At 48.5% G+C, this 71,691-nt stretch overlaps 1 protein-coding gene across 1 annotated transcript; it reads left to right on the top strand.

Moving 5' to 3' along the window:
• The first annotated feature begins 28,617 nt into the window (after positions 1-28,617).
• On the top strand, positions 28,618-53,985 carry C18H16orf78 (chromosome 18 C16orf78 homolog). Its single transcript, XM_076837556.2, has 5 exons — positions 28,618-28,771; positions 31,872-31,930; positions 32,497-32,614; positions 51,233-51,488; positions 53,838-53,985. The coding sequence occupies exons 1-5, from the start codon at positions 28,618-28,620 to the stop codon at positions 53,983-53,985; spliced, it is 735 nt and encodes a 244-aa protein (XP_076693671.1).
• Positions 53,986-71,691: the final 17,706 nt, after the last annotated feature.

The following is a 71,691-nucleotide window of genomic DNA, read 5'->3' on the forward strand; positions in this document are numbered from 1 at the left end:
TTTCTGAGCCAAAAAATCCTGGAAGAAACAGAGGCTTATTTCCAAGGGTCTGGGTGCCATCTCCTACAGGAAGCCCCCTTGAGCCCTTGAGGCCAGGGCAGGCCCCTTCCTCCATGCATCCTCAGGCCTGCTCCATGTAACCCTTTCAGAGTCCTTGTCACCCTTCCTGGTAATTTTAGAACCAATCCTATTTCCACCTATGCTTTGACCACTTGGAGGCCCAGTCCCACGTTCCCAGACTACTGCAGATAGGCTTCCTGCAGGTAGGTGTCCATGCTAATCTTATCCCTTAGTCTTATTTCAGATCATTCAGTGGTGGTCTTGCCTTACTTTGTCTTCCTGCTCTTAATTTATTTTTGCCCTGATCTCCTCATCTCTCTGCTTTACCCCATTTTGTGTATTTCTTGGTATAAATCATCACAGATCCATTGTGAATTGAGAAGACCTTCAGCAAGTCCTTACTGAGTGTCTAGGGCAGGGCAAGGGAATCTGGGTTTCAGATGCCAATGTCATCAGCTGACAATAAGCCAAAGCCTCCAGGTAGCCCTTGGTGTCCCTTGTCCTGCCTCACTTCTCTCATGGTGACGTCCTCTCCTACAGGTGGGGGTGGGTGAACAGCTCCTTCAGCCCTTCAACATAAATGACTGGCCTTGCTCACCACACCAGGATGGATCAGGTGACATCCCAGCAGCCACTGCAATGTGATGACAGTCATTGAAACCATGACATCAACTCCCTAACATCAGCTTTAAGTATCCTTCTGGTTTCAAATTGGCTCCCCATGTCCCCATGTCATGTGCAACAGGGAGACAGTGTGTCAAGAGAAAGAAGACCAATGGGCTGCCGTTTTTTAATTAATAAATCAGTTTTTTATTAATAATCAATCTTCCAAACACACACACACACACACACACACACACACACACACACACTCAGAATGCTTCTTGCATTTCCAATCCCTCATGAGGGGAATAATGGGAACTATAAATTTCAGCTTCAGGTGTGGATAGAGCTGAACCCAGAGGATGGGTGTCTATGATTCCACTCCACAACAGTGCTCAATAGAATCAGGTCAGAGCTGGACAGGTCCTGGGAGCCCACTGAAAGCAATGACTCCTGCCCCAAGATTCACAGAATTAACATCAGGGTCTGGATTCTTGGCAAAAAGTCAGACAACCTAGGGGGATCCACACATTAGCCAATAATGAGACCACATAGACTAACTAAAGCATCAGCCACCTAATTAAACTGGGAAGCTTAATACTGTTTTATTGCACAATCACTTCTAAATGTCTTTTATTAATAAAATTGAGGAAATTAATTCATTATTCTTTTTTAAAATTTTTGTAGTTGTAGATAGACACAATACTTTTGTTTTATTTTTATGTGGTGCTGAGGATTAAACCCAGTGCCTCATAGGTGCTAGGCAAGTGCTCTACCACTGAGCTACAGCCCCAGCCCAGAATTCATTATTCTTAAATAAGTGCAGTGTGTTAAGTTGACAAAATCTTTACAAAGATGGGCACCAATGAGTGAGTAATGAGATACTGAAATATGTCCTTGTTCTATAGGGTTGGAAACCACTCCCTTCTCTCTCTCTCTCTCTCTCTCTCTCTCTCTCTCTCTCTCTCTCTCTCTTTCTCTCTCTTTCTCTCTCTCTCTCTCTCTCTCTCTCTCTCTCTCTCTCTCTCTCTCCACTAGCCAGTGGTTTTTTCTAACCTACATGTTAGAAAAGAAGAAAACAGGGGCCCAAAAAACTCAGACATACTTTTCCTCAAGTTTCATATTTCTCTCAAAGTCTTAGAATATTCTGTAACTTTCTGTAGTCTGCGGCAGTAGGATATGAAGGATAATCTCTCTAGAGTCTGTCTGCTTTTTCTCTTAATTCACACAAACCTCCAGCAGAAGAGGTCTGGCCCTTGAAGTCAGTATTGCATATGATTATGAAATTGTCATCAGTTCGCCTGCTAATCCTGTAGGGAGAAGGGGGTAGGTTCAATATAGAAAAGGGAGGAGAGGAGACAGGAAAGCATGCACATTACATCAATAATTTCTCCACAGTATTTGATCTTCACAACAACCCCATGAGGAAGGTATAATTTTCCCTTTTACAGATAAGAAAATTAACATTGGCGAGGTTAAAAGATAAGCCCAGGGAACATGAGCTTAGAAGCAAAACTCAGCTCTGTCTCTTGTTTGCATCTGGGCTCCTTTCATTGAGTTGCTCTGTAAACAGAACTGGGTTCAGCACCATGGACAGAGGCAGAGCCCTGGCACCCCAGGAAGCCAGTTGCCACACAGTAGGAAGGTGTGTCTGAGACTCTGGGGAGAGATGCCCCACAAGGACGGGGGGGCTAAGAGCAAGGCAGGGCCCGTCATAGGCTCTCTTTGTACCCACGTCAAACTTTGCTCTTTTAGAATTCATTTTTATCCTCCCTCCAACTACATAAGGATACGTCTTGCACAATGCCATTCTCAGACTGCCACCCAGAGTTTGTGTAAGGCACAGATGAATCCATAGACGGGAAAGTTCTCTGTAATTCATAAAAAAATGCACTCTTATGGAAACAGCAATAACATAAAAAGTAACCCAGGTCTCACCGACGTAACACAATAGATGCTTTTCCTCACTCCCAGAATGACGCTGAGACCCAGGGTCCTTCCTCCCTGGCTTCTGTAGTACCGTGTCTGTGGCACTGACTCAGGAGGGGATAATCATGAACAGACGCCCAGGGAGATTCTCATGAGCTGACCCCACTCCTGCTCACATTCTGTGGGTGAGAACCAGCCCCTGCCACATGGACCTACAAGCAGGAGCTGGGACAAGTGGCCTGGCTCCTACCTTGTGCTGGATATATTAGGACTGGGTGCTTCTCCTCTCCTCTCTCTCTCTCTCTCTCTCTCTCTCTCTCTCGACCCTCCCACCCCCACCCCCATTCTCCATGTGGGCTTCCCTCATCCTCCATCCTCCATAGTACAGAATCAGGGGAAATCGTCATAAGTACACTCCTGAGAATATGTTTATGTACTTATTCCTGGGGTTCCTATTCAGCTCGCTGGCACAGGCCTGGGAATGTGATTTTGACACAGGGGAATTTGGACGTTGTTTTCTATGGCAAGTAATAGGAGTTCAGCTCACAGAGTCTTAAGCAAGAAAGGGAATGTATTGGCTCACAAAAGTGTAGGGGGCAGCCTGCTCTCAGACCCAGCTTGACATAACCTCTAACAGTTTCATCTGGACACCTGGACTCTACACCTCTCACCTCCGGCCTCCGCCGTGGAGGCTCTATTCTCAGCAGGCCCCCCTCATGGGCCGAAGTGACCACCAGCCTCTCCAGACACCTTTTAATCAACAGCCCCCGTGAGAACTCTTCTCTATCAGTAAAAATCCTGGTGAAATCCTTCGGCACTAATCGTCCTGGCTGGGGTCTCTTCCCTACCCCTGATCCAATCCTCGTGACCAAAGAATGGTGCCATGTGGTGTCCAGGCCTGACTCATGAGCCCACACCTGAATCCTGGGGTGAGGCCCATTTCATAAAATAAGCTAAATGTGGGGTGTGGGTTGTTCCCCAAGGCCCTAAAAAGAGGACAGGATGGTGTTGGACAAGCATCGCAACAGCTGGGCTGGGAGGAGGCTCCGAGAGAAGTGGGGGTTTGACCCTGAGGCCTCCACAGGGCTCTGGGGGCACAGTCCCCTGACCCTGGAGAAGGACTCTCAGAGCCCCCACCCTTCACTGAACACAGGAGTTTGGTACAACGCTCCAGGGTCCCTTTGTCGGAAAGCCAGGAGTATACCTGGCCCTTTGACACAGATTCCATCAGTGGCTCTCCCCCCAACAGCTTTGTCCCACCTGACAAAGCCTAGAGTATGACTGCAGTGACACCAGGGACTTTGGCTGACAGTGACTTAAAGCACAGGCTCATGACCCAACCTCAGGGTAACAAGGATCCATGAACCCCTAAAATCCAGTCTCAATATTCTGTGTCTCTGAGCATAAAATATGAGAGTGAGTCTGTCACACCAGAAAATACCCACTATGTGCATCAAATTACCAAGTAGGTGCATTCTAGAAAGAATTGAGAATCACCTATGTCAGTTGCAGCTTCTGTGGACATCTCTATAATAGTGTCAATTATTTAATGGTGAAATTCCACAAATTTGTATTCTGGAGAAGCAGGAAGCTGAGCCAACTTATAACGGTTGGCTTAGATCACTGTTTCCCAAAATGGGTTCCTTGGAACATAGATTGTATTAGTTATTTTTCCATTGCTATAAGGAAATACCTGAGGTAGAGAGACCTTATAACGAAAAGAGGTTTATAAGGCTGAAAGTCCAAACAACATAGTGCCAGCTCTGGCAATTGACCCTATGGCTTTGTCACATCATGGCAGATGACATCATGCTGAAGCTTGTTCAAGAGAGAGACCCCATGGCAAAACAGTAAGCCAGAGCTAGTGCAGGGATCAAGCTCATTTTTTTCAAAACAAATTGCTCTCACAAGAACTATTTAAAGGTCCCACAAGCTCTAACTTAAGACCTCCAAGCACAGCATCCCAATGACCCAACAAGGCTCTACCTCCTGAAGGTCCCACCAAGTCTTAATATCACCACACTGGAGACCAAGCTTCCAACACACAAGCCCTTGGGAGACAAACCACATCCAAAACATAGCACACGTCTATGCGACATCATAATGTCCACATGCCACATATCCAATGAGGGTGACAAAAACATTTCACATTCAAACGAGTTGATGAAATGCTGGGCTAAGCGAGGTTAGACGGGATTCTTTTCTGCAGGGCTTCTCAGAGCCTTTAATATTCTAATGCACTTTGTGACTCTCTAGAAAGGGTTACAGTAGGCAATACTTCCTAACATTTAACAAAATATGCTGTTTTGCATGGCGGGGGTTGTTTTGTTTGCAATATCCTGTTAAACCATTTTCCCAAACATGGATCATGAATTACCCATTTTGGAATCCTTGTTCTCAAGAGCTCTAAGTTAACCTGAGTGACTCTTGAATTTGTGCTGCTGCAAGCAGGTCAGGTAACAGCATCTAACAGCTTCCAGAAGGGACAGTATTTAGGGAAATCATTCTCTTTGCCTGAATTAGAATAAACAAGGTGTCGGTATTTTTCGCAAGGTCCCTGGCATCCCTGGGTGTCTGCGAGCCAGAGTGTCAGACAGAAGGAACTGGGGCCTGGAGTCAGCAGGCCTCGGGCTGAATCTCAGCTCTGCCACCCATGAACTGTGTGACCTTGGCCGGGGCACTTGCTCCTGCTGAGCCTCATCCTACCTTCTGTACAAAGGTTTGCTGCAAGGGTGAGATGTGGCCAGGCAGGGGATGGACAGCCTCTGACCCTGGAAGCGCCCACCCAGCAGAGCCAGAGGACAGTGCTGCTGTGTGGTTCCCCCCTGGGTTATGGCTTGGATGTGAAGCGTGTCCCTTCAAAAGCTCCCTTGGGACACCTTCAGATCCCAGCACCACCTGCAACCAAGAAGTGGTATGGAAGTGGAAGCGGAGGCCCTGCTGTCTGGTGACACTCAGGCTGGGCTTAAGGTCACCCTGTGTGATGTGTCACCAAGAGCAAACCTTGCCGGGTCCATTCTTTCAGAGCTTGTTTCTCTCCGCATCTGTCCTCGATGATTGCATTTGGATGGGCTCAGTCTCTATTTTAAATAAAAGATTTATGCCTGAGCTGTCAGAGCTCGCCTTTATTTGAAAATTTAATCTTGTTTCTCAGAGTCTAGATTGACTTATTAGATTTAGGCGTCCCTCGTGTGTCTCGGAGAGAGAGGAGTGGATTCTCCTCTCTGCATAGGGCGCTGCACACGGTGAGAAGAAGACAAGAACTAGCTGGGCCTCACCTCGGCAAACTGAGCTGGAAGAGCATCAGCCAGCCAGCCGTATTTGGTCACCAGATGTCCAGGAAGCACTTTTCTGGGTCCCTAGATTGCTGGGCCAGTTTGCAGGGGCTCGTGCTCACTGCAAGTTCATCCCAGTTCTTTGGAGGCTTCAGAAAAGGGGTTCTTTGTGTCGTATCTTCTGTGACTCTCAGAGCTCTTGCCTTGCCAGTTAGACCACAGGGTGAGAATACCCGGATCTGGGTTCCTCTGTGTGACCTTGCACAGGTCACTTAACTTCTCTGATCTCATCTGAAATCTCCTCATCTAAAAACTGGAGGTAATGTTAGTGCCCATTTCACAGGGTTGCTGTATCTGTCACTTAGAACTCCAGAGGGGCCAGTTTTGTCCGTTTTCTGCTCCTACCACGGAATACCAGAATGGAGAATTTATAAATGTTAGAAATTCATTTGGCTTACAACTCTAGAGGCTAGGAAGTCCAGGAACATGGTGCTGGCATCTGGTGTCACCCCGTGGAGGAAGGCAGAAGGGTCCCCTCTCTGCAATATCCAACCCACTCCTGAGATGGTGGCCTGAATCCAGCCACCTGGGCAGAACCCTCACGACCTGACCGCCTCTCACAGATGCCACCTCTCAACGCTGTTCCGATGGCAGTTGAATCCCAACATGAGTTTGGGTAGCAGGGCAGACACCCGAGAGCTCTCTCTACAGAGCAGTCGCTACCCGCCCCCCCGCCCCCAGGAAGGAGCAGCTCCAGGGGAGAAGTGAGTTCTCAAGGTCACAATTAAGTTAACGGGAAACTGTTCTGAACCAAGAATCCTGACCCAACCCAGCACCACAGCTTTCCTTCCCCAACTCTGGTCCCACCCCCATCCTCTCTCTGTCTCTCCCTCTCCTTGCCTCCTCCCATTTCTCTTCCTCCTGTCTCTCTACTCTAGGGATTGAATAAATTCGCGCACTGAAGTTCATCTCCAAGGTAAGGAGACAGTGTGTCTGTTTGGAGCGGCCCTAATTCAATCGGACCAGCATCCTTGGAAGAAGAGGAAGAGAGCTCTCTCTGCACCAGGAAAGGCCCTGTGAGCACACAGCAAGAGGGAGCAACATACTCCAAGAGAAGAAGTCTCAGAGCAAAACCTGTCCTGCCTTGCCAGCACCTTGACCTTGGACTTCCAGCCTCCAGAACGGTGCTGTACAAAGTTCCGTGGTTTAAGCCACCCAGCGTCTGGCTGGTGTTATGGGAGCTCAAACAGAATAATGTTCATTCCCATTCTCTCCCCGCCCCCTCCCCGGGCTTCTCCTCTCCCCTGCTCTCCTCTGTCGCCCTCTCCCCCAGCCTCAGCACCAGCAGTCCCCGTCTTTCCCGTCACACTCTCGCCATCTGCTGGTCAGCTTCAGGATAGCAGGCAAGGTCCACACTTAGAGGGATGAGCCCTCTAAGGCAGCTGGAGCCAGGGCAGCCCCTCCGCAGCCACACACACACACACACACACACACACACACACACACACACACGGATAAGGGCTGAGGTGTCTTCTTGTCACCCCTTTACTTGCTCTCCCACATGGCAAATACCCTGACATGTCCCAACATATGAACCCTTTTTTTTTTCAGGCATCAGCTTCTTTAAAATCAGGGTCACACGGATGGTGTCTTTATCAGTCCCTATGTCCACCTGCTCACTCGCGCCTGGAACGCAGATGTCACCAGGTGCTCGAGGAGTGACTAAGACCACATTGCCCTTTGGGGGGGTTAACTGGTTCTCATCCCAGGGAACTGTGAGTTCAGAAGTGTGAACGCGTCCTCCTGGGAGAAGCCCTGGCCTCACACCCTCCACGGTAGTGTGTGCCACGCTCAGGGAGACTCGGCCCCTGCACATGGCACTAAGCCCCCAGTCGGGCTGAGCCAACAGGATACGGATTAGGAACGGTCCTCTCCCACCTCCAGAACGGCCTCAAGCCAAGCTCGCAGAGTGCCACCTCTGAGCAGGGACAGGCTTCTCTTACTCTGTCACCTGGCAAAGCAACTCAGAGGGACGGAAGACACAGTGCCAGGCTCCGTAATCCAGCTGCCTGGACCTCGGAGGAACTCTTATCTGATGGGACAAACCAAGGCGACTCTCCAAAGGGAGAGGAAACACTGACCAGCTTCCCAACCGGGGGCTCCCCCGGCCCCAAGTCAGCACAGCTGAGGCCCCCAGGTCCCCTGTGCCCAGAGCTCACTTCAACCTCACCCCCGCCAGGCTGAGAGCAGAGCGAGGCCGCCTCGGGAGGAACCCTTAAGAAGATTCCAGAAACACGATCGTGCAGTGCAGGGTGTCGCCGTCCTTCCTTTGTTGCGTGCTCTCAGTTGACTCCGCGGTGCCCTGACGGGTCTTGTGTTTACCTGAGATGTTGACGTTTTATGGGTCATGAGCTTTTATGCGTAAATTTTATTTTTTAATAAAATCATCATGAAAGATGAAAGAGCCAGGCACACACCTGTAATCCCAGTGACTTGGAAGGCGGAGGCAGGAGGATTGCGAGTTTTAAGTCAAACTGAGTAATTTACGGAGACCCCGACTCAAAATAAGAAAAAAAAAAATGCACTGGGGAAGTAGCTCAGTGGTGGGGCGTCTAGGTTCAGCCCCCAGACACACAACAAATAATTGCTAAATAAATAATAAGGTAGGAAAGAAAGCAGGGACCCAAACAGATTATTTAAATACCCATGTTCAAAACAGTATGAATCACGCTAGCCAGAAGGTGGAAGGAAAGAGTATCCATCAGTGGAAGGACAGAGAAAATGTGGCTTAGCGTACTGCTATGGCTTAGCTACGTGGCGTCCCCCAAAAGCTCAAGTGTGAGACAATGCAAGAAAGTTAGAGGTGACACACTGGGTTAGGAGAGCCTTAACTTAACCAGTCCATTAATCCACTGATAGGAATTAACTGGCTGGTAACTCGAGGCAGTCAGGGTGTAGTAGAGGAGGTGGGTCCCTGGGGACCTGCCTTTGAGGTGTGCATTTTGCCCCTGCTTCTTGGTGGTGGCACCCTGGCCTGCCTTCCTTTACCACACTCATCTAGCGCCCTGAGGAACTGAGCTAGCGATTTAGGGACTGAGACCACTGAAACGGTGAGCCGCCAAATAAACTTTTCCTCCTCCCAAATCATCCTTGTGAGGTCTTTTGGTCACAGCCACCAAAAAAAAAAAAAAAAAGCTGATTAAAACGTACACAATGGAATATTATCCAGCCTTAAAAGGAAGGAAACTCTAACCTAGGTTACAACAGCGATGGCCCCTGAAGACATCTTGCTAAGTGAAACCAGCCAACACAAAAAACCCACAAATGTGTATGATTCCCCTTGTCCGAGGTTCCTAGAGTGGTCATACTCACAGGGACAGGAAGTAGAATGGTGGCTGGTGGCACGGGGCAGGGAATGGGAGTGTGTGTTTTCTGCAGATAGAGTTTAGTTGGAAAAGATGAGAAACTTTTTCAGGTGGATGGTGGCAATGGGTGTGCGTGCCACTCAGTGATTAAAACGGTAAAAATCACCTATTTGTTATGTATATTTACAGTGGTGGGAAAACCGCTCCATTCAAATCCTCATTCTCTTGATTGCTGGGTGTTCCTGTTCTCTGCAGGTGGGATTGGGATGCTTCTTGCCTCACCCTGCCCTGACTTCTGTGTCCTGCCTTCACCCTACTGACCACAGAGCTGGGACTGAGGGGTGTTCCAGGTTAACAGGCCTGCCCTGCCCCACGTCACCCAGAAAATGAAGAGACTCAGGAGCTCAAAGCCCAGCCTCCGGCTCCCAGCTTAGGGCTTGGTCCCAAGTTCTCCCTGCCTGCTCCTCCATCGCCCCCAGGACGCTTCCAGGGACCCTGTCCACACCGTGGGGCCTGTTGTTCCTTGGGTGGAGTCTTATCCCATGGGAAAGGGTCTAACAGACCCAGAAACCCCAGTTTCCAGCCCCACGCACCCCTGTGACGACGGGCTGCATATCGGATCCTTCAGGGCAAGCTCTAGGCAGAGGGCTGTGCTGTCGTCAAGGTAGGCAAATGGGTCAAGTTCATTTTTTATCCTCTCTAACTAAGACAGTGGCTGCTTCTGTCCCCCATCATCCATCTCTCCTCCTTCCTCAGTACCAGAACCCAATTGTTTTAGCTGGGTAGGGGCTGCCCGGAATAAAATCTTCACTTCTTGACCCCTCTGTTACCTGAAGTGTCCACGGACCTTAGATCTTTCTAACCCCAAACACCTGGAAGCCAAAGAGTCATGGGAGATTTGGAGAAATGTTCTTCTCCCTTCCTCCTCCCACTGGCTGGAAAGGAAGATGTGATGGCTGGAGCATGTGCTGCCATACAGGAAAAAGCAGTGTCCTGAGGATGGGCAGACTCAGAGCTAAGCCCCTGGCATGGACAGGTCAGGCTAGACCTGGACCACTTACCTATACTCCTTTGGAATAGATTTGGGTCCCAGCAGGACACTAGGCCACATCCCTAGAACCAACAGCTGCACCAGCCGCCCTTTCTATCTCCCTCCAACTCTCCCTAGCCCCCCCCCTGGTCTTCCCTGGAACACGGGGACACTTCCTAACGAACCACTTTCACCAAGGCCTCCACAGGGTTCTATTTCTGGGGCCCAAGACTCCCCTCACCGCCCCACTTGGACCTGCACAGGCCAGAAGGTGTCCAGCAAGGCAGGCCTGAGGCCAGCCCTGGACCACGCCCCCGGCACACCTCCGTGAATGAAAGACTTCTCTCAAGCTAAGGCACCACTGTATGAACCTGAGCGAGTCTTCCAGCATCTCTAGCCTTAAGTTCTCCTCTGTGGAATTCAAATAAAGCCAATGAGTCAAGAACAGGAATCATTTTGTCATGTGTCCAAGGCATGTTACAGACCCAGGATTTGTGTCCCTCCAAATTCATACATTGCAATCCTGACCCTCCGACATAATGGGGAGGTGGGACCTGTAGGAAGTGATTAAGTCACAAGGGTAGGGCCCCCCAGGATGGGCCTAGTGCCCTCTTTCCCTGCTCCGTGCCAGGAAAGGACACACCAAGAAGACGGCCATCTGTATACCAGGAAGAGAGCCCTCACCAGAGCCCGACCATGCTGGCCCCTGACACCAGAATCCCAGCCTCCAGAATTGTGAAAAATAAATGCTTGTTTCAGGCAACCAGTCTGCAATATTTTTACTATAGCAGCCCAAATTAAGACAAGGTTAAGACCAAGAACTTCCCCCAAATCCATGATGAATTATCTGAGAAGGGTCAGACCCTGTTAAGACCAAGAACTTCCCCCAAATCCATGAAGGTCCCTGAGCCCTGCCTGTTGACCCTATCTCCAGCCATCCAGGCTGAGAAGTCAACTCTGGAGATTCTTCTGTAGCGAATGGGACCTCAACGTCCTCTATTAGGCACCAAAGGCGCCCTGAGCTTGTCCAAGGAGGCTGAGGATCTGTCCTTACCCTCCTCAGCCGCATCACAGCTGTTCCCCAGGCTCCCCACTCCCCCACCCAACAGCCACCTTGGACCTCAGCCTCCCCCCTGCACCGTCACCCAGCCCTTTCTGCTGACTGCTCAGCCATGTCACCTCTCCAGGCTAAGGAGAAGTGACAAGGTTCTGGGAAAGGTTCCCAAAGTAGCCTCTTCAGCAGCAATGCCGGGAGAGGTCCCACACCAAGGGCAAGGGCTGGAGAAGGGGGAGGACAGGTGGTAAAAGGAGGGGGAGGCCCACATGGAGCGTGGTCCCACTGTGGAAGGACAGACCCTGAAGCACTCCTTCCTGGGTTGTGACCAGCACTTTCTGTCCGCAGTGTTTTCTTATTCCCAGTGAAGAGACGAAGGCCCAGAGATATCAGGGGGCTTACTCAAGGTCACACAGCAGCCAGAAGCATTGCCGCAATGTCGATCGTCTTCTGCTCCCAAGAACCTGTGTCAACCTACTTCAGCGTTCCTCAGAACTTGGAAACTCTCCCAGACACTTGGGAGGTGGAATTGGGAGGAATGGGCAGGGACACTTACCTGCTGACTGTTCCCCTGCTGTGACCTAGCCTCCCAGGGAAGGGCCTGGAAGAGATGTTAGGGGGTGGAGAGGTCATCTCCTCCCCACCCCCCAGACATGGATATCACAGGCCCCTTCTGGGCACCGGGACCTGGCTCAGCAGAGGCTTCCCATGTTATCCACCCCTGCCTTCTGACACTAGCACCCTAATATGGGCACTATCCCTCCCCAAAGAACATGCTCTGACAGGGGGGGCATCCTGTGACAGCAGCTCACCCTGTCAGCTCTCTGGTCCCCTGGAATGTCAAGCAGAGGAACACACAGATGGCAAAGCCCAGGGTCTTCCTGGTGACTCAGCCAGACCCAGTAAGGGGAGATTCCAAGGGGTTTGAGTTCAGCAGGACACAAGGCCAGCAGCCCAGAGACAGAAGTGTCAGCCACAGGTGTCACAGCTATGGAGAAGCAGGAAGCCCAGTGGCAACAAGACAGAACTGAGACGTGGTGGTCCCCAGAATCTGCAGCATTAATATCGTGGAAGTCACAGCTACTCCCAGGTATAGGGTCACCCTGCTGAGCAGGCTCTGACTTAGGAGACACAGAACTAGAGCCAAGAGCAGAATAGAGGCAGCAAAGAGGCAGTGGGCTGACCACCCCACACCACTCTGGGGGTGCCAGCCCAGGCTGCCCTGGAAACAGCCCCTGAGTCCCCTGTGGAATTCCGCTGACAGAAGGGGACGGATGCAGCTGCAGCCCTTTGGTCCCACCTAGGCTCCCTGCCCAAGGCCCCTGGCCTCAGCCTCCAGCTTTCTTGGTCTAGGGGGAGATGGGGAGTGGGGAGTAGCTGGGGGATGGGAGCCAAAGCCACTTTTCTCTTTTGTGACCCCCATTTCTCCCTGTGAGCAAGTCGCCCTCTGCTTCGCCAGCTGACAGCGGCCAGCTCATGTTTTTCACGTGTTAATTGTGTTCACAGATCTTTACATGGAAGAATCCTCCCATGACTCTGGGATGGAGACACTGGCATTAACCTTAGATTTTACAGGATAGGAAACTGAGGCCGAGGGGTTCAAAAGCACGTCCGCGGCCACACAGGCAATGAGGCGGCTCTGAGAGAGGCAACCAGCAGTCTGGCCAACCCCTCCTCTTCCCTCCAGGCTCCAGAGGGTCTTCAGGGATGACCTGCTCTCCCGGGCGGCCTTGTTTCTGTCTGGGAAGTTTGCAGGCTCGCCGTACCCTTAACCGTTGTCCCACACTGTCCTGGAATCAAGAGGTCTGTGTCACCTCGCACATACTGACCTCATCCCAGGACTGCCCAGTGCCCAGGCCACCTCCTTCCCGCCCCACTGAGCACAGGTTTGCGCAGTTCTCAGATGCCTAGGGCACCTCCTCCTGGCCTCTCCCGGCCCCTGCACACACAGTCGCCCCGCCCACGCCCCGCCGCCCCGCCCACTCCCGCCGCCCCGCCCACACCCCGCCGCCCCGCCCACACCCCGCCGCCCCGCCCACCCCTCTCGCTGTCTGCGAGCGGGAGAGACACCTGGGAAGCCACTCAGCAAAATACTCGGGACGACAACGCGGGGCCCTCCTGAGCCTCCTGCTGCCGCTGGTGGCCCGGAGGCAGACATTCGGAGTTTCTCAGCTGACTCCAGCAGAGAAGTCGCCGCCTCGTCACCGACAGCCATCACGCTGCGATCAGTTAATCACTAAATGCAAGGGGCTTTTAATTAACTGCCAGCCCTGCGCGGGCAGCTGTTCCGCACGCCGCGTCCGATGTGGCTCCCGAGTCTGGGCGGATGGAGCACTTCAATCAACGGAGGCTTGAATATTTTGATGCCGGAGCTGCAGCTCTAATGGAAGCCACGAGCCACAGGGTGGAGGCGCCCTATCAGTTGGGGGCCATCAGGTGGGTAAGGGTGAGAAGCTAGCAAAACCTGCATAAAATCCAAGTAGGCTTGGGTGTGAGGTTTTTCTACATATTAGAACTAACTCAAGTCAGACTGGTATAAGGAATAGAGAAACCTAGAGGCACCACCTAACCAGACAGTACAGGACTTCAGGCACAGCTGGATCCAGGGGTGCAAATGAAATGACCAGAGCAGATGGGGTTTGGACTATCAGAAGAGCTGCACTGACAGCCCCAACAAGTCAACCGAATATAAACAGGTGACATGATGATGTCACTTCCTCCATGGGGACTTTCTTTGCTTCCCTCTGATGCATCTCTGGACCTACTTCTATATAATCTCATAACATTTAATTTTAGCCATTTAGACACTTGTCTGTGCCACCCAACAGACCAGGAAATGCCAGCTTCAGCACTGTTGACATGTTAGGCTCAGGACAGGATGTTTAGCAGTCTCCCTGGCACTTACCCACAAGATGCCAGTAGCACTCACCAAACACAATCCAAAGCATCTCCAGACATTGCTGAATGTGTGCTGGGTGTGGGATGTTGAGGCACAAGAAGCATCTGTCCCCTGAGGCAGGATGTGACTTGGTGGGTGGGGGGAGGGGGCGGTTCACTGACACTTGGAAAATGAAAGGAGGAAGGAGGAGGGAAACTAAGTCCCGCTGTAAGAATGCAGGGAGGGGCTGACCTCAGGGCTCCATTTACTGCAGAGGGACACTCCCGTGTGTCCCAGAACCCAGGAACCTAAGTCCATGTTAGGTCACTGCATGCTCAGCATCATTACAACAAAATACCTAAGGCATTTAACTTATACAGAAAAAAAGCTTCATTTAGATGACCCATTTGGAGGTTCAAAGTTCAACATCGACAGCCTTATTTGTTTGGTCTCCAACCACAGCAGCAGATGGTGACACCCCACAGCAGGAGCCTGTGTGGGAGCACATGGTTACACTTCAACCTGCCGCTGCTGAGAGACAGGGACCCACAACCCCTTCTGAGGGCACACCCCCAGTGACTTGGGGACCTCTGCCAGGCCCACCTCCTAAAGGTCCACAGCCCTCCCAGTACTGTCACCCTGGAGACCAAGGCTTCACATGGGCACTTTGGGGTCACTGACCCTCCAAACTATAGGATTCCAAGGGACTCCTGTGGCCCACCAAGATCCCAAGCAGACACAGGAAAATTCAGAGCAGAGAGTGGAGATGGCCCAGCAGTGGGCACCTGGCCCGTGTCCTCCCTGCCACCCCACTCAGCTATTTACCAAAATAAGGGCAGCAGGCAATTTTACTTCCCAGCTGTGGCTGATTAAGTAGCTTCACGATAACTGATGAGAAGCCAGTGCATTTTGTCCTTTTTCACAGATGAGGACAGGGAGGCAAGAGAGGATTCGATGTTGTTGTCTGTTGGTTTGTCAAAGAGGCCCAGCGGCAGAGTCTCTAGCCTTTCCCCATGGGCTCCCATCCCCAGCCCCTGGGCACTCTCTTTAGGTCTCTGTAGATTCCACCTGTGAATGTGATCATGCCGGAGGCTTCTCTGGTTTCACCATAAGCACCTTTTGGGGCTCAGCAAACTAGAAAGGGCAATGGATTCAAAGACTGGGGCTCACTTAAACTTTGCTTTAGTTTTTAAATTTCATCTTTCATCAACGCCATCCTACAAATTAGGAGGCCACTGTGGTGTTTGGTTCACTAATAACTTGGGTGCTTAGCATATCCATTTACTTACACATTCATTATTCCTTGGTGATGAGAACATTCAAAATCCTCTCTTCCCGCTCTTTGGAAATAGCACAGCACTGCCATCTGGGGTCACCTGCTGTGCGATGGTACACCAGAACTTATTCCTCCTGTACCTGTCACTGGGCACCCACTGACCAGCCCCTCCCCCACCCCACCTCTGGGAAGCAGCACCCCCCCACACTTCTGTGAGCACAGCTTCTTCACACTCTGCGTAAGAGTGACATCATGTGGCACTGGTCTTTCTGTGGCTCAAGTTTTTGACTCTCTACCAGGTGGCTGTGGGGCCATCACTTCCCTTCCTGGGCCTCAGTCTCCTTATCTGTGCCAAGAGAAGAAAAATGACCACTTCCCTGAGAAGGAGGAGGAAGAGGAGGAACATGGGCTCCCCTGACTTCAGCCAGCACCTGGAGCTCTTTGGACCTGAATTCCTCCACCTGTAGGATGGGGCAATAAGACCTCCTTTGCTGATTCATGCGGAAAATTAAATGAGGAAATACACCGAAACGTCAAGTACGGTGACTGGCATGGAAGACGGCAGCCCTCGGGAACCAGCACCTGCTCTGAGATCCCCATCGGAGACATTCCCTCTGGGAATGAGCCCACCCCTGCCCCTCCCTCTCCACCCAAAGCTGATATCCGAGGGTCGATGGCAGAGAGCTGGGCCACTGTGAGCACGCGTCAGCCCAACCTCCCCTTCTGTCCCCTAGGCATGAAGACTCGCACCCAGCGCTCTTTACCAGGAGGAAGCCCGAGGCTGGTTCCCCACAACAGAAGGAAGGCAGTGGCATCCCATCCCGCCTTCCTGCAGCCCTGCGTGTTCCCCCACACTCCTGAGAGTGAGGAGGGTTTTCCTATTTAAATTACAGTGAAAATAATTGGTCTGGGACTTGCTCACCAACCTGCCGCCATTATGGAGCAGGACGGGCTGATTGTAGCCAGACCTAAGCCACCGGCCTGTGATCGAGTTGCCCTGCTTCTGGGCTTCTGTCCACCTTCTGGGAAGCTGGGAGTGGAGGGAGGTGTCACAGACGCAGAGGTACTCCCCTTACGCCTCATCCTAAACTCTGCTCACCTCGCCGCTCAGTCTCTCTATAAATCCTTCATGCAAAGATGTCCCCTTGCCACCTACCCCTTCTGGGACTGAACGAGCAGGTGATCAGAGAACCTTCCACCCTTTCCAAACCTCTCAGCCTCTCCCTCCCTCCTCTCAGTGGCAAAGCAGTAAAGTCTCCGGAAATGAGAGCTGAAAGGTTCCTTAGACACAGCGCATCGAGGGGTGAACTGGGGTTTCCTTGGCCACTGAGCGCCAGCCTGGAAGGAGGGTGGGCTCAGCGTACAGACAGGTGTGAGTCCTGCTTCCAAGAAGGTCTGTTTCTCCTCCTATAGTGCAAGAATTAAAATCAAGAATCAATAAATGGGATGGACTCAAAGTAAAAAGCTTCTTAGCAAAGCAATAATCAATGAGGTGAAGAGAAAGCCTACATCTTAGGAGCAAATTTTTACCCCACACACATCAGATAGAGCACTAATCTCTAGGATCTATAAAGAACTCAAAAATCTAAACACCAAGAAAACAAATAACCCAATCAATAAATGGGCCAAGGAACTGAACAGACACTTCTCAGAAGAGGATATACAATCAATCAACAAATATATGAAAAAAAATGTTCATCATCTCTAGCAATTAGAGAAATGCATATCAAAACTACTCTATGATTTCATCTCACTCCAGTCAGAATGGCAGCTATTACGAAGATAAACAACAATAAGTGTTGGTGAGGATGTAGGGAGAAAGGCACATTTATACATTGCTGGTGTGACTGCAAATTGGGGCAACCAATCTGGAAAGCAGTATGGAGAATCTTTGGAAAGCTGGGAATGGAACCACCATTTGACTCAGCTATCCCACTCCTTGGTCTATACCCAAAGGACTTAAAAACAGCTTACTACAGGGACACGGCCACATCAATGTTTATAGCAGCACAATTCACAATAGCTAAACTGTGGAGCCAACCTAGATGCCCTTCAGTAGATGAATGAATAGAGAAAATGTGGCATAGATACACAATGAAATATTCAGCCTTAAAAGAGAATAAACTCATGGCATTTGCAGGTAAATGGATGGAGTTGAAGAAGATAATGCTAAGTGAAGTTAACCAACCCCTCCCCCCAAAAAAAAATGCTGAATGTTTTCTCTGATATAAGGAGGCTGATTCACAATAGGGTTAAGGGGGAGCAGAGGAAGATTAGACAAACTCTAGATAGGACAAAGGTGTGGGAGGGCAAAGGAGGGGGCATGGGGGTAGTAATGATGGTGGAAGGAGATGGACATCATTACCCTAAGTACATGTATGAAGACACGAACGGTGTGACTCTACTTTGTGCACAACCAGAGATATGAAAAAATAGTGCTCTATACATGTAATATGAATTGCAATGCATTCTGCTGTCACATATAACAAATTAGAATTTTAAAAAAGAATGTTATGTTTCTCTAGGTCAGAGACAAGGTAAAGTAACTTTGTGATTTTATAATTATTAGTGGTTAGAATTATTATGTAACCCTGGGGTCAAAAACTCAGATGATCTTCAAGGGATCAGCAGGTTGTATAGATGGGTACAGTTGGCTAGGTAGAGACTGTGGCAGCAGGTGACACCCACCCCACCCCAGGGTGCTAGTCAGGCCCCGTCACACCAGATCATCCATTTATTTAATTAAATCTGAAATCCTAGTGTGTGAAACGCCTTGATCTCCAAAACATGCTGCAGGTGGCAGGTAGTACCTCTGTCAACCAAACCTCACCGTCACCCGCTGGCAGTCACCTCCTTGAGTTCTAGTCTCTTCATAGTTGGAAGGCAAGATGAAAGAGGCCACATAGCAAGCCCAAGGTCACTGGCAATGAGACACAGCCAGGTGGGCCTCCTGTGGGCTCCTTGGCTCCTGGCAGCCCTGTCCCCACAGTGCCCTGCACGGCTGGCTCTCCTGTCTATCACAGCACACTCAGGTCCCTTCAGCCCCAAGGCTGGTGCCCCTGGGAAGCCAGAAGCCTGCGTGGGGTCCTGCGGAGCAGAGGAAGGACATTTCAGGGTGAAGCAGACTGCAGGGCTCTGAATGTGTGGATCGCAGCCCACCCCACCGTACACTCATCCTGCCTCCTAACTGAGACATCTGCCTGGAGTAGCCCGGAACACGGGCTGGGGTGCTGCTCCAAGTCAGAGCCTCTTGCTGGGGGCGCCTGGCTGAGACTGGGGATCAATGCCTTTTCACTCTTTTCTCTGGAACTTGGAGGAGCCCCGGGGAAGCCAGTTCTCACTAAAAAGAAAACACATATTTTAAATTGTCCTTGCATAATGCAGTGACACTGGCTAGCAATGCCAGAAAGTAGAACACAATAGAAACACAGAGAGCCACCCCGTCTCCTCAGGACTTTGCAGCACCCAGGTGGAAAGCCCCTGTGGACTTCACACCCTTGGGTCCCCCAGCCTGAGCCAGGGTGAAGATGTGGTCATACATTTCCCTGCATTCAAGGCCTCCTGGACCCTTGACAGCGTGACATCTGGGTGACCCTTGGAAGCCCACCAGGCTGGGGGGGTCGGGAGAACGGGGTTCCAGTGGACTTGAAAAAGTCCCCTCCACTCTCTCGGTGTCACTCTTCTCCTGTCATTTGGCCTGACAGGCCTCCCAGCGGCGGGGAGGTAGAGGTAGTAGAGGCAGGAAGTGGGCCTCCCTAGGCCTGAGCAGGGCTACGTGAGCTCCGTCCAGCCAGCGTTTCTTTTTAAATGTGTTTCCAACTAGTTTCACGTACAAATCAGGATTTCTGGTTTCTCTAGAAAAGAATTCAGAATATCTGGCCGTGCTGGGTCCCCTTCCCACAAGGCCACATTCACCTGACACCAAGTGACAGTCGCCCTCTCAGGAGTGGCCTGTGATCCACCCCACACTCCCTGCTGTTGGAGAGCCAGTCAGCGTCCCTCCTTTAGGTTCTCTGTCTTGCACTTGAACTGGAGCCCCCCCCCCCCATCCAGTGCAATAGATATGAAAAGGTTTGGGCAGAAGTGCACTCAGCCCAGGCCTCATTCATTTTGATGGGGTTTCTGGGTCCCCCACGATTTTGCTGTGACCTTGGGCTCCCTGGTTTGGTGCCCTCCCATTAGTGAAATGAGGGCAAATGCTGAGGCCTTCAGGGGCATTTCCAGCTCCGATGCTAAATGCCTCAGGGTTCTGCCCTGGGATCCTGGCTCTTCGGGAACACTCAGAGAGCCCCTGGACTTCTTAGGTTCCGCCATGACACTCGTTAAGAGGAGGCCAAGAGGGGGGGAGGACAAAGGGAGGGCTCCGTGTGCACTAGGTTCCTGGAGACCTCTTCTGTCTTAGCCCACCCATCTCCTCTCCCCCACCCATGAGCCAGAGGAGCGTCTGGGGGTGGGCCAGCCAGGCACAGGCCCACATGTTGGTGCTGATAATAGAAACCACAGGAAAAGTGGTCTTCCCTGGCCCCACCTGCTTTCTTTGACACGGCTGTTCCCAACATCTTTTTAATCAAAGGTTCCGTAAGCATCATACAGATAAATCGCCTTACAAACTGGTTTCAATGCTTATCACTTGGTGGGGGTGGGGAAACAGTGCTCTCCTACCCTTTCCCCATGTCTGCACCCCGAGCTTCATTTCTTTCTCCCAGCCCTCAATTCAGTCCCAGGTGTGGCCTGGACTTGGAGCCGAGGCCTTTCCAGCAGTGTGGCTTTGTTTGACCCACAGCATCCTCCTGGGTCTCTGGCTCAGCCTGCCCACTCCCCACCCACCCCCATTTCCGCTCAGACAACCTAGAGGTTCCTGCCCCACAGGAGGTGTTCCAGAGTGGCTGGCTGAATGGATGAATAAGCTTTGGCTATGATTCGAATGTCCCCTCCAAAACTCAGGTTGGAATTTAACTCCCATTGTAGCAGTTTTAAGAAGAGGGGCTTTGAAGAGATGATGGGGTCATGGGAGCTCTGTTCTCATGTATCCTCAATGGTGTTACTATAGCGGGGGGTTAGTTATCTTGAGAGAAGTCCAATCATTGCTTGTCCCTTCTCTGTGTCTCGTGCATGCTCACAGGCCCTCCCACCAGGTATGTCATAGAAAGGAGGCCCTCCCCAGACTCTCACCCTTGAACTTGGACAACCCAGCCTAAATAAACCCCAGACTAAGTAAACGTCTACTGCTGGTAAGGTACCCAGCCTGGTATTCAACTGACAAGAAAATGGACCAGGGCAGCTTTCCAGAGCAGTGACTTATTCGTGCATCTTCAGCCTCTGGCTCCAAACCAACTCTGTTCTAGGGGCCTCTACTCTTGAGACACACCAGGTTATTTCCTCCTCCTGGTATGCCTCCGTCCACACCCGCTGGAGTATAACGTACCCACTGCCGCAGCCCTCAGCCTTCTTCAAGATCTAGCTCAGATACAGGGGCTTCTCTGATTCCCCCCAGCAGACTTGCCCATGGCCTGCTCTGGGCTCCACTGCTCTTTGCTGGGGTTGCTATTGCGCTCTGACCGTCCCACCTGTGTTAACTTGTACCACGCAGACTTGGCAAGTGACAGAACCCACAGTTCAAATTGAGTCACACCTTCCAAGTCTGAAAACCCAGTCTCTGACTCCATTTTTCAGGGAGCCTCTTATCCCTGCCCCCATCTCTGAACGGGGGTCATCTGCAGGGTAGCTGGCCTCCCTCACCAAGGCAAGATGACCACCAGGCTTCACATCTAAATATCCTGCCATTCATGGGGGACAGTGTGTCCCCACATTCTCAGTGAAAGCCCTCGCTTCCGTGTTGATTGGGCTCCTGCGTCAACCACTCTGGGGTTGGGGACGGTCAGAGCCACTGGATTTTGAATGGCTTAGAGCATTTTGGTCCTGCCCCCTCAACCAAAGTGTTGTTTACTCACCCAGATATCAGGAGAGCAGAGAAGGGGCCTGGGGACACACCGCAGGGCCTACTTGACCATAGATATTGTCACAGAGAAGTGATAAGCACCTTGAAGGCAGAGACTGGCTCTACTCAGCCGCGTCCTCCTCAGTGCCCAGCACTGTGCCTGGCACCACATGCACAAACACAGTCAGTCTTCAAGTTCCAATTCCTCACTGTTCCTGCAGATGACTCCCTGGGACCTGGTGGCCTGACTTTAGGTTGAAATGAAAAAGAACCAAAGTAACGCCATTTTGTTCTGACCTGACTCCTTTGTATCTTGCTTAAATGTTGTCTTTTCAGCCTCCCCGACAGCTGTATCTATGTTGACAGTACAGTAGGACCTTCCCGTGTCCCTATGGCCCTGGTGTATAACAAAAATGATTCTGAAATGTGTAATCAAAACAATTCTCTCATGTAATCAAAACATGTCTCAACAGGGTCTGTCTGACCTACCTGGACCTCAATTGTTCTTGTGGGTTTTGTGGATTTTGCCTTTATAAACTCTGTACTTCCAAAAATCAGGTGCCGGGAGTTCTTTGAGGTGCCAGCCTGCTCCCGGTCGCTTGCCTGGCTTGCTCATTAAAGGACCTTTTTTCCCTTTCAGTTTGGTCCCCTGTGCGTGGTGGCCTGTAATTCTCGCGCACTCCGTAACAAGGTTTCTTCCAAAAAGGACGACCGGAATGTCTGTCGGCTGAAAGAGACAGCTAGTAACTCGTGTTTGAAGAGTAGAGTTCTGGGAGCCCCGTTCCCATGCCAGCCCCTAACAGAGCCTCCAGGTGCCACCTGCGGAGACATGAGCAGCCCTTCTGGTCTCTCCACAGATCTGAGGAAGAGGAAACCTGGGTGGAGATGCCCCGGGCACGGTCCATCACTCTTGCTCCTTGTAAATACAAGGAAATGCCTCCCCGCCGGCAGCTCCCGCCCAATGGCAACAGAGCCGGTGACTGTCCCCTGCCTGCCTCCACCCAGCCCTGCCATCATCCAGATCAGGGTGACAGCTGTCCAGGAGAAAACCAAACCTCACCCAGAGGGCATGGACTCCAATATCAGATTTCTCTTATTTTTTTGGAAACTCAAGCCAAGAAGAATGCCAATGGGTAGTTTAGGCTGAAATGTCACATAAGAAACAAGGACACGAGGAAAGCAATACCGAAGAGACACTGGTTGTGACAGAGAGAAGCAGATGGCCAGAATAAGAGGGGGCATGACAGCTGGACAGGTAGAGGGACAGAAGTGGGAGGGACACGGAGCCCCAGCGCTGGCTCCCATCTGTTTGGTTTCTGATCCTCGTCCCCTGAGCCCAGGGTTCCCAGGTACTCACGACAGCTCTCTAGGGGAGGTCTGTGGGAGCTCCCAGCCCAGTCCCTGCAGCAGCAGCCTTTCCTCTCTCCCAGCTCTTTGGCCAAAGCCTGCCCCTCTGAGCTGTCTGTTTGTTGTGGTGGTTGTTTTCACCTGGACTTGGGTGAGTTGGTTCCTGGGCTCCGACTAGTACAGAGAGCGAGGCAGCGACTCCTCCCAGCCTCGACTCATTCGTTGACTCCCTTGCTGGGTTTTATCTGCTCCGTGGTCCCTCTGGATAATCCAGTCACTGTTTGCATATTAATCTGCTGCATGTTTATTATTTCAAAAAACACTTGTCACACATCTGCTCTGTGCCAGGCAGGCCCTGTGCCTGATGCCACAAGAGATGTGGGCATGACCCAAATAGGGTCTTTATCCTCAGACACCTCATGACTCTAAAGTGGATGTGACCAGTTTAGTGCGAGGTAGACATTAAGAAACACCGGTGTATATTGTGTATTCAGTAGAAGGAGGGGTTGGGGATAAAAATCAGAAAAGGTTTCTTGGAGAGAATGCCTCTTAAAAGAATAATAGAATTTGGATTTTGGAAATTAGAAGGAAAATTAGAAAATGAAGAAAAGCTAGGATGAGGTTGCTAGGTTTGGCAGAAACAGCTGTCTGCCAAGAGATGGGAGGGTATCTGAGAGATAAGGGGCCAGAAGGTTAGAAAAGAGCTTCTATTCTTGGAGAAATAGCTGATGGTTTTACTTTGATATCTTCTATTTAAATCCTCACCCATGGAGCCCAGGAACCCACCAAAGAGACCTACTTGTCTCAAGGCCAGGCTACCCTGGACCCTGTCTCTCTTTCCTTCCCACTGGGAAATATATCACTGGGCTTCCATATCCCTTCCACCACAGGTGTCTCTGAGTTTTTCCACGTAGAAAAGATATAAGAAAGCATTTCTCCTTGATGCAGGTATGCTTTGAGGAAATCCATGCATTTCTGATTTGTTTGCACAAATGTTCAGAGGAAAAATAGCCCTGGCCCTTTATGACTACAAGGAAACCATGCAGAAAAAAGTCTGCTGTCAAAATATTCTTTGACTGAATGAAAATATTCATTTTGATATTAAGTGAGTATTGATAAAGGAGAAGGAGAAAAAAAATAAATACATTTGGAAAAGAATTCCTTGGCTTTGGGGATGGGAGCTTTGGCAACTTTCACCAAACGGTACAGAACGGGGAGATGCACTTTCAGCAAAGGAGAATTTTCAAAACCAAAAATTCTCTGCAGTTCCCCTACCAGTTCTCCCACCAGAACTGCAGAAATAGAGTCTAAAGAGTTTTAATTAAGTCATTGGTTTTCAGTGAGATTGGACTATTCCATAAGGGGCATTTGAAAAATTCAGGAGTTGGCCTTCTTTTTGAGTTGTGGCTACACATTAAAATATTGAAATATATCCAAAGGGAGATTTTTAAAAATTTTTCTTCACTTTAAAGGATTATAGTAATTTTTTTAAAATATGGGTAGGCAAATAGGTCACGTTTTACATGCATCTCATAGTAGCAAGTGGGATGTTACAAAATGTGGTATGAAGAGGACATTGGCAAGGGACATTGCCCACGACTGAGTGAAGAAAAAGTGAATCTTTTTTCCCCAAAGCGTCTATAAAACTGGATAAGTGAACCCAAACAGCTATGCAGCATTCTGGAAACCAAACGGGCACGAGAGCTGGAGCAAGGTTCCTGCTTGAGAACTAGAGAAATGTGGGCAGGAGCAGCCGGGATCTGGGGCCCTCTAGCCCCAGGCTGCTCTCCTCCTCTCCTCCAAGCTGAGCCCGTAGGGAGGCTGCTCCAGGGTGGGGCCGGTCTAGGATGGGCATTTTCTCTGCTGTGGTTAAAGGGGGTTGTCTTGATTGGGAGCAGTGGTGGTCCCTGCTCTTGGCAGCCTTGTGAAGCCAAAGTCCCCAAGGCAGAAAAGCAGGAGGGTCAACAGCTCTACCAGACTCAGACGGCGGTCAAATCCTGGGGGCCGATAGAGTCCTGCTAAAGCTGTGTGCAGGCAGGCAGAGCAGAAGCCAGGAGGAGTCCCCTCCAGCCACCCCCTCCTCCCAGGGATGAGAAAGAGCCCAGCAGAGAGTAAAAGACAGCACAAGTTGACGGCCTGAATTTGGTTCACCTGCTGGTCTCCGTGCCCTGGGTGATTCCCTGTTGGGGCTGCAGCAGGCACGATCATTTGCTTCTCGTAAACAAAGTGTGGCAAAAAATGATGGATGTCACCTCCAAAGTGAGGCTGTGAGAGACTCATCAGACACTTGTGCAGCTTCACATTATAAGGAGGACAGAATCCACAGCTTCCCAGGCAAGGACGACAGGGTCCCCAGAGTCAGGTAGGTTAGTAAGCAAAGGAACAAATGAAAAAACAGGAACCATGAACCACAGGGATGGGGATCAGAATCCAGGGCTGCTACCACATTCTTTTTTAAATTGGTAAAGCTGCATCTATCCATGATGAATGACATGATGTTTTGTTGCATGTGGCCATTGCGGAATGGTTAACTCAAGTGAATTAACTTATCCATTACATATCAATCAACAGAGCATGACAATATTTTTTAATCTCCAGTTTTCAACAACAACAATAAAAAAAACTATAAAATATTTTAAAAAACCAAAAAAAAAACAGAAAGTGTGACACATACTCTGGGAACAAGCAATTACTAGAGACACTTTCTGACTTCTCATAGCTATTATAAATGTATTCAGAGAACTAAAGCAAACCATGTTTAAAATTTAAATGAAGTTCCGACATAAATGAATCAGCAGATAAAAATTCAGATAAGGAGATAGAAATTATGAAAAACAAATGGAAATTCTGGAGTCGAAAATTCAATTAAAATGAAAGATTTATTAGAGCAGATTATATAGAGCAGAGGAAAAAATGAACTTGAAGATAGAGTAATAGAAATCATCCACATCTGAAGAACAGAGGGGGAAAAAATAGAAAGATACAGTTTTAGGGATGAGTGGGACAACATCAAGCACACCAACACATGTATAATGGGAGTCCCAGAAGCAGAAAATTAAAAGTAAGGAGCAGAGAAAAAATTGTGGAGAAAACAAGAGTGGATACCTCCTATTATCTTATAAAAAACATTAAACACACATCCAAGAAGTTCTATAAACCTCAAGTAGGAAAACTGCAAGGAGACCCACACCTGGACACGTCTGAGCAACAGTCAAAAGACAAAACAAAAAACGAAATCTTCAAGAGAAGAGCAACTCCCGAGTAAGGGAGCAGCAACACAATTACAGCCAACTCTCACATAAAACAGGGCGGGCAGGGAGCAGCGAAAGGACCCAGGAAACCTGCTGAAAACCGTTAACAAGAACTCTGTTACCTGGCAGGTCTTTCTTCAAAAATAAAGGTAACATGAAGACATCGCCACGTAAAAGACAAAAGGATTGACTGTCAAAATCTTGCAAGTGAAATTGTAAAACGTATGAATCGAGCAAAAGGTTAAAAACCAGGAGGAAATTAGAATTATAAAAGTTAAAGGAGGAGGAAATTAGAAGTTAAGATGATGTTTACCCTTAGAGGGTGGTTGTGACTAGAAGCCACGAGGAGGATTCTGGGGTCCTAGTCATACAGATGTCCTCATCTGTGATTCTCACACAATATACATAGTTGCCTTCAGTTAAAAAGGAAGGAAGGGAGGGAGGGAGGGAGGGGAGGGGGGAGGGAGGGAAAGGGAGGGGAGGGGTGGGGAGGGAAAGAGGGAGGGAAGAAGGGAAGCTGATGGTTAGGATTTGGATGTGAGGTGTCCCCTAAAAGCTCACGCTGAGACAATGTAAGAGGGTTCAGAGGAGAAATGACCAGGTTGGGAGAGCCTTAACCTAATCAGTGGATTGGCCCCCTGATGGGATTAACTGGATGGTGGCTGGAGGCAGGTGGGGGTGGCTGGAGGAAGGGTCCTCTGGGGGTGTGGCTATGGGTACATATTTTGTACCTGGAGAGTGGAGTCTCTCTGCTTTCTGATCGTTATGTGAGCTGCTTCCCTCTGCCACACTCTCCACCATGATGTTCAGCCTCACCTCAAGCCCCAAGGAATGGAGCGGGCCCTTCTATGGACCTCTGAAACCGAGAACTGTCAAATACACTTTTTTTCCTCTTCAATTGTTCTGGTCAGAAAGTTTAGTCACAGCAGTGAAAAAGCTAAGACGCTGACCATGTCACTTCCTCCCCCTTCTTGTCTTCTCCTAGCTTCTATTACCTTTCCAGTCTGAGCAGAGCCTGTGCCCTCCAGGGTCCTGTCCGTGTGGACTCCACCTACCTCACCAACATTGTTTCTCACCACATGATTCTCTAGCCACCCCGGCCTCCTGTTGTTGCTTAAGTATGCCATGCCCCTCCTCCCATCCTGCCTGAGGACCTTTGCACATGCTCTTCCCTCTGGACCATAGCCCTCACCTATTAGATGTTTCAGTCTACTAGAGCTGCTGTAACAAAACACTATAGGCTGGTGGCTTATAACAACAAATATTTATTTCTCATAGTTCCAGAGTCTAGGAAATCCGAGATCCAGACGCCAACATATTCCGCATCTAGTAAAGACCCATTTCCAGGTTCATAGATGGCACTTTCTAGTTCTATCAGCACAAGATGGAAAGGGCTGGCTAATTCTATGTCATCTTTTTACGTAAGAGCGCTAATTCCGTGAAGGCTCAGCCTCATGAACTAATCGCCTCCAAGTTCCCCACTTCCTGATACCATGACCTTGGGGGTTAAGATTTCAATATGTGAATTTGTGGGGGACTCAAACATTCAGATGACAGTAGCCCTGATGGAACCCATGAACCTGATACTCCGAGGTGACTCACCCAGAACCCCATCCAAGTCTGGTTCCACTGTATGGGGGCTTCCTCCTCGAGTCAAATTCCTGTCCTTCAGGGAGCCCAGCCTTCTTGGTTACTGTGAACTCACCCAGGAAGCACATGCTTCCTGTTTTCCCCTCCAGCACATGTTTAGTTTGGGATTTTTTTTGTTTGTTTGTTTGTTTTGGGGGGTTTTTTTGAACCAGGGATTAAACTCAGAGGCACTCGACCACTGAGCCACATCCCAGCCCTATTCTGTATTTAATTTAGAGACAGGGTCTCATAGAGTTGCTTAGCGCCTCACCATTGCTGAGGCTGACTTTGAACTCACGATTCTCCTGTCTCACCCTCCCAAACCCCTGGGATTACAGGCGTGTGCCATGGCGCCTGGCTCCAGCCCAGGCTTTCAGAGGTCTGCCTTCGGTTTTCTCCTGCATTGTATCCCTAGCACTCTGCCTGGAGCCCAGCAGGTGCCTGATACTATCTGTGGAATGAATAAATGAACAGAGAGTAACTGAACCTGAAATCACTGTGTTCTAACTAGAACACACTGTGGAAAACTGGGAGGAGGAACTAGGAAATTTACATTTTTTAAAAAAATAAGAAACAGAGACCCACTGAAAATTTTTGAGAAAGGGAAACACCAGAGCTGACCTTCGTCTTTTGCAAGATCTCTGCGGAAACGGAGATGGAGAGGTGGTCTCGGGAGCCGTAGAAAGGTCCAGGGGAAGACGGTGCCTGAAGAGGGGCTGTGGCCACATGGGAAAAGTTGGAATGTAGCTAAAGTGCCATCTCCACTGTCACCCCAGGGACCGGCTGCCAAGCCCAGCGTGACCTCACAATCACCCTCAGCCTTCTTTTCAGGCCACCATCCAAGCTGCTTGCTAACTCTGCTGTTTGTGATCACATCGAGAGGCCACAGGCCACCTTCTGAATCACACAGGAGCACAAGGCCCAGGGGTCCAGAGAACAGGAGATCACCAGCCTCCCACCCAGGCACAGCCAACACTCCAGCATGTCCCAGGACCAGGAGGACCCAAAGAGAGCCATGCCCACGGAGAGGAAGTCCGTTTGGAGGACCCCCGAGGAGAGGCGGATGTCCGACCTCACTCGGGTGTTGGAGTGGCTGGAGCGGAGGCGGGGGAAGAAGAAGCTGGGTCTCCAGGTGGGTTTTGCCAAGAAAAATAGCGGGAAGACGTTATTCACATCTCCCCCCAAACAAGACGAGGGAGCCTTCTTTTTAAGCACCAGAGTGAGCTAGTGGCCAGGTTATGGAAGATGCTGGGGGGAGGCTGGGGACAGTAGGCTCTCGTGTTTGTGGACTGGTGCTCCTCAGCCCCCTACCCACCCCCCAAAGACCCATCAGAGTCCAACCTCTCTTGACTGTCCTTCAAGAAATGGCTCCAGGTCCTGGAGGGACACTCCTGCATGGAAGATGGGCAAGGGGCTGAGAGAAGATTTATGTCACAGAGGGGCAGAGGCAAATAAGTGACGAATGCACGTTTCCTAAAGTGCAAATGTTCTAAGACAAAGGCAGTCGGGGGTCAGGGAAAGGCTGGCTCCAGCTTAGTCAAACCGTGAGGATCGCTATCCTCGGTCAGTATCTGGGAGGGCCAAGGGGCAGCTCCTGGGGGCTCGGGGTTGGCAGGTGGAGTCCTTCCCAAGGACCCCAACTGCCCCTTTCCTCATCCTGGCTCCTGGCCCGAGGGCATTCCTTCCTGTCACCATTACCCACCCCCAGCAGAGGTGGCTGCCCCCGTCCCTCCCCAGGAAGTCCAGCAACCACTTCAGACCCTTGATGCTCCTCAGAGCTCGCCACCCCAGGCCATCAGCTATGAAGAACCAAGCCACGTCCTCAGAAAGTGGTGTCCTCTGCAGAAGATGCCACCTGATCTTGTCTCCTCTGACCCCAGAGCAAGATGGGTGACAGCAGCATTACTAGTGACAACGCTCACCCTACAAATAGCTTTATCCCTTACGGCCTGGCATCGCAGAGGGGCTAATGCCTCAGCTGCTCCAAGTCGGCTCCAAGGCAGGAGCCATGCCATCCCTCCACTGGAGGATAAGGAGACCGGGGTGCAGCAAAGTCATCTTCCTGAGATCACAGTTAATTAAGGGCAGACCCAGTTCTCAAGCCCAAAGGTATCCGATTCCCAAGCTCATGGACTCCGTTAGGCCAACGCCCCGTAACGGCCTGCCCTGGGCTTTCTCTGGTTCGGCACCCCTGCCCTTCGGGATCACCCCGGTTCTCCTGACCTGCTTGCTTCTCAGACAGCCAAAAAGGCCTTGAGAGCCAATTCCCTGCGACAATTTAAAAGACACCTGATGAACCCGTTTTCCACCAAGGTGCCGGTGACCCACCGACACCCGCCTCCCTCAGAACTCAATCTCGATCCCAGAATCCTACTCACCTTCACGTTAGAATGTCCCCATCTCCTTCACTAGGGGCACAATCACGTCTTAACAGCTTCACCGTATACACGGCTTTTATTGTAAATCATCTGGGACCCTGTGAGGGAACATTTGCTCTGGAATTTTCGAGAAGCTCCTAAGAAAGAGGGTGACAGATCTTACGTGGCAGGTCCCAGACAGCAGGAGGTGGCGGGGGACCCGTTAGTGGACCTGGCTGGGAAAAGGCTTGTCCACCTCCCTCCAGCCCCTTCAGCCTCCCCTCCTTCCCTCTGGGATGGGCCATGGCAATCTGGGCTTTGCCCCCATCTTGGATCACTGCTGCCTCCTGTGATCCATTTGGCATCAAAGAAGAGCCCCGAAGTCCAGAGTCCCAGCCACAAGAGCTCTGAACTGTGGCTGGTGCCCTTTCCTTGGGTCTCAGGCTTCACCAGGTCACTTCCACCCAGCCTTGGGGATGCTTGAGAACTACTCCAGGAGCCCCTGTGGGGACACTGAGGACTGATAGCTGGGGCCATAGGAGGAGGACCACCCTGAGGAGATGGCTTTACCCTCTGTCCTCTTGACCCGAACACTCAGCCCCGGTCCCAACTTGCAGTCCCCTCCCCCCGCCCCACTAAGCCCAACAAAACCTTGAAGGGACCCCTGTGCCCTCCTTAGAAGGCAATCTGGCAGCTCCCACCCCTGAAGCCCTTGGACAGCTCCCTCCACCCGGCCACCATGGAAACACGCCTACCACCTGCGCCAAGCCTGCCTGCGTCCTTCACGGGCAGCTTCACACCTACCTGCAGAAAATCACCTGTTTTTCATGAGAATCTTAGGAGGTAGATCTTACCCTTGTCCCCAATCCTCAGCTAAGGAGAAAAAGCCACTGAGAGAGCAGTCATTTACCCAAGATTATGCAGCCCCTGAATGACAGATAAATCAGGATTGCAACCCAGGCAGCCTGACCCGGAACCTCCCTGCTCCAGGTGGCCTGGGCCACGGCTGGGGATCTAGCTCAGTTGGTAGAGTGCTTGCCTCACATGCACAAGGCCATGGGTTCAATCCCCAGCACCACCACCATAATAATAATAATAATTACAAATGGCTCATCTCCAGAGGAGAACCTCCACTCCATCCGTCTGTCCCAGGATGCTTCAGCACCCCCAGCCCCCAGCTCTTACAGACTGAGGAGCTTCCTTCAGGCAGCCCTGTGAGGCTCTTTGCCCGCGGGACCCTAGAGATGGCTAATGACCCTCCCTGCTTCCACTGTGGCCCTGCAAGGCCAAGCACAGACTACGAACAAGGAGCTCAGACTCAGAGCAGGGAATGCTCGGCTCCTTGACGGTCACCAGGAGCCTTCGGGGACAGGACAGGATCTAGTGTGACGTTTAGTGTGATGGCTACTTCGGGAAGACAGGATGGGGGAGTGGGGTGGGAGGAGAGGAGGGTGCGGCCTGGGCCACCCGAGTTCTGAGTAAGCAGGCTCTGCTCCCAGACAGCTTTCCTGCTGTGCAGTATGGGGCTGGGCAGGGGAGTGACAGGCAGAAGGCCACTTGAGGGAGCACAGGGGATGGAGTGACAAGGAGCCACAGACAGATTGAGGTGGAAAGGGACAAGACCAGACCTGAGGTCCAGAAGGTCATTCCTGGGGCAGTGGCCTGAGCAGCAGCAGGTACCTGGAGAACTGGGGACAGGGAGGGGGACAGGAAGACAAGCCTCTGGGTACGGGGCAGCAGCAGCCTACTGTCCAGGGAGACTCCTCCTCCCTGGGGACAGAAGTTGGGACCCCTCACGAGGACACTGAGGGTCTCTCCACTTCTGCCTTTTCAGAAGTCAAAAACCAAGGTGGAGCTGCCCCCCAAAGCCGCTGAGAAGGAAAAGAAGAAACGCAAAGTAGTGAAACCGCAGGTAGGAGCCAACAGGTGACCCCCCAGGTGACCCAGCTCCCCCCGCCCCGCCCTGTGGCCTCGCCATCTGGATGAGGGGAGCCCACTCCCCACCTGCAGTGTCCAGCTACATTTTTAAATTCAGGGCTCTGCAGGGCACTCCTGCCCCACACCGACACCCAGATGAACCACCTGCACCCACCTTCCACGCTGTCCAGCTTCACCCAGCCAACCCCTGCAGACCTGTAGTAAAGTGTCACGGCAGGACATCCTCCTCCACCCGCCGTCCCCCCCAACTCTCTCAGGAGTACCATCTGAAAGAGGAGAACCCTGCGACCCAGTGAGAAGAACCCCCTGGTCGTGTGATTATAGGGGCAGCCCCAGCCCTAAGGGGGCTCTGGCCCCTCCCGGCCTCCCCCTGAGGTAGGGAGAGATGGGAGGACAGCATAGGAGCAGCACCCTGTCCCCTCCATGACTCGCCCAGAGGCCAGGGCAGCTCTCTCCTCTTTGCCTTTGTGGGTCTTTGAGCAAACGTTTAAAATTGTGTGTGGAGCGGGGAGTGGACAAAGCAGACCCCGTAACAAAGATGTACCTTCTCCCCTGCTCCTTCCAAGGCTGTCAAGAAAAACTCTGTTAAGAACGAGGAAGCCCTCTACCGGAGGTCAGAGCAAATGGGAGCCCGCCTCAGCATAGCATCCACCGGCTATAACAAGGAAAGCTCCCGGAAGTCTGGTAAGGGGCCCAGAAGTGTCCCCCTGAGGTCCTTCCTGTCAGAGGAACCAAAACTCCTACCATCCTTGGCTCAAAGGCATCCACGTCAATCCAACCATTGTGCACATGGGAGTCAGAAACCCACGTAGAGTCTCTGTAGGGATCACGCCCTATGGCAAGCAGGGGGTGACCTGGACAGGAGGCCAGTAGCTGCAGCCACCCCTGTGAATTCTGTCTTCTCAGGAAATCAATATAATGTATTCCGAGTTCCCAGATCATTTTGGTAACACTGACCTCATGAATTCCCACTTATTTAATTAATTTAGATACGGTGACAGTGTCAATCACAAAAAGTGCCACACCTGCAGACCTGAAGGCCTGCCAAGGCACTGCTCACACTTAAGGAGGAGCAGGTGTCAGTTACACCAAATCCCCACTTCCAAGTTCTGAACCCCGTGTTCCACCACTTTGTAATGGACTCGGGGTTGCATGATCTGGGCAAGCCTCTCCACCTCTATGGTCCAGTTTTCTCACGTGTAAAATGGGACAATAACATTACCTGCCTCATAGTGTGGCTGGGGGCTTTGGCAAGATGTTGCATGTACAGTGTCTCCTCCGACACAGAGGAGATGCTCAATAAATATCAGTGATGATTGCTAAGTAAAAATTTTGCTAAAATTTTGGGTAGGTGTATTATGGGGTTAGGAAAGCAGATGTATTAGTTGTGCAAGGCCTTTTGAAACAGAAGGAGGTGGTGAAAGAGAAATCTGGAAGGGATTCCAGCTAGCCCAAGGGAAAAGCAGGCAAGAACCTTTGAATGGGAGCTGCTGACTCTACCACCTAATGCTGCCTCGATTGTGTGCCCAAAATATGTCCTTTCCCCCCCCCTTTTTATTTAATGCACCAAAGACATTGTAATCAAACTGCAGTCAGTTGCCTGTCAGATTTAAATATGATCACTCTCATTTCAGTATAGGATCCTGGACTGAGTCCCCGAATAGCATTTTAGTGGAAAAACTGATAAAATCCAAAAAAGCTCTGTAATGTACCAATGTTTATTTCTTAGTCTTGATGAATGGTCTGTGGGCATAAAAGATGTCAGCATTCAAGAAAACTGAATAAAGACTGTATAGGAATACTCCATATTTTCTTTGCAGTTTTTCTTTAAATCCATAATCATTCCAAAATGAAAAAATGTATTTAAAAAAATAAAACAAGATTGGACCGGGCAGGGTGGCACATGTCTGTAATCCCAGCAACTCTGAAGACCGAGGCAGGAGGATTGCAAGTTCAAAGCCAGCCTCAGCAATGGTGAGGCGCTAAGCAGCTCAGTGAGACCCTGTCTCTAAATAAAATATAAACTAGGGCTGGGATCAGTGGTTGGGTGACCCTGAGTTCAATTCCTGGTACCAAAAAAAAAAAAAAAAAAAAAACAAGATTGGCTTGTATCCTATGGGAAGAACTTCCCAAGTTTTCTGTGAGTCCCCGGTATCATGTCTGGCTCCAAAGTTCTGGTCCTCCTGGGTCCTCAATCTCTCTCTTGCTTCCAGTAGATTTTTCCCTTCTCTCTGCTAACCCAGACGCAGAACAGCCCTATCTCCTGATTTCCCCTCAAGCCTGTCACATGAAGCCTTTATACATAAGCAAATTTAACCGAAGGTTTGGGGGCAACTGAAGGAAGGATTTATGTCAGATTCGACAGCAAAGAAACCAGAGGCTGACTATGACGCGCCCCTGTTCAAAGTCCTTTGTCCCCTATTCCCAAAAGGTTTTTCCTGGCTCCAGTTCCTTGCAGGTAGTAGCTTCCTGGGGTTTTTCCTCAATTCCAAGACTGGGACGAGGTTAAGACAGGCACCCAGGGCACAAATCAGTGCCTAATACTGACCCAGCCCTGGTGTCAACTTGACACTGACACCTCTTCAGTTTTGCCCAAGACACCTTGGTTGCCTTGCCCCCGGACCGTTCTGCCCAGTTTTCCTTCCTCTCACCATCCTTTCCTTCTCCCCCTCCTCTTCGTTCCTCCACACATTTCCACCAGCTTTTTATTTGGAGAGATCTTTCTTTCATCTGCCCCATTCCCAAAGTAGCCTCCTTTCAAGGTATTTTCCTAGACAAAATCAGCTCCTTCCCTAAAAGAAACTTATACCCACTGACTAAATCATTCTCAAAGATAAAATGCACACAGAGGAACCCCCAAAACAAACCCCCAAACTTCCACACAGATGAAGGTCAATAGAAGACTAATCATCTAAATGAGAATCAAGACGGACTTAAATAAAACAAAAATATCAAAAGAGCAGTAAACCACAAACACATATCCATAATAACACTGAATATAAATGGTCTCGACTCGCCAATTAAAATACACAGATGAGCAGGAATGGATCAAAAGACAAGACCCAGCCACGTGCAGATGGCCAAAGACTCATTTCAAAGGCAAAGATATCCACAGAATAAAGGTAAAAGAATGGGAAAACATCCATAATTAAGCCCAAAAAACGATCTGGAAAGCTTTTATCTGACAAAGTTGATTTCAAGTAAAAATTAATCAGAAGAGCTGATGACACTACATCCTGATAAAGGGAACAAGCCAACAAGAAGATATCATGATATCAACATTTATGCCCCAAATGTCAGCACACCCAATTACATTAAAAGAAAATACTCCTTGATATTAAACCCCAGATAGGCCCCAATACAATAAAACGGGGTAATTTCAACACACCCTTATCACCAACGGACAGTTCATCAAAGCATAAAATCATTGAAGATATCACTAACTTAAAAAAAAAAAAACAGTATAAAACAGATGGATCTAATAGACATCACAGAATCCTTCACCCCAAAACAGCTGAATTTACCTTCTTCTCACCGGTTCATGGAACATTTTTCAAAATAGACCATATTCTAAGTCACAATATAAGTCTTAGCAAATATAAAACAAAAGAAAATATATATATAATTCCATGTATCATATCAGACCATGACGGAATGAAGCTAGAAATAAATAGCAAGGAAAATAATAGAAACCCCATGCTCACATGAAGATTAAACAATATTCTTTTAATTGGAGAATGGATCAAAGAATAATTCTTAGAAACAAATGAGAACACAAATACAACATATAAAAACCTCTGGGACAGTATAAAAGCAGCCCTAAGAGGAAACTTCATGGCATTGAGTGCCTAGATTTAAAAAAAAAAAAAAAGAGCAATCTCAAATAAATAAGCTTATGCTTCACCTCAAGGCCTTGGAAAAAGAATAAACTAAGTCCCAAATCAGTAGAAGTCAGGAAATAATTAAGATCAGAGCCAAAACTAATGAAATTGAGGGAAAAAATATGCATTATTACTGCAACAAAGTGTTGTTTCTTTGAAAAGATAAGACGGATAAACCCTTAGCCAAACTAACCAAAAGAAAGAGAGACCCAAGTCAATAAAATTAGAGATGAAAAAGGAGATACAGCACAGACACTTCTGAAATCCAGAGGATCCTTAGAAACTATTTTAAAATTTATTCTCCAATCACCTGCAAAATGTAGAGGACATTTATAAATTTCTAGACACAATTGACCTGCCCAAATGGAAACAGGAAGATACAGAAAACCTAAATAGATCAATATCAAGTCATGGAATTGAAACAGAAGTTAAAGCCTTCCAACAAAGAAGGGCCCAGGACCTGATGGATGCTCAGCTGAATTCTACCAGACCTTTACAGAAGAACCAACACCAGTCTTTCTTAAATCATTCCATGAAGTTGAAAAGGAGGGAACACTCCCAAATCTCTTCTATAAATCCAGAATCACCTGATACCAAAACCAGACAAAGATGCCCCTGGAAAACAAAATTATAGACCAATCTCCCTGATAAATATAGATGCAAAAAATCCTTAATAAAATATTAGCAAACTGCTTTCAAATGGGTCTGGGGTTGTGGCTCAGTGGGAGAGCACTTGCCTAGCATGTGTGGGGAACTGGGTTCAAACCTCAGAAACCCGTGAAAAATAAGTAAATAAAATAAAGGTATTGTGTCCATCTACAATTAAAAATATTTTTTAAAAACTTTCGGTATATTAAAAAGATAATGTGCCATGACCAAGGTGGTTTCACTTCAGGGATGCAAGGTTGGTTCAACTTACAACACATCAAATGTGATTCACCACTTAAATATAATTAAGAACAAGAGTCACAGGAACAAGACAAGGATGTCCACTCTTGCATTTCCTATTCAATATAGCTCTCAAAACACTAGCCAGAGCATTCAGGCAAGAGAAGGAAATTAAAGGGATACAGACAGGAAAAGAAGAAATAAAACTATCACTGTTCACTCAGAACATGATCCTGTATTTAGAAGACCAAAAGAATTCACCATAAGACGTGGAGAGCTGATAAGTGAGTTCAGCAAAGTAGGAGGATTCAAGATCAACACTCATTAATCAATAGCTTTTCTGCACTCCATCAGTGAGTCTGCTGAGAAAAAAAACCAGGAAAACCATCCCATTCAAAATAACCTCAAAAAAAATGAAAAAAAAAAAAACTCAGGAATTAATCTAACTAAGGAGATGAAAGATCTCTACAATGAAAATGATAGAAAACTGAAGAAAGAAATTTAGAAGATTTTAGAAGATGGAAAGACCTCCCATGTTCTTGGATAGACAGAATTAATACTGTCAAAATGGCCAGGCTACCAAAAGCAATATATAGATTCAATGAAATTCCCATAAAAATATCAATGACATTGTACACATAACTAGAAAATGCTATTTTTAAATTCTTTTGGAAGAATAAGAGACCCAGAATAGTCAAAGCAATATTGAGCAAGAAAAGCAAATCAGGAGGTATCATAATACTTGATCAGAAATTATACTACAGAGCTATCATAACAAAAACAGCATGGTATTGGTATCGAAATAGATATGAAGACCAATGGAACAGAATTTGAGACACAGATAAACCCACACAGTCATCTGTATTTGACAAAGGTGCCAAAAATATATGTTGGAGAAAAGACAGGCTTTTTAAACAAATGATGCTGGGGAAAATGGATATCCATATGTAGAAGAATGAAATTAGATTCCTTGTACCCCGCACAAAAGTCAAATCAGAATGGATCAGCCTTAGGATTAGATCAAAAAACCTTGCAACTGCTACAAAACATAGGATCATCACTGCATCCTATAGGTACAGGCATTGATTTCCTCAACAAGACCCCTAAAGCTCAAGAAATAAAACCAAGAATCAATAAGTAGGATGCTATCAAGTTAAAAAGCTTCTACCCAGTAATGGAGATTATTAAGAAAGTGAAAAAAGAGTCTAAAGAATGGTTAAAAAAAAAAAGTCTTTGCCAGCTATTTATCTGACAGGGGATTAATACCTAAAGAACTTGGAGAACTCAATGCCAAAAAAAAAAAAAAACTCAATCAATAAATGGGCAAAAGAAATAAATAGACATTTCTCAAAAGAAGAAACACAAATGGCCAACATATATGAAAAAAAGTTCAACATCTCTAGCAACCAGGGAAATGGAAATCCAAACTACACTAAAATTTCATATCATTCCAGTGAGAATGTCAAAGATCAGCAATACAAATAATAATAAGGGTGTGGGAGGAAAAGATAAACCCATACATTGTTGGTGTGACTGCAAATTAGTACAATCACTCTGGAAAGCAGTGTGGGGATTCCTCAAAACACTAGGATTGGAACCACCAGAGACCTAGCTGTCCCACTCCTGGGCATGTACCCTGAAGAACTGAAGTCATCTTACTACAGGGCACATGCATACCCATGTTTATAGCAGCATGATTCACAATCACCAGACTATGGAACCAGCCTCGGTGTCATCGGTAGATGAATGGATGAAGGAAATGTGGTACAGATGCACAGGATGCAGTTTTACTCAGCCATAAAAAAAGATGAAATAATGACACTTGCCAGTAAATGAAAGAAAATTATGCTAAGTGAAATAATCCAGAGTGAGAAAATCAAGAGTGGATTGTTTTCTCTCATGGGTGGAAACCAGAGCAAAATAAGGGAAAGGAGGCAGTGGGGGAAGGGATCAGTTATCATAAAGATAAAGGGAAGATCGATGGAGGAGAGGAGGAGAGCAAGAGGAAGAGGGGAAGGAAGGGGGAGGGGAAGAAATATGGAATGAACTTAACAAAATCATGTTATATACAAGTACAAATGTACCAAAGGGAAGTTCACCTTTATCTCTATGTAGAAAGTACCAATCAAAAACAAAGGGGTGAAGAGGAGGGGGAAATGGGAATTAAAATCAAATTCTTTGCATGCATGATTTTGTCCAAATGAACCTAAACACTATGCATAATTATAATGCTCTAATAAAAAGTAATTATTATTTACTTCTCAATTAACTAGGATGCAGCAGGGCAGGCTGACTTGCCAGCTACTGAAACCTTTTCTCTCTGGTTCTTCTCTCCCTCCAAGACAAATACCCTGTTGGAAAATGAAGACAGCTCGTCTTCCCTAGTGTAATACAATGAGAAGCCACTAGGGGGCAGAAAGGTTGCCAGCCTAAGCACAGCAGCAGGTATCTATAGAGACATCTGGGAGACACTGGGTATTCAGATGTGGCACCCAGAACTAGGCAGGGCTGGGACTGGGCTCAGCAAGAGGCACTTCCTGTGCAGGCTGGTAAAAGTCCTACTGAGTGGGTGGGATCAGGACTGGGAGACAAGTTCAGACAAAGCAAAGCCTAGGAAGACATGGAGCCAACTACATGCTCAATTCTCACATTAGCTCACGTTGCTACAGACTCAGCAAACCAAGCAGGCACACATTTTATGCACCGCCTCAGAGAATGGCATACCCCAACACAGAGGCCAAAGCCAGAAGCCAGAGATCCTGTTCTATCAATTGCCCCATCTCCTCTCAACCTCATGACCAGGTTTCAGGTCATTCAGCTCCTAACTCCTGAAAATTATTAATCTATTTCTCTTCCTCCTCATATTCACTACCATTATCTTAGTTGAGCATTGACCCTCTTCCACTAAAATAGCTTCCAAACATTTTCAGCTTCTATGACTGTTCCATTGCTCTTCCTAATTTATTTGTGTCTCTATATTTAAAGTGAGTTTCATCATGATTCCACACACAAAAAAAAATTAATAGAACTGAAATAATTGACCCTAAAGAAATGAAGATCTGCTGTGTGTGATGGCACATGCCTGTAATCCTAGCCACTTGGGAGGCTGAGGCAGGAGGATCATAAGTTTGAGGCCAGTTTTAGCAACTTGGTGAGGCCCTAAGCAACTTAGCCAGACCCTGTCTCAAAATAAAAAGGGCTGAGGATGTGGCACAGTGGTAAAGTAATCCTGAGTTCAATCCTCAATACCCCCCAAAAGAGAAATGAAGATCTATGAACTGGTTGAAAAAATTCAGAATAATCCTCTTAAAGAAGTTCAGGGAATTACAAGAAAACAGACAACTAAACAGAATTCGGAAAACAATACTTGAGCAAAATGAAAAGTGTGAGAAAGGAAGAAATTCACAAAACAGATAACCAAGAAGTGAAGAATACAATGTCTTATCAGGAAAGGTGACTAGAGAGCACCTTCCCAGCAGGCGTGGGGAACAGAGTAAGTGAATTCAAAGGCACTCCATCTGAAGTTATCCAGTGGGGGGAATGTGTCATCAGCTTTTCATTGCTGTGACCAAAATGCCCCACAAGCACAAGTTAGAGAAGGGAAAGTTTATTTTGTCTGCGGTTCCAGAGGTTTAGCCCGTGCTCAGTCAAGTCCATTGTCTGGGACCCTAGTGAGACCTGCCGTCGTGGCAGAAGGCATGGTGGAGGACACTGCTCACCTCATGGCACCAGGAAAAAACAGAGAGGAAGGGGGCCACTGGGCAAAGCACTGTCCCAGAGCACACCCCCAGTGACTCACTCCTCAAGGCACCTGCATGCAGTTACCACCCAGTTAGTCCACTCAAATTAGGGTGGACTCAGGAACACAGGAGCTCTGGGAGGACACCATATCATATCTAAACCATAAGATGGCTGAGATGCCCCTGGCCCCCTAAAAGCTCAGGTTCACCTCAAAATGCAAAATGCATGTAGTCCATCTACAAGAGCCCCATCGTCTTAACAGTCCACGTATTGCCCCAAAATTCTAAGTCTGACGTCTCCTCTGAGACTTAAGGCACGTTTTTGGCTATGAGTCAGAATCAGAAACAAGTTACACATGTCCAGTATACAGTGGCACAGAGTAAATGTTCTTATTTCAAAACAGGCATAGAAAAAAAAAGGAGGGGGTGCAAGAAGACTACAAACCAGATGGGCAGACAAGCCCTGTAACTCCTCAGACAGATCTAGAACCTGTGGTAGTAAGATGCTTTCTCCAAAGAGCAGGCCCACCCTCTGCCCTTGCTGGTCCCAACACACGTGGACTCTCCTTCAGAAGGACTCTGTCCATAGTCAGCAGTTTTTCTCAGCAGGCAGCACACACTCCTGGCATTTCTTAATTCCTGGGGCCTCCATCACACATCACCCTCTCAGGAGCAGCCCACAGAGATTTCAAGGCTCCTACGCTTTGCATGGTCTCCCAGGCCTGCCTTGGATATCTCAGTGGGAGCCTCCATGACCCCTTAACTCCAGAACCCTGCATTCCAGCAGAACCAGCAGCATGTGGATGGTGCCAAGGTGGACTGCCAGCTCACACCGCGGTGGGATCCCCTGGGATCTTGGTTGCTGTAGCCTCTGAGGGACTGGGTGACTGAGTATGGTGAAACAACTTCCCAGGCCCAGCTGTGTGAGCAGGGTGCCCCCTGTGATCTCTTCTCAAAGGAATTCTCCCTTCTAGACCCTGGAGCCTTGCAATGGGTGCAGTTTTGCAAATTCCTGAGATGCCCTGAAGGATCTTTCCTCAAGTTGACTTGCAAAGTACTTAGCATCTCTTTGGGGGATGTAATCTCTTCAATAGGCACAACTTTCTTGGCCCAAGTTCGACAAGTACTTTTCTGGTCAAGCTGTAAGCTTTTAAACTCCCCCTTCTAAGCTCTTGAGTCTCACACACACAAAAAAATTTTTAAAAACATGGCCAAATGCTGCTAGAGATGTCCATGTCACTGCTGGCAAGCCCGTGTAGCCTTGAAATTTCCTCTGCCCTCACAAAATCAGAATTCAGGCTCACATAATGTCTCAGGACCCGGTCAAGTTCTTTGCCAGAATGTAACATGCATGGCCTCCAGTTCAATTCCTGATAGAGTCCCCACTCCCCTTTGAGACTTCACAAGCACAATCCACACTTCTGTCAATATTCTGGTCTTCCAAAACTCCCCACCAGTATGACCCATGAAACTGCTCACAACATGTCAAGACTTCTCCAGCCTGCATGTGTAAACTTTTCCAAATTCCTCCTGCAAACCAGTCCCAAATGCTTCTGAGCCACCTAGTGAGGTCAGTCACAGCAATGACTCTCCTTCTTGGTCCCAATTTCTGTGTTAGCTTTTCATTGCTGTGACCAAAGTATACAACAAGAACCACTTAGATGAGGAAAAGTTTATTCCGGCTCACAGTTCCAGAGGTTTGGTCTGTGATTGGCCAAGTCCATTGCTCTGGGACCAAGATGAGGCAGAATATCACGGCCAAGGGGTGTGGTGGAGGAGTGCTGTTCAGCTCATAGCAGCTGGGGAGTAGAGAGAGAGCAAGGAGCTGCAGGAAAGGTGCACCCTTCCAGGGCAGGGCCCCAGGGGGACCTAACTCCTCCAGCCACAGCCCCCGTAACTCCAGTTACCACCAGCCCCTTCTAACTAGGGTGCACTGATTAAGTTACAGCTCTCCCAATCCAGTCATTTCACGTCTGAATATTATTGCATTAACTCAGGAACTTTGGGGGAACACTTCATTCCAAATCATGCTAAGTAGCAAACAGAAAAAAATAATGAAGAAAAACTTACAGGATTTATGGGACACCATCGAGCAAAACAGTAGATTCCTCTTGGGTGTTCGAGAAGGGAGACAGAAAGAAAGGAACTGGACAATCATTTAAGGAAATATTGGCTGAAAACCTCCCAATTTGGACATCCAGTTTCTTGAGGCACAATGGTCTCCAAACGGTTAAACATAAGAACATCTACGCATTATAATTAAATTGTCAAAAGTCTAAGACAAAGAGAAAAATTTGAAAACAATAGAAAAGCAACGGGTCCCATACAAGGCAGCCTTCAGGAAACTATCAATGGATTTCTCAGCAGAAGTCTCGCAGGCCAGGAAAAGAGTGGGGTAATATATTTAAAATATTGAAAGAAAAAAAACCTGTCAATCAAAAATACTATACCCACTAAAGCTGTCTTTCAGAAATGGAGAGATAATGACTTTCCCAAATAAGCAAAAGTTGAGAGAGTTCATTACTACAATAGCACTGTTTTATAAGAAATGCCAAAGAGAGTCCCTCCACTGAAATGACATGTCAGGACACTTACCTAACAACATAAAAACATACAAATGTATAAAACTCACTGGCAAAGGTACGTATATGGTTAAATCTAAATTTTTTTACTATTGTAATGGTGGTGTATAAATCACTTTCAACTCTAATATGAAAGTTAAAAACAAACACATTTTAAAATTATAACTATAAGAAGCTAATTGTGCCTACTAGTGTCAAACTTTGTAATATTTTTATCTTTTTTATAGTTGACACATAAAATATTAGTACGTATTTGTGGGGCACACTATAATTTGACACATGTATACAATGTGTAATTATCAAATCAGGGTAATTAGCATTTCCATCTCCCCAAACATTTATCATTTCTATCTGTTGGAAAATCTCCAGACTCTGAACTTATTTTGGAATATATCATAAATTTTTGTAGCCTCCAGTTACTCCCCTGTGCTACGGAACACCAGAGCTAATTCCTCCTGTCTAAATGTGTTTTGGTGTCTGCTATCCAACTTACCTCCATCTCTTCACCCCCCTCCTCTTCCCACAGAGCCATTCTTTTGATTTCTTCTAAAAATCCTATTGTCTCTCTTTAAATTTTTAAAACAGAAATGCATTCAGAATCAAGTCCTTGTAGTATGGGTAACAGTCGACACTGTTTTCAAGTAAGGCTAATGAATTTCAATATAAACAGAAAAACACAACCATAATAATTTGTAGATACAGAAGAGAAAAATATGTAAACTGTAACATCAAAAACATAAAATGGGAGAGAAGTAAAAAATATAGTTTTGTATGCAATCAAAGTTAAGTTGTCAGGAGCTTGAAACAGAATGCGATAACAGTTAAGAGGCTTCACGCAAGCCTCGTGGACCACAGAGAAAAACGCCTGAGGTCCTAACTCAGAAGGAGGATGAGACGACAAGAAGACAGAAATTCCACAACCGGCAGAAAACAACAAAATAACAATAGTAAGTCCTTACAATCAATGATGACTTTAAATGTAAGATTAAATTGTCTGATTTAGACCATCTCTGTTGTCCACAGAATATTATAGACTGAGGAATTCATAAAGAAAGGATCCTTTGGCCCACCATTCTGGAGGCTGGGAAGTCCAAGGGCATGTTGATAGCACCCTGGGAGGGCTTTGTGCTGTGTCATAAAGTAGTGAAGGTGAAGGGGTCAGCCAGTGTGGGCAGAAGAGACAAAGCTTGAGGGGTGGGTGGACCCATAACCACATGCTCTTGGTAATGACCTTAATCCCTTCATCGGACAGGGGGCAAAGCACCCATGGCCCAAACACCTCCCAATAGGATCCACCTGCCAATGCCATCATTTTGGGGAATCAAGTATCCAACTCATGACTTTGGGGAATACATCAAGCTATAAAATTCTCTAATTAAAATAGAGTATCCAAGAGGATTTTAAAACTCCAACTATATACTGCCACAAGAGACTCGTTTTAAGAACACACATATAAGCTGAAAGGGAAGGGACAGGTAGAGATATTTTACACCTAGATTTCAAAAGAGAGCAGGAGGTAGTTAGAGTTATAACAGACCAAATAGGCTTTAAGTTAAAAATTGTCACATGAGCTGAACACAGTAGCACACACCTAGAATCCCAGTGACTTGGGAGGCTGAGATAGGAGGATGGTGAGCTCAAAGCTGGCCTCAGCCAAAGTGAGGCATTAAGCAACTCAGTGAGACCCTGTCTCTAAATAAAATACAAAATAGGGCTGGGGGTGTGGCTCAGTGGTCTAGGGTGCCTGAGTTCAATCCCTGGTAGCCCTCCCAAAAATTGTCACATGAGGTAAAGAAGGTCATTGTATAAAAGGGCAATTCTTATGTGCTCAATATCAGAGTACCCAAATAGATAAAACAAATGTTAACAGAATTGAAAGGAGAAATTAAATACCATGTAATAATAATAGTAGAGGTTAACATCCAACTCGCACAAAGTGGGTCATCCAGTCAGAAAATCAATAAGTGAACAGCAGATTTGAAAAGTACTATAAACCAATGAACCTAGTAGATAGGTATAGAACATCCTACCCAATAGTAGCACAATACACATTCTGCTCAAGCACATCTGAAACATTCTCCAGGACAGATCATATGTTAGGCCACAAGCAAGGCTTTTAACACATCAAGAAGATCAAAATCATGTCAAGCATCTTTTCTGACCACAGTGGTATAAAACTAGAATCAGTAATAGGAGAAAAATTGAAAATTTTTAAAATAAATGGAAATTAAACACACTGCTCGAATAACTAAGGGGTCAAAGAAGAAATCAAAATGGAAGTGAAGAAATATCTTGAGACAAATGGAATTGGAAACATTACATACCAAAACATATGGGGGCAGCGAAAGCAATTCTAAGAGTAAGATTTATAGCTATAAAATGCCTACATTAAGAAAAAAGAAGAAAGAAAGAAAGGACCCTAAGTAAATAACTAACTTGGTACATCAAGGAACTGGAAAAATAACAAAGTAAGCACACAGTTAATAGAAAGAAGGAAATAATAAAGCTAGAGGAGAAATAAAGTCGACTAAAACAGTTTAAAATAAAATACAAAATAGTTTAAAAGGTCAATGAAAATAAGAGTTGGTTAAGGGAAGAGATAAAACAAAATTGACAAATCTTTAGTATAGACTAACCAAGAAAAAAAGATGACTTATACAGAGTAGACTTTACAACTGCTGTCACAAATGTGCAAAGGATCACAAGAGACTGTTTTAAATAATTTACACACTAATAAACTGTATACCCTAAAAAAAGCAGATAAATTCCTAGAAACATAAAATCTGCCAGGACTGAATTGTGAAGAAATAGAAAATCTGAACAGACTAGTAACAAGTAAGAAGATTGAATTAGTAGAAAAAAACCTCTTAACAAAGAAAAGCCCAGGACCCAATAACAGCACTGTCTATCAAATATTTAAATAAGAATAAATATCAGTCTCCTTCTCAAACTCTTCCAAAAAGTTGAAGAACATTTCCTAACTCCAGGCCATCATTATCCTGACACTAAAGCCAGATCGGGGTATTACAAGAAAAGAATTATGGGCCAGTATCCCTATAAAATTAGATGCAAAAAAACTCTCAAAACAATGCCAATAAACCAAATTCAACACTGGATTAAAAGAATAATATACAATGACCAAGTGGGATTTATAGCAAGGATATTTCAACATGTGAAAATTAATAAATACAATACACCACATTGACAAAGCACAGGATAAAAATCAGATGGTCATCTCAATAGATGCAAGAAATCTTTTGACAGAATTCAACATCCATTCACAATAAAGGCTTTCAACAAACGGGGTATGGAAGGAATGTTCCTCAGCATCATAAAGGTCATACCCGACCAGCTAACAGCAGACTCAGTGGTGAAAAGCTGAAAGCTTTGTTCTTAAGATCAGGAACAAGACAAAGATGCCTACTCTTACCACTACTAGTGAACATAATTCCGTCCTAGCCAAAGCTACTAGGCAAGAAAAAAAAATAAAGAGCATCCAAATCAGAAAGAAAAAAGTAAATTATTTCTGTTCAGATGCCATGATCTTATTCATAGAAAACCATAAAGATACCAACAAAGAACTGTTGAAATTAGTAAATTCAGTAAAGGTGCAGGATATCAAATGAAAAAATAAAAAATTGTGTTTCTTTACAGTAGCAAAAAACTACCTTAAAAAACTAGATTTTTTTTTAAAGTCCTACTTACAATAACATCAAAAACGATAAAATACTTAGAAATAAATGTAACCAAGGAGGTAAAAGATGTGTGTAACTGGAAACTATAAAACATTAACAAAAGAAATTAAACAAAAATAAATGTAAAGCTATCCTGTATTTGTGGATTGGAAAAATTAATATTGTCAAAATTTCTATATTACCAAAATAATCTATATATCAAACATGATGCCAATCAAACTTCCAATGTCATTTTCCACAAAAATAAGAAAAAAACCCTAAAATGCAGATGGAATCGCAAAAGACCCCAAATAGCCAAAGTTATCTTGAGACAAAAGAGCAAGCTGGATTTCCGGATTTCAAACTATACTACAAAGCTATGGTAATCAACCAGTGTGGTACTAGCAACACACAAACTAATGGAACAGAATTGAGAACCCAGAAATAAACCCACACAAAGACAGTCAATTAACATTGGACAAGGGCACCAAGAATATACAATAAGGGAAGGACATCAATAAATGATGCTAGGAAAACTGGATATCCATATGCAAAAGAATGAAATTAGGTCTCTGTCTCACACCACTTAACAAAAATTAACTCCAAGTGGATTAAAGACTTAAATATAAAGCTTCTCTAAGAAAGCATAGAAAAAAAAAAAAACTCCTTGACATTGGCCTTGGTAATGATTTTTTTGATATCTCACTAAAAGAACAAGTAATAAATGCAAAAATAAACAAATGGATCTTGAATTCATTTAGAAGAACAAGAGTCCCAGGGTAGCCGAACAATGCTAAGTCAAAAGAGCAACACTGGAGGTATCACAATACCTGTGAAACTACAGAGCATCAGTAACCATAACTGTATGGTACCGACATAGAAATAGACACAGAGCTAGGGTTGTGGCTCAGCGGTAGAGTGCTTGCCCCGCATGTGTGAGGCCCTGGGTTCAAATCTCAGCACCACATATAAATAAATAGAATAAAGGTCCATCGACAACTTAAAAAATCATTTAAAATAAAAGACATATAGACCATGGAAAAGAATAGAAGACAGAGAAACAGACCCACACAGATACAGTCATCCAATCCTTGACAAAGATGCCAAAACATACATCAAAGAAAAGCCTTTTTAACAAACAGGGTTGGAAAAACTGGTCGTCTATAGGTAGAAGAATGAAACTAGATCTTTTACTCTCACCCTACACAAACGTCAACTCAAAATGAACCAAAGTCCTAGAAATTAGACAAGAAACTTCGCAACCCCTAGGAGAAAACATAGGGTCAACACTCCAACATACAGGTGCAGGCAACTGCTTTCTCAAGAGGACTAACAAAGTTCAGGAAATAATATCAAGAACTAATAAATGGTATGTCATCAGATTAAAAGGCTTCTGTACAGCAAAGGGAACAATTAGGAATCTGAAGACAGAGCTTTCAGAATGGGAGAGAAATCTTTGCTCACTACTCTTCTGACAGAGGATTAATATCCAGAATATATAAAGAACTCAACAAACTTAACACCAGCAAAATTAATAACCCAATTAACAAATGGGTAAATGAACTCAAGAGGCACTTCTGAAAAGAAGAAACACAAATGGCCAACAAATACATGAAAAAATGCTCAAATCTATAGCAAATCAGGGAAATGCAGATCAAAACCACACTGAGATTTCACCTCACTTGGAATGGGTTAGAATGGGGGGTCATCAGGAACACAGGCTGGGGCTGCGGCTCAGGGGTAGGGCACTTGCCTGCCTAGCACCCGTGAGGCACTGAGTTCCATCCTTAGCACCACAGACAAATAAACAAATAAAATAAAGGCATGCTGTCCATCTACAGCTACAAAAACAAATTAAAAAGAAGAAGAAGAAGAAGAAGAAGGCTACACCATGGAATTTATGGAGCTGCCACCCAGGAGCTGAGCACCCTTAGCCTTGAGCGACTGGGGTGTGGGACCAGCTTGCTGCAGGGGAAAGCAGTGGACCTCACCTCCAATCAGCAGGGGAGTTGAGCTCCGCAAGTGGGCGTCACCCAACGCGATTGGGCTCCACTCTCCTGAAACCCAACCCCTTGCCTCCTATTGGTGGAACTTTTGAGTGTCTGCCCCTCAATCAACTGGGCTCCGGGCGCTCTCCCTCTTTTTTGCCAGCCTTCCTTAGGGGAGCAGGGGCAGCGGAACCGTCGCTGAACCCCAAGAAAAAGATATTTTCTCTATCTCTGTGTGATTATTTAGTGCCAGCCCAATTCACCTGGAGTGACCCTGGCTGATGTAGTCGGGAGTCGCGGCAGTTCGTCTCTCACTTCCAACCACTGACTGTCACGCCACCGCAAGGTACGAGAAATGACTTCGCTGGCTCCTTCCTCTCGCAGCCTTCAGGCTGCTGCCGTCAAAATCACGTTTCTCAAGGTGGGGCTGTCGCTCAGCGGTGGCGCCAACTGCCTGGCACATGTGAGACACGGCTTCAATCCTCAGCACCACATAAAAATAAATAAATAAAATCAAGGCATTCTGTCCATCTGTAACTAAAACATATATATTAAAATTTTTAAAAAATGCATTCCAAAAATTAGGTTTCTCCATAGGTTATCTATAAACTGCACAATTTATTTTAAAAACTACGTTTTGTAAATTTTTTATTTATTTGTTTTTTGTGGGTCTGGGGATTGAACTTGTGTATGCGAGGCAAGCAGTCTACCAACTGAGCTATATCCCCAGCCCTAAAAACTACATTTTAAAGAAACTTTAACTCTTGCCCACATTTTTAACATTTCTGATGCTCTTCATTCTTTCACACAGACACTGATTTCTATCTGGTGTTATTTCCCCTCTGCCTGATGTGGGCAATAAAAGACCCTGAGAAACAATTGGAACACATTTCCAAAGTCAATCTTGGCAAAATCTGAGTAGCTAGGACTGGGCAAGGGGAATTCAATTGGCCTTCCCTGCTGGGAACCTATGGCCAGAGTATCCTGCAGATGCTAAGTGCATTGCTAACGCAGAGGGACACAGAACAAAAAACCCTGTTGACTCATGAATACCATGTAGGGCCCTGGAGTCCCAAACAGGGCCCACGGGAAATACCACTTACCTGTTCAACCGCAGACCCAGAAATGTGGATCAATATTGTCCAAAAGAGTGGCCAGCACAGACTCCCAAGAAAAGGGGCTGTCCACCTGGGTTCATCAGGTTCATCACGAGTTAGATATAGCATCTTGTGCCCAGTGCCTAAGCTTTCTGATCTTCACATTTCTAATTTGTTAAATGAGTTTAATAAAGGTGCTGCAGTCTGGCTGCAGCAAAATAAACGGGGGAGAGGGGGTGACGAACAACTTGTGTACATTGATACAGCAGGAGTGGAAACCTTTATGGTAGGACAGGAGAGGTATTTATACATTCCACAAGCTTATCTAATTAGCATAAAATAGACACAGCAGTCAACCAATCAGGAATCTCCACACTTAATGGCTGGCTTTTGTTACTTCACAAACCACTCCCTCTGGCATTTTGTCAGGCGCCATCCTGACTTGTTTACAGACTCTAACACACAGGCGTGAGGCTACCGTGGCCCTACCTCCCTAGAGAGCCCTTGATGGCTATTTCCAATATAGGCCACTTGGACCCGGAAGAGGATCAGATAGTCTCAGAAAAGCCTACAGTCCTTTCCTCAGGGGATTCCCCATTTGTATTAAAAAGAATATTCAAATGGTGATGCTCCTAGAACACAACACCAATTTCTATTCTGAAAAAAACAAACAACAAACAAAAAAACAGAGATTGCAAAGACCACCTGACCCTCTCATTGTTTTACAGGGTCTGTCAAATGCAATATGTCAAGAAGAAAACATTTTTTATAAATAGTGGGAGGACTTTTTAAAAATTTTTCTCAAATATGATATCCTTCTGCCAAAGTCAAGAAAGTCTTGTAAAAAAAAAAATCAATAAGATTTACTAGTTGACAAAATGCACTGTTTGTTGGTGAACTAGACAAATACATTTGAAGAACCGTAATAGACTTTTCTTTATAAGAGTCACACCAATTAAAAATGGAATGGGTAGAAAACATTTCCATTCTCATAAGTAAAAGTTTACAAAATAATTAGAGGAATTTAACAAGAAGAAGAAGAAAAAAAAAAATGAAGCTCTCCAAGCTCTGGCCCCAGTAGGATTGTATTCAGTAGGAATGCCATGTTTGGGTCACCTCAGGTGTTCCCAGTTTCCTATGTCTGTGGCTCCATGCATGCTGTCCCTCCAGCCTGCAATCGTTTCCTCCCTTTTTCTGTCTATCGAACTATTCGTCCTTCAGCATCGCTCCTGTCCCCCGAGCTTGTCCCCTCTGATTTCTTCCTCTACCTCCTCTAGACCAGTTTCCTTAGGTGAATTCTCCCTGAGGAAGGCGGAGAGGAAAGATGGAGGGAGATCCAATGGTGCACAGGAACTTTGAGGAGCCTTGCAAGCCGCCTCCTTAGACCCGAAGCCCCGCTCGCCTCTCCCCTCTCCCCGGCGCTGACTCACGGTGGCATCTGTCCCGTTTCAGAGCTGGACATCAAGGACGCCATCGCCCTAGAGTCCACTCAGCGGCCCAGCATGTTCCGCCGGCAGAGCAGCATCGGAGACCCGCTGCTGCAGGAAGCCATCTTCAGCAGCCGCAGGGGGACCCTCATACGAGACTGGGGGAGCAAGGCGCAGGACGCGTCTTTTGAGCGCAAACTGAAGACCCTCATGGATAAGAGCACCGAGCCCAAGATGGAGTCCCTGAAGATGCTCAAGCCCGAGGAGGTGCTCAGCTGCCGGTGAGCAGCCCCGGGGCGAGGGGAGTGGGAGGCTGCGCTGGGGGGGGGGGGTCAGAGCTTTGGGACCCAAGACAGCTCAGTCCCTGAGTCCCAAAGGACGGTTCCAGCCAAGCCAGTGGGTTCCCCAGCAGCCTCACCTGCCCGTGGTGCCACCCTTCCAATAGCTCCATTGGTTACCCAATAGAAGCCATGAATAGTATTCAAAAAAGGAAATAAAAGAACAGTGACCCCTGCCCATAATCCCAGGAAGACGGGAGGCTGAGGCAGGAGGATGGCAAGTTCAGGCCAGCCTCAGCGACTTAGCCAGAACTAGAGATGAGAGATGCAGCTCGGTAGTAAATTGCCTCTGGGTTCAATCTGGGGGGGGGGGGGGGGAGAAAAAAGAAAAAAACAAAAAACAAAAAACAAAAAAAGGACGAGTTGCCTGTGGTCTTGTCTTAATGGGAAGTTCTACTAAGATCCTTACACTGTGGGGTAGAGTGGTAGCCACAGTCCCCAGCGGCATCCTGCTGTATTTTCGGGCCTTTAGACTCCCAGCAGGACCATGAACCAAGGGAGGCCATTTGATGGAGGCTGCTCTTACCAAAGGCCTCCCTTCTTGCTCACTCGTTTATCAGGACTCCCTGTTCCTCAGCTTGGTCTCCCTTCCCTCTCCCCCCACCCCCCCAAAAACAAACAAACAAACAAACAAACAAGGCTCCCCCTCCCTGGCCCGGTGTCATCCTTACTATAAAGACATAAATGACAAAGTTCCAAAACATTAGCTGGGGGAGAGGAGACAGCAGAGTGATGTGGTCGTCCTTGTTGATCAACATCAACCAACGCATCCCTGGTGTCTCAGGCCACGGTGGCAGGAAGTCAGGTGGCCCCGCTGCCACGCCCACTCTGCTTCCTGCCCAGCTAAGGGGCAGGCGAGTGGGATGGTTCACTGGCTGCAGGATGAACCCGCAGAGCCCCCAGCTGGTGGCCCTGGTGGGCGATCCATGGCTGGGTGACTTTGGCTGTGGCTTTCAGAGCGATCATGTGTTTCTGACTCTGACTCTGACTCCAGGGTGGGAAGAAAAGAGATTTGGATAGGACTGTGGTCCCCCCAAGGAGGGGGAGAGAATATTTAGAGACCCACGTAGGAAGCCATTATAAAAACCCGCGAGGGAAGGACGCAGTGGTTCAGAGTGGGCTCATGAAGAACGCCCAAGGGGGCACCTCAGAGGCTGGTCTGGTCAGGGAGGAAGGGGGGGGCTGCGGTTGGAGCCAAGGAAAGGGTGGTCCGGGTGTGGGGATAGGTGAGGGTGTGAGAACAGGTGAGCTCTGGGAGGTTCTGGAAGGAGAAAGGAGGCCATTCCCATCAAAAGGCCGCTCCTCCTCCACCATCTGTAGCAAAGTGCAACCAGCAGGTGGCCTGAGTGCCCTGCTTAGGTCAGGGTTAACGGTGGAATAAGTTCTCTGGCCAGAACAGCAGGGGTACTTTCTAGAACATGCAGTAAAAATGGAATCTCGTCCATCCTTCAACACACGTCAGATTGTGAGGCTTTAGAAAACAGCGCCCATCAGTGTCCTAATTTTCTCAAGTGCCTGAATAGTACTAGCATAAAACATGCACTTCTGTCCCTAGCGCTGTTTGGCCATTATTGCCACCATTCCGTGTTTCCCGAAGCCCTGGGCATCTCTCAGAGTACGGGCCTCGGAGGAGACACAGCACACAATGATTTACATCTAGGTGCTTCTCCCCACTTGGCTTCAGGTGACAGCCGCGTTACACTTTGTTCTTGCTAGTGCCATTTTAATTATGGCATTTTAATTAAGAGCCCTCAGATGGGGACAGTCGGCTCTTTGCTCAAGAATTCCTCTGTTGATGGAACAGCTCAGGCCCCTGTTGCCGAGGACGCCCACCCGCACCCTGTCTCCTCCACAACTTCTCCTTCCACTGGTCCTTGACTTGAGACGAGTGGGTGTTTCAGTCAGCTCTTCTCACGGCTGTGACTAAGAGTCTGGACCAGAACCCACTGTAGAGGAGGGAGAGTTTACGGGAGGCCCAGGGTTTCAGGGGTCTCAGGCCATAGACAGCCGACTTCATTCCTGGGGGCTGGAGGTGAGGCTGAACCCCTAGTGGAAGGATGTGGTGGAGGGGAGCGGCTGGCATGGTGATCGGGAAGCAGAGAGACCCACCATGTGACACCCCAGAGCCCGCCCCAGTGACCCACTCCTCCGGCCACACCCTACCCCCTTCACCGCTAGTGTATGTCCCCTGGAGAGGTCCCACACTGTGTGCTCCTTAAAGGTAAGCCCTTATCTGTAAAGACAGAGGCTACCCTGAGGCCACTTGCAACTGTCCCCCCTCCTCCTGCGCAGGTACCTGAGACTGTCCAAGAACAACATCCGGACCCTGCTCAAGCTCTGTAAGGACGCGGGGCTCAACATGGACATCCACCCCCACATGACCGAGTCAGAGATCGATTCCAAGAAGGTTTTCGGCCGAAGTTCCAGTTCAGGCCCCTAAGCGGCTCCTCGCCATTGCAGCCTGCGGGTCCTCCTGCCCTGGGGCCCTTGGCCACCAGGTGCCAGCCACCCTCTGGCCGTGGCCACAGCCCTCCAGACATAGTGCGTCTCTTTTAGACAGTGACCATCAGACTGTGTGCATCCTTGGCCTGGGGAGGCTCTGCCTCGACACCCAAGTCCAAACCAACCTGAAATAAACCTTGTTTCTCCTCCTGCCCCCAGGAAAGGGCTCCTTAAGAAGGAGGTCTTAGTGACACAGTGGGGACGCAGAGTCCCCAAAGCCACCCCAGGAAAGGCAGAAGGTGCACGAGCTGATGGGGACTCCTGTGCAGGACTTGGCCCTGGGGGTGCTGGCCGCCTTTGTGAAGGACAAGGAGATTCACCCAGAGTGAACAGGGGACAGCTTCAGTCAACGAGGGGACTCTCGGGGACTCACACCCACGGGCTTTTCACCTCGGAGCTGGTAGGGACCCTGATGTCTGTAAGTCCAGGACCTCGTTATTCCCTTGAAGCAAAGGCCAGAGAGGGTAAGAAACTTGGCCAGAGTCACACAGATGAGGAACGGCAGGATGTATACAGGGTCCTCACCTCAGCCTCCTGATCCACCTTCTTGCATGGCAGAGACCACGGGCAAATCCTGCAGGACTGTTCAGAGATAGGTCCTCCCCATCCTGGCACCTCTGCCAGTCAGAGCTACAGACCCAAGCCCTTCTAGTCCCCATAAGCATTTTAAGAAAGTTTGAATCCCGACTGCCTCACTTATTAGCTGTGTGACTTTAAGTAATCCACTTTACCTCTCTGTGCCTTTGTTTATGCATCGGCAAAATGGTACTAACGATGGTAGCTGCTGAGCAGAGTTGCCGTGAAGAGTAAAGGAGAGCTTGCAGGTGAAGCAGGACATTGACACCTAAGAGCTGTCCCCATGGTCCCCTGGGGCTGGGTAAGGAACTGACTTCCCAGTGGCTGCATTCCTAGAAATGATCCTCAAAATCAGGCCTCTGCATGTCAGTCAAGCAACGTTAAAAAGCTTCTGGTGCCAAATCTAGGTCCTCCCGGGTAAACCCCAAAATGTGATGGTCCCTGGGTCTGAGAGCTAGTACACAGCCCGGGGAGCAAGACTCAAAACCACCCGAGTGCACCAGCGCTCCAGCCAGGCCCAGCGAGCCGCCGTGACTGTTGGACTCCGTATAGTAAAATGGCAGGCGTTCTCGGTCCATGGGCCTTTAAATCTCCATGTCCACACTGAGGTTCTAATGTGACTCCTCCAAGGTCAGTGGCCTTCCCATGAGAGTCACCACCCTGGGTCAGAGGAAGGCCCTGGAGACCACCCCACCCCATGAGACCAAAGCCCCCACCAGAGGTACAGTCACAGCTGAGAGGTGGGGCCCCTTGGAGGAGTTGGGACACCACAGCAACATGAGCAAGAGCTCAGTGAGCCCTGCCATGTTGGGATAAAACCACAGCAAAACTCACCAGAATCTCAAGAAACCAGGTGCATATGATGAGATGACGCTCCTTTCCAGTAAACACCTGTTCCTTTGAGAGAAGCAGCAGTTCAAAAGTGGAAAAGGAAAGTATTTTTGGAAAAAAACTATATTAGTTCATTTTCTGTTCCTGTAACAAAATACCTGAGGTTGGGTGACTTAGAAAGCAAAGAGGTTCATTTAGTTCATAGCTTTGAAGGCTAAAGATTCAAACGGTAAGGCAGTGACTCTTGCAAGGGCCTCGTTGGCTGCATCTCATCACGGCAGATGGCCTCATGGCCAGAGCACACAGAAGGCAACAATCACATGACAAGACAGGAAGCCAGAGAGGGGGAAGGGCCAGCTTGCTCTTTCATGACAACCTTCTAGGAGAAGTAACCAGGGCCCCACAGGCACTGCCCCCAGTGCCCTCCCATGAGGCCCTGCCTCTCACAGGTCCTCTCAGATGTCAATCACCTCTCAGATGGCCATGCACAGGAACCGCTGGGGTACACTCAAACCAGATCCAAACCATAGCAATGCCCAGGGGTTAGGAGCCCTGTCGATAGTATCTCAGCCAAAAGCAAAACCCAGAACCATCTTCAAACCTCACTCCTGCAGACCCAGCAAGTCAGGATGAGGTTCTGCCAGCCTCTCTCCTGCATCCAGTGTCTTCACTTCCAGGAAGTCCTTCAGCCTGTCCAACCTGCCTCTCTCTTGCTGTAATTCCAATTATTTTCTCTCATTCCAACCACTGTGGAAGGGAAGATGTCAGGTTTCATTGTCTAGTAAATATTTATGTTCAGGAAGGACAGGTGATGAGGAACAAATTAAATAACAGATTAAATGGCCCTGAAAAGTTAAATGTCGGATATATCAACCACAGCAATGTAACACGACAGCGGCCGTTTAGCGCCTCCATCTTCAAACTTGATCTCCCCCGTAGTTTTCTACCTACAATTCAGTTCTCTCTCCAGGATCATTACCACGTCTCTCCTTAAAATGAATGACCAAGAAGAGTCTCAGCCCAGGCCTTTAATAAGGCATGAAGCCCATGACTGAATTATTTTCCAGTAATAAGGATGACTTTGGGGTAACAGATTTTATTTATTCTTCCTTTTTCTTGCCCTGCACCGGTTGCCTTATATGGTTGGATTTCTGCATTCTCCTTGTGGTCCACTAAGACCCCTGGGTCCTTTCCTGCAGAGCTGGGGTGGTTTACTTCTTCCCTCCTTCCAGGTGGCCCTAAGAGGGCTGAAGGCACAGGATCCAGGGCCCAGCATCCCCTCCCTCTCCTCCCACCTGGTGAAGTGGTCGGGGTGACGGACAGCAGGCGGATGTTTGGGATCCCAGTCCTCCATTACTCTGTCCACACAGGGCTTAGCGTCCCAAGGCAGAGGAGGAACCAGATAAAGCACAGTGAAGGGAGTGCCAAGGAGAGCAGGGATGGAGGCTCAGCCCCGGAGCCTGGGGGAAGGGAAGGGGAGGGAGACTTCCTGGAAACAGAGCAGCTCAGGCAAAACTTGTGGATGAACAGAAGCCGCAGGGCCTTTGAGTGAGATGCAGGGGAAGGTCAAGGGGACCAAGTCTGCAGCCAGGGACAGAGTGGCAGGTGGGGGAGCCCGCATTAGCTGAGTCTGGATGGAGGGGACAGTGGACGGGGCAGCGGGGTCGAGAGACCTGTGCACGGAGGGCTCGGGAGCTGCACAGGTGTTTCCCCCTGGAGTTGTTCTTCATCCACTTCCCACACAGTGAGCACCTACTATGGGCCGGGAACTCTCTTAATGACTAAGGGTACAGCAGTGAGTCACAACGGTCACCTTCTGGCTTTCACGGAGCCACAGGGCTGGGGAGATAAGCTGAATGGTGTAACAGGACACGGGGACAAGAATTCCCGCAAGAAGTGAGAAATTGAAAGTGGGGTGGAGGGGCAGGAGGAGCCTGGGCAGAGGGGAGGGGACCACTGCTTGAGGGTAGGACTCTCTGGGGAAATAGGTGAGCTAATGCTTGAAGGGCAAGAAGGAGATCGGGGACGTGCTCCCGCAGGAGAGAGATGAAGGTCAGCAATGGCTGAAGCAGCAAGGGATGGGAGAGCCAGAGACATACCCAGGTCTTGCAGGCTGTGGTCTAGAGCTTGCATTTCATCCTGCTTGCAGAAGGGAACCACTATGGAGAATAATGAATAGAGAAGAGACCCCTGTGGCTTCTCAGAAGACAGAATATTCTAAGAGGGGAACTGAACGCCTAGAGATTAGTGAAGAAGTTTTATCAGTTAGCTACAGCTGTGTAACAAATGAAGCCAACACACAGAATACAATTTCCCAGGAGTCTACAGGTCAATAGAGCATTTCTGCCAATCCTGGCCAGGCTCAGAGGACCTAGACTGGGCACGTGGGTCTGTGGTCAGCAAGTGGGGTTAGCTGGGGTCTTGGCTGGCCTAGGACGGTCCTGCTGGGATGGCTGGTCTCTGCCTCAGGCTCATCATCTTCTAATGGGCGGCCCTGGGCTTGTGCTCAGGGTGTGGCCGAATTCTAGGAGGCAGGCAAGCCCAGGTGGCGGCCCAGGTCAGAACCTGCACACAGCCGCACTTCCCTTGTTCTAGACTAGAGTGACCATAGTAAGACCCAAGATCAGCTCAGATTCAAGGGAGGGGAAATAAGCCCCCACCTGCTGAAGGACAGAACCACAGGGTCCTGCTGCGGAGGAACGGAATGCAAGAGGAGCCAAGGACAGTGGCCACTTGTGCAATTAAGTGACAGAGAATTTAGGTGGTCATGGTGGGAGCAAATGACCAAGAAGACATTTTGCTGTCTATGAGCACCTACTATGGGCCGGGAACTCTCTTAATGACTGACTTCTTTTGTCCAAGAAGATGGAGCTGAAGGAATCTGTCACCCGATTGAATGTGAGCATGACACAAAGGACTCGGGATGACCCCTGGCCATGCTGTGGCCTGAGCCAGTGTCGGGTGCTCAGTAAAAGGAGTTGGGGGAGGGGAAAGAGAGGAAGGCAGGAGCCGGCTGGAGCTGGCGGGGTGGGAGGTGCCTTCAGAGCCCCCACATGCTGTCACGTGGCAGCATGACACAGTCTGTGCCTCGGGGTTCACTTCTCTGGGTTTCGGTCCCCCTCCTCCTCCGTCTTCTCCCTCTCCCTCTTCTCCTCCTCCTCTCTTGTCTTTGCAATGCTTGGACTGAACCCAGGACCTTGGCACGTTCTACCTCCGAGCCACACCCTGTCTCCCTTTCTCCTGAGAAAGACGGGCGTGTTAAATCAGGGCTCGCCCCAGAGAACGCGTCCTAACCTGATTATATCTTATAAAGACCCTGTTTGCAAATAAAGTCACCTTCTCGAGCATCAGGGAGGTAGATCCCAACACATCTTCTCAGGAGACACGACCAGGACATGGAAGGTGAGGAGTCGGGGACCCAGAGAGGGGCAGCGGATCCCCCCAGATGCTCCTGAGTTCATGGCAGAGGTCACCATGGAGCCACATGCCTACCGCCCTGCTGGCCCTCACAGCCACACCCTGATACCCAGTGACAGTACCAGAGCTGGAGCCCCAAGCTGATGGGACCACTGTCCACCCCCACATTGGGACATCCAGAGGCAGAGTTACTGGGGGATTTTCCCCTGAACCCCTAAACCCCACTGCTGGACTTTTCCACAGTTACCTTAGCATGAGGTGCAGCCCCTGCTGAGCTGAGTGCCACAGCCCCCCGCTGAGCTGTGTGGTGCCTCCAGACCCTCAAAGAGGGACCTGCAGGGGAAGGCCACCTCTTGGGCTCCAGACGGCCCCACAGGGACTGGCCGCAAGCTTCCCTGGGTTCTATGTAGTATGGAAAATAGAAAAGAGCCCTTATTCCAATTGTAAATGTTGGGGCCACAAGGATTCTCTCTGGGGATCCTCAGGGGTTTTATGCACCAACCTCACAGGCACCAGGGACCTTGGCTTCCTGACAATCCAGCTCAATAAGCCCACAGTGAGCCTCAAGATTCAGAGAGCATTAAGAAGGGAATGTTCATGATTGCCTTTTCTATTTCTATTAGGAATGCCATTGGAATTTTGATTGGAATTACATTAAACCTATATAGTGCTTTTGATAGTATGGTCATAGCTAAAGCAATCCTTAGCAGGAAGAGTGAAGCAGGTGGCATCACTATACCAAACCTTAAACTATACTACAGAGCAATAGTAACAAAAACAACATGGTACTGGCACCAAAACAGACTGGAAGACCAATGGTACAGAATAGAGGTCCCAGAGACTAACCCACAAATTACAATTATCTTAGACAAAGGTGCCAAAAACATACATTGGAGAAAAGATAGCCTCTTCAACAAATGTTGCTGGGAAAACTGGAAATCCATATGCAGCAAAATGAAATTGAATCCCTGTCTCTCACCATGCACAAAACTCAATTCAAAGTGGATCAAGGATCTAGGAATTAAACCAGAGACTTTGCATCTAATAGAAGAAAAAGTAGGCCCTAATCTTTATATTTAGGCCCAACTTCCTTAATAAGACTCTTACAGTGCAAGAATTAAAACCAAGAATCAATAAATGGGATGGAATCAAACTGAAAATCTCTTCTCTTGCAAAAGAAACAATCTGTGAGGTGAACATGGAGCCTACATCCTGGGAGCAAATCTTTACCCCTCACACATCAGATAGAGCACTAATCTCTAGGGTATATGAAGAACTCAAAAAGCTAAGCACCAAAATAAAGCCCAATCAATAAATGGGCCAGGGACCTGAGCAGACACTTCTCAGAAGAGGATATACAATCAATCAACAAACATGAAAAAAAAATGTTCATCATCTCTAGCAATTAGAGAAATGCAAATCAAAACTACTCTAAGATTTCATCTCACTCCTGTCAGAATGGCAGCTATTATGAAGACAAACAACAATAAGTGTTGGCAAGGATGTGGGGGAAAAGGTACACTCATACCTTGTTGGTAGGACTGCAAACTGGTGCAGCCAATATGGAAAGCAGTATGGAGATTTCTTGGAAATCTGGGAATGGAACCACCATTTGACCCAGCTATCCCTCTCCTCGATCTATACCCAAAGGACTTAAAAACAGCATACTACAGGGACACAGCCACATCAATGTTTATAGCAGCACAATTCACAATAGCTAAACTATGGAGCCAACAAAGATGCCCTTCCGTGGATGAATGGATAAAAAATAATGTGGCATATATACATAATGGAATATTACTCAGTAATAAAAGAGAATAAAATCATGGCATTTGCAGGTAAATGGATGGAGTTGGAGAAGATAATGCTAAGTGAAGTTAGCCAATCCCAAAAAACCAAATGCTGAATGTTTTCTCTGATATAAGGAGGCTGACTCATAGTGAGGTAGGGAGGGGGAGCATGGGAGGAATAGATGAACTCTAGATAGGGCAGAGGGGTGGGAGGGGAAGGGAGGGGGCAGGGGGTTAGCAAGGATGGTGGAATGTGATGGACATCATTATTCAAAGTACATGTCTGAAGTCACGAATTGGTGTCAACCTACTTTATATACAACCAGAGATAGGAAAAATTGTGTGTATATGTGTAATAGGAATTGTAATGCATTCTGCTGTCATTCATTTTTTAAAACTCAATTAAAAACAAAAAAGAAGGGAATGTCCCCCAGCCAACCCAGAGGCAGCATCTGTCAGCAGACAGCGCCCCTGCAGTGCACTCCAAACCCGGAAAGTATTTTCTAAATTCTGAAGTTTCCTTGTGACTTGTACAGTTCTATGGCATTTCCTTAGAGTTCTCATCAGATTCAGAAACACACACACACAACACACATCAGAAACAGACACACACACAGCAAAGGTGATCTGCAGTGCGTGAGGAGAAACTGATCTTCCCAAGACATCAGGCCAGTCAGTTAAACATCCATATGGAAAAATATACTGACCCCCTACCTCCTGCCACACGGTCAAGATAGAAGCCGACTGTGGAAGTTCAAAGAAGAAACATGCAAGGCGAGCTCCATGAACTGGGGTAGGCTAAAATAAAAATTAATCAGAACACAAAAAGCAGAAAAATGATATTTTTAAACATTATGTTAAGATGAATTTCTGTTCATCAAAAGAGTGAAAGACCAAGTGGTGCCAATGTGAGATGTCTTCTGTCAATCTATCTGTCAAAGGACTCCTGTCCAGATGATCTCCTTTTAACTCCTGTAAATAAGAAAACAGCAGAGCCACTCAAGAGGAAAACGGGCTAAAGTCTTGTGCATCACAGAGAGACTTCACAGAAGAGATTAGCCAAGTGGTCAAGAAACTTAAGAAATTCTCATCAGTCACCAGAATATGCGAATTCTAAAACACAATGTACCTCTACCAGGATGGCTCACCAAGTGACAGCGGCAACTGTTGGTGCGCACGTGGAGCAACCGGAACTCTCCTCCCCTGCATTTGGGACTGTTCAGGTGGCCAGCAGCTCAGGGAAGCGGGCAGCATCTATTAAAGTTGAATCTGCACCTACCCCACGGCCCGGTGGTTCCTGCCAGTGCACATGTATGCATATGCGACAGAATGGTGGGCACCACCAGACAGACGCGTGCTAGCTGTTCCCAGCACCTTGATTCCATAGAAACAGAGAATGAAACCAACCGTCAACAGCAGAACAGATAACTTAGACTATGATGTAAAAACAAGAATGAACAAACAATGTGAAAGAACACTCTAAACCGCACTGGGCAGCTCTCGGTCTCTGTGACTGGGATACCTGACAAGAACAACTTAATGGACCAAAAGTTTGCTTGGGGACCATGGGTTCGGAGTTCTGTGTTTGGACGACTGCAGGGCTCTGGGCCAAGGTGAGGCAAGTCATCAAGGCAGAAGGTGCTGTGGAGGAAAGCTGCTCAGTTCCCGGCAGCCAGGAAGGAGAGAGAGAGAGAGAGAGAGAGAGAGACTGACTCTGCGTGCACAAGCGGGGAACCCCAGACAAGATAAATAATCCCTAAGGGCTCATGCCCCAGTGACCTACTTCCTCCAGCCATGCCTCACCGGCCTACAGTAACCACCCAGATTATTAATTACTAATCTGCCAAGTGGATTAATCCAGTGAGAGGTTACAGTTCTCGGTTCACCTCTGAACGTTCCTGCTTTACCTCACACAGTAGCAAAATACAAAGGACACTGAACAGTGCCCTTTACACAGCCTTCATCCCGGGCCAGACTAATCCCCGCTATTAGATGTCAGGCCAGGGGCCACCCTGGGAGCGGGCAGGTGGCAGGAGCCATGTTTGCTTAGGAAAATTCACTGAACCGCACACCTAGGACTCATGCCTTTTAAGTGGGTGGGTTGTACTTTGGTTAAAAGTGCATTTTTAAAAGAAGTCTACCAAGTATCTTGGGGACAAAGTTCTGGTTTCATCTGTGAAAAACAACAGAAGCCTCCAAGACGAAGATGGTCAAGTTCACCCACTTGCTAGGGCCTGGCCCACTCCCTCCAAGTGTGCGGAGACTGAGCCTGGGCCTGGTGGACCCTCCTGGGCCCCAGCCCCTGGGTGGGGTACTTCTTTCTCCCCTTGTCTGTCGTCTCCCTCTTCCCCCCGCGTTAGTTCCCTCTCGGCGCCACCAGGTGGGGCTCGATCCCAGCGCAAGACGCTCTCCCCGCGGAGCCCACCGGGGCCGCTGCCGGCAGAGTCCGGGCCCTTTGGAGGGACTGCTGGGCCCTCCAGGCCGGTCCAGAGGGGCTGGCACAAGCCCAGCTACCTACAAAACAACTGGGGACCCTGGGCGTGCCGCTTCCCTAAGGCTTCAATTCTTCGCCCCAGAATGGGGTTGAGAAATGCAATTTAAAATAATCAGGAGTCTGCACCTCTTAGACCAGAAACTAAGAGAGCCGGACAATGATGGGCACCGAAACGGCCACGGAGGGACTGGCCGGTACCAGGCCCCAGCCAGGCCCTGGCGGTTGAGTAGCCATCCCAGGCCTGGGAGCATCCCCCACAGCAGCTGCACCAGGGATTTATCTGAGGAGGCTCAGCCCAGGAGGCACACGCAGCTGCCAGGTCCTGGAGCAAGACAATGTCTGCAAGATGCAGAGGGCAAGAGGGAGGGGTGACAAAGATGGGAAACGGGATGAGAAGTGACACTCTGCCTTTCTACACCCAAGAGTGCACAGGCATGACAGCAGGATGCTCCCCAAAACACACGTGTGAGCCGCTAGGATGGCCCAGTGGGTGGAGGGAAGGGGAGGGAGAAATGAAACAAGGAGGAGAATTCCAAGTTGGGGTTTTCCCCACATTTTTTTTTATCGTGCATCGTAGTTGTGCTGATGGATCTGTTGTTACCTATTTGTACACACACCCAATACACGATATAACAATTATAATTTGGCCAGCATCACTCCCTGGCATTTCCCCCATTGAGGGGCTGGGGTGGTGGCTCAGTAGCAGAGCGCTGGCCCAGCATGTGCAAGGCACTGAGTTCAATTCTCAGCACCACATATAAGTAAATAAAATAAAGGTCCATTGACAACTTAAAAAAGCTCCATTATAGATTCCTATATAGGCCATATTTTCTCTATCCATTCATCCACTGATGGACACCTAGGCTGGTTCCAGAGTTTGGGTGTTGCAAATTAGCTGCTCTAAACACCAGCTTTCACATATCACTGCATGAAGATGCCTGTGATTCTCCAGGATAAATCCTGAGGCATGATTTATCTGGATCACAAGGCAGTTCCAAGCCTACTCTTTTGAGGAACCTCCAAACTAGTGTGATGTTACTAATGTACAGTCCCACCAAAGTGTAAAGGTGTCCCTGTTTCTCGCATTCTCTCCAGCATTTATTACTACTGGCATTCTTGATGACTGCCATGAGAAAAGCCAGTTTTGAGGGTTGTCGTGGAGAGAATCTGAGGGGAATTCCTCCAGTGCTTTAGTAAGCACTCAGTAAACTGTATTTTCTTCTGTGCCTTTAGGCACAGTATTTATAGTGTACCTACTGTGTGTCAAGAAATATGCAAGGCTTTGTAACACAAAAATGGCCCAAACAGGACAACAAAACAGGTTCTTGTCACCATGGAGTGGACGTTTGAGCCTTATTCCATACACTTTAGGTGTAAAAGAAATGGCCCACATCCCTAAATCGATAACTATAAATAATGACATTGTATCCCTGTCATACTGGTTTTGGTGGAAGGTTCAATTTCTGTTCCCAGTGAGGTTCCTCTCTCACACCCCCAAGGTCCTAGGATGTCACACTGAGTGATACGTGGGGGCCTGTGGTGTTCCCATCATCGGGTGACACTGTTAAATTCTGCAGGTCACAGTCCTCCAAAGCCCAAAATGTCCCCCGAAGACGGGCAGCTCCACTGGATCCTCACTGAGCTGACTCAAGGATTTCAGCTGGCCACCTCCGTGATGCTACCTCCTGAGAAGAGCCACACAGCCCCCTCTCCCAGGATGGGACTTGTGTCACCTCCAGGGCACTGCCACACAAAGATGCATCATCACCCCGCCCTGCTGCCAATCTCTTTCTCCTGGGACTGATACCGTCTCACCCTAGGATGTACCTCAAAGAGTGTGGCTTCCAGACCAAGGCAGGAAGGTGTCTGCAGACACTTGCTTCTGGCCTGGGACGGGAACTTCCTGTGGCAGGTGAGTGAGCCCAAAGCCGCTTTTCTCTGAGAAGGTAAATGACAGGGAAAGATTCAACGTCATGAATACCCAGGCTTTTAAATCCTTCAACAGCGCAGACAAAGCACAAATTAAAATCGCAATAAATAGCCCTGAGGTCATTCACACTTCTAAGTGTTCCATTCATCCAACACACAATGGCTGGGCGCTTATTGAGTGAAGTGTTTTCCAGGCACTCAGAAGGCCTTTGATGAGCAAGGTTATAGCAATATGAAGAGACAACAGCAATAGGCTGTGGCCATACCTAACTTTGACAAAAAAGTGTGTAAGTGTGTAAGTGTGTATGTGTGTGTGTGTAATGACAAGTGGTTTCCAGAATCAACCCAAACACTTCCTGCTCTGGTATCTCTGCTCAAGGTCTAAATTCTAAAGAGAGGGTCTGATTTATCTCTCTATGGTCAGGGCCTCCATCTGTGGGGACTCAGGAAGGGCAGAGCACTTGGAGTGACAATTCCACCAAGACCACGCATAGAAAGGACAGTTCCCTGTGGAGCGTGGCGGACTTACTAGTTACCTATTTCCAAGTGGTGATTTTTCTCTGCAGAGTAAGAAGCACAGGTCATCTCGCAGAGCTTCGGTGGGTCAGGCACTCAGGAGCAGCATAGTTGGAAAGTTCTGGCTCTGGGTCTCAGAGTAGGTGCAGCCCAGCTGTTGGCCAGAGCTTCGGTCATCTGAAGGCCTCGTGGGGCTGGAGGTCCACTTCTGACCTGGCTCTGTCTCCAAGAAGGCTCTTGGTGCCTCTGCTCTTCAGCCTGAGCATGCTGACAACATGGTGGGCCGTCTTCCTTTGAGTAAACGGTCCAGAAAGGAACAAGGTAGAACCTCAGAGGTCTTGATGCCCCTGCCTCAGGGTCACACAACCTCCTTCCTGCATGTCCCATTGGTCACCCAGCTCGGTCCTACTCAGCAGGAAAGGGGAAAACGCACATGGCAAACCAGGAGTGGGCCTCTCTGGGGTAGTCCCAGGGCCCGCCCACTGTAGGTGCCATCGTAGGAGGAAGGGGATCTGGAGGCGAGGCAGGAGGCCTAACAGATGTTGCCACAGTGACGATGCCCTTGAGCTCACAGTGTGGAGGGAGGCAGAAGATAAGGATGTCGTAGTTAATTAGTGATTACTCGGCTGAGAGCGCTCACAGCAACGGCAAGCAGAACAAAGAGCCGAGGAACCCAGAAGAGGCGGCCCCTGAGCTCATCCGGAGAAGCCACGGGAGGCATCCCGGAGGTGGTGACGCTGGAGTTGGGCTCTGTGAACAAAGAGAAGTCGGGGTGAAGGGCACTTCAGGCACGGGCAGGAGTGGGAAGGGGTGGAGTCGGGCTCTTCTGGGTAGTTGATGGGGCTTGACCCAGAGAGTGGGGGAGAGAGTCTTGCAAGTGCCCCAAGCCTCCTGCCTGGGAAGGGGGCAGCTCCGGATCCTCCTTTGCTTCCTTCTCCCAGAGCTCCAGCTGTCTGGCTGCCAGGGGAGAGTGGCTTCTGTCCCGGGAACGCGGCTTGCCTTAACTGGCCCCTAGGAAGACAAGTCATGGGGCCCGTCGTCCATCCCAGCTGAGAGTCAGGGCAGGGCAGCCAGGGGCTCTGTGCTTCTCAGTCACAGGGCCCTGGCAGCCCCGTCACACCACACCCCCTTTCTGGGATTGGTGGCAGTCATGCAGCCAACCGTCCCGCTTGGCACTGCACACAGAGACATCCCCGTGGGCGCTGGGCAGCCCATCAGCTCCAGCAGGGGCAGCTCAAGCTCCTTCGCCTGAGGCATCGGCCTCCCCCAGGACACATTAGGCAGGCTCCGCTGGTCAGAGCAGGCCGGCCTGCTGCGGAACAGGCTCTGGGGGCGCAAGTCCCGGGGGGAGGGGCCGCAGAGCCCCAGCTGTAGAAACAACAAAGGGGCGCCCACAGTGCCCTGGCCCGCCCGCCTTCCCTGTGGTGAGAGGAGGAGGAGGGAGAGGAGGAGGGGGAGAGGGAGGAGGAGGAGAAAAGGGAGGAGGGGAGGGGAGAGTGGGGAGGAGGGAGGAGATGCCGCCACACTGCGTCCTCAGCAGCGGAGGATCAGAGTCCCATCCTTGCCGCAGAGTCCGCCCCAGGAGCCAAGGTCACCTCCCCTCAGGGTCCAGGAGCTCAGAGGATGCCACCCTGGACCCAGGCAGGAGAGGAGGGCAGCCCTGCCCACTCACATCCTCTGGGCCCACGGACTCCACAGCAAACCAGCCCTCCAACCCCAAATAAAATTCCCTCATGTCCCCCACACTCAGGAGGGGCAGGTTTTATCTCAGATTTTCAAAAACCTCAAGAGAGTGAAACTTCTGCTCAAACAGCTCCTGGCCCTCGTGCAGACAAAAGGGGAGAAACCAGACCAATAATCACAGCAGCCAGCGTCCGTATCTGGTTTTGCAAAGTGTTTTCTTTTCCTTTCCACAGCCGGGCGCAGAGGAAGTGGCTGCAGCCTCCTGGCACTGAAGCCCAAGGGCAGTTAGGAAACGCAGAGCCGCCAACGGACCAGGAATGGTAACGGGAGGCCTGGGTTCTCTCAGGCTCTTAGTCAATTGGATGAAACTATGTATTGAGCTCTTTCTAGGTGACAAGGACTGTGCTCAGTCACAGAGATTCTGTGATGAACAAAAATCAGGCATGGTCCACCCTCAAGAAGGGTCAGGACTGTTGGGGATGCAGGCCTTAAATAGGACTTTTTTTTTTTTTTTTTTTTTAATACCTAATTACCAAGTGTGAAGAGCACTATAAAGAAAAGAATGAGATCAGTCTAAAGCGACAATTGGAAGAGGGTGACTCCTTTTGAGGGTAACCAGGGAAAAGCAATCTGAGGAGGTGCTTTAAAACCATGTCCAGAAATGAGTGGCGGGATTGATGAGTAATGTCTGCCCTGGCCACCGGATTTGGAAGTGGAGGCAGGCATGCCAGATACTTTGGTTTATGCCTTCACTAGAATCCTTGCTATGCAAAGAACTAGACATGATTCTACTTGAGAAGCGACTGTTCCGTCTAACTAAATCTTCTAAGAGCAACCCTGCACTCACCCTTCACTTCATTTCTCACAATTGCAATCAGTCATTTCTGTGGCTCTTGATTCATCATCTGCAAGCCCCATGACAAGGGGGCGGGGGGTGGGGGGCTGTGTCTGGATTATACACCACCAAATCCCCAGGGCCTGGCACACTTGGCCACTCAACTCTTTGTTGAATGAATGAAATATTATAGAAAAGAAGGAGTTGGGACAATGTTGAGAGGCTAAAAGTCTGGGCCTTGTCCCAGGGATCATTCCAGGTTTTAAAAACTCACCTTTTGGGTTTCGGGGTGCTTGGCAGAGAGTGACAGCAATATGCCAGAGGTTCCTCTAGAGCCCTGCTCCCAGGCCTCCGAGTTGGAAGATTTTGGGGGGAAAGTGGTGATGTCCTCTGTACCCTGCAGTCTGCTGGAGGCCTCTTCTTGATTTCTGGAGAAGGCTAGTGTTTCTTATTGTGCCCACTCTGTTTATTCTCTGGCCCCTATAAAGCTGTCACCTGTGCCCCTTTCTGGAGAGCATGCTAGAGGGACGGTCCATGAGATGCCTATTGGTTCCGTGGGTATGAACTAATGGAGGGACCCCATGAGGTCGGGCAGAGGCTCCTGGGACTCTGATTGGCCAGCCTGAGTAGACTCTGGACAAGAGCAGAAGAGCATCTCAGAGAACGGCACCTTGCACGGAGAGAAAAAATAAAGTGGACTCTCAGAGAGGGTTGGTTTAGCAAGAGTAGAGGTCTTGGAATGGGGAGGGGACCCAGAAGAAAAGGTCAGTGGAGCCTGCTCGTGGTGACCTTGGCTACTAGACTAGGGATTTGAAGTTGAGCATGTGGGCCATGGGAAGCTACCTCGGACCTTCAAGAGAGGGGCCTCTGGGGCTTGAGGGGTGATGGGCGGAGACACATCCAAGCCCCCTGGGAGGCCAGATTTTGCAGATAAGGGGAGAAAGGCCCCAGGGAGCCAGCTATGGATGGCTCCTATAGACCTTGGTTTTCAGAACGTGTCTCATCAAAGAAACCGGTTGCCTTATTAGTTCTCCAAACAGCACATCTTCCCTAGATCAAGACTCTGGTAGAAACACAATGGCCACAAAAGTGGTTTTTGTGTCTTGGTTTTCTGGGTCTCCCACCCCCCCTCCCTCCGATATCTATTCTCCATTATTGGCCAGACAAAGCCCATCCCAAGATCCCCGCGTCTCCGCGTAGCGAACATCTGTCCTTTCTCACCTGCGCATTTACCCATCTGCGTCTCCACGAAATCTTTCATCCCACCGACATTGTAAGGGTTCAAAGTAAGGAGGTTCATGTTGTCAAAGAAACCTTGATCTGAATGCCTTCCCCCCACTTTCTCCTTAAATGAGTTGTTAACAGGAACCCAAGTGTCTGTTGAACCTAAAATACTTTTTTTAAAAAAAAAAAAAATAACATTTTCAAGGTAACTTACGGCGCGCACTTTAAGAAGCGAGGACTCAGCGTGTCCCCGGCTGCTTCCTCCTTGAAGCTCTGGTCCTCGGGGCTGTGGGAGGCATCCAATCAGACAGGCCGCCGCTGAGGGCTAGGGGAGGAGGGCTGCGGTGGTTTTATTTCAGATTTGAGCTAAGACCATGAAATGGAAGGCAGGAGGAAAAGTGAGTGAGCGAGCAAGTGTGTGTGCGCGTGTGTGCATGTGTATATGTGTGTGTGTGTGTCCCCGTGTGCCGACGGCCAGAATAATGAGTCGCACTAATTCATAGAATTCCATTTTGGCCATCACACACAGGCTCCCTTTTCTCTTGAAGGCCACTTTGAAAAAATCCCATTTTCATAAGTCATTTACTTCCCCTAGGAGGGCAGGCCTTCTAAAAATATTCCCCATTTCTTACACCTCAGAAGCAAATTATTTATGTTAAAGCAGCTTCGTTATCCTGGCCCCACTGGGCCCGCCTGGAAATGGAGGTGACTTCCAGGAGGTACCATTATCATCCGCGAAGCCTTAGGAGGGGCCTGTCCCCAACCAGGAGAGGTGAGACCGGGCTTCCCACCAGACCTCAGGCCCAAAGAGTGCTTGTGTGTCAAGGAGGGGACGAGCCCTTCTATTTGCCACAAATGTTTCTGGACCAGGCACTGCACTAGGCACTGGGTAAACCACAGTGAGCAGACCTGCTGTCTAGAAGCGTGCCTTGCAGTCAAGGCAGAACGAGTCCTAATAAAATACGAGGAAATACGTGGAGAGCTCAGGCAGAGCAAACCCCTTGGCCCACCCACTTGGCCCTCTAAATCCTTGGGTCCTGCATTCACCATTCAACCAACTGTGGATCAAAAATGTTTTTAAAAACGTGTCTACACTAAACAGGTACAGATTTTTTTTTCTTGTCCTGATTCCCTATATATATATAACAATATAACAACTTGTTACTTAGCCTCTACATTGTATTAGGTATTAGAAATAATGGAGAGATGATTGAAAATACTTTCAATACCGGAGCATGCACACAGAATATATGAAAATACTGTGTCATTTTATAGAAAGCGCTTGAATGTCCCCAGATTTTGGTCTCTGCACGGGTCCTGGAACCCATCTCCAGATACCAAGGGATGGCTATACTCGACATTCTGCAGGGTGAGCAGTCAGGGTCACTTGAAGCAACGGTGAGATGACAATGAAGAGCAAGACATGCAGAGATTTAGGAGTTGTGTTTTCTGGGGAGAGGGAACCTCCAAGGACAAAGTCCCTAGAAGAAGGGACCCGTGTGGCTGGAGCAGAGAGTGAGGAGCTAGGCCAGGAGAGGCAAGGTCCGAGCAGGCCCAGGGCCAAGGAGGGGATTCCTGTGTCACTGCACTCCCACGCTGACCTGGTCCACAAATTCACTGAGTCCAAGTCCCCAGGAAGAGCGGCCACGGTGACGGGGAGGATGCTGGGAGACAGACGTGGCAGAGACTGGCCCGCCCCCCTCTCATCTCGACTCCCGCTCTCCACCTGGGAAAACGCAATTAAAAATCACCTCTGAAAAGTCGGTGGGAGGAGGAGTGGAGTCGGGGAGGGGACATGCTTTAAATGTAGGTGGAACCTGTCACCGGCCCCCAAGAGAGGAGTTTGTCTCTCCCCCCCTTTAATCAGCCACCAGCCCTGTCATTATCCAGTGGGGGAGAGAGAGAGAGCGAGGCGAGGAGCGCTCCCTGGAGAAGCCCTCCATTCTTCCAATGTCCATAAGGCAATTAAGTCTTCAGTCCTCCGCAAACCTGAGGCTTTCACGGGCCGCGCCAATTGGTGCGTCTCCACAATGAGGGGGCCTGGCGCTCCGGGCGGCTCCGCTTCCCAGTGGCTACCGCCCGGGCTGCACCCGAAGGGGCATCTCAGGCTGCCTCTGACCTCAGCTGCCCACCAGTCCTCCCTGGGCAGGGAGGCTGGAGCCCACCCGGGGTTACCTGGACAGCAGACACAGCCCAGGACACCACCGCAGCCAGAGGAGGCCCCCAGCCAGGGTGGGGACAAGAGAACGGAGGCCCGAGGGAACCCGAGGGTGGCTCTGACAGCCGGCCAAGGCGGGAGCTCTCTGAGCGGGGCAGGGCTGGGACGGGCATGAAAGGCCTTCTGTGAAC

The sequence above is a fragment of the Callospermophilus lateralis genome, chromosome 18 (assembly GCF_048772815.1).
Source record: "Callospermophilus lateralis isolate mCalLat2 chromosome 18, mCalLat2.hap1, whole genome shotgun sequence".
NCBI lineage: Eukaryota > Metazoa > Chordata > Mammalia > Rodentia > Sciuridae > Callospermophilus > Callospermophilus lateralis.

What these genes read in the sequence shown, in the direction of transcription:
- C18H16orf78 (XM_076837556.2), top strand. Translation starts at nt 28,618, where the DNA reads ATGTCCCAGGACCAGGAGGACCCAAAGAGAGCCATGCCCACGGAGAGG. An exon ending in GAAGCTGGGTCTCCAGGTGG is followed by an intron (nt 28,772 to 31,871) that starts GTTTTGCCAAGA and finishes GCCGCTGAGAAG; the next exon opens with GAAAAGAAGAAACGCAAAGT. An exon ending in GAGGAGGTGCTCAGCTGCCG is followed by an intron (nt 51,489 to 53,837) that starts GTGAGCAGCCCC and finishes CCTCCTGCGCAG; the next exon opens with GTACCTGAGACTGTCCAAGA.